At 43.1% G+C, this 72089-nt stretch overlaps 1 protein-coding gene across 1 annotated transcript; it reads left to right on the top strand.

The window, feature by feature from the left end:
* Positions 1-24226: 24226 nt before the first annotated feature.
* DPT (dermatopontin) lies at positions 24227-54144 on the top strand. The gene is made up of 5 exons (XM_013950048.2): positions 24227-24544; positions 34884-35009; positions 46663-46770; positions 52504-52579; positions 53517-54144. The coding sequence occupies exons 1-4, from the start codon at positions 24246-24248 to the stop codon at positions 52568-52570; spliced, it is 600 nt and encodes a 199-aa protein (XP_013805502.1). The 5' UTR covers positions 24227-24245; the 3' UTR covers positions 52571-52579; positions 53517-54144.
* Positions 54145-72089: the final 17945 nt, after the last annotated feature.

The following is a 72089-nucleotide window of genomic DNA, read 5'->3' as shown; positions in this document are numbered from 1 at the left end:
CCTCAACGCGGTTTCAGGAGAGATGGTTGTTAGGGAGAGACAGTAGGATCCCATTTTGCATGCAGATTTCAGTGCTAAATCGCAGGTCTTACAGTCTCCTGATGACAGGGCAACAAAAGTGATATCTGGCTATTCCTTCTGTAGTGATCATCGGATGACCTTGAGATTTACCCGACTGGGGCAGTATGGTTTATATAAATATCCCTCTTCCCAGGATGGTGTTTTCAGCTATATCAGAGACAATCCCAGTGAAGAATCAACTCAATTAGGCTCATCTTCCACTTCCTCTCACCCTCCCCCATCTCCCCTGGCCCTCCCTTACTCTGGGTTGTAAAAAAACCCTCCGAGATTTCTCTTTTAGCACTGACCTTCTGAGCTATCTAATGATGAAGATAGGAAGAGGCTGCAACCAGACAGAGAAAAAAGAGACGCCCTGTGCTAGCAGGCAAATGTGTGAGTAATACACACACTGTTGGAGGGTTGCCAAATCACTCTAGTAACGGCTGCTCGTCCCTCTTACGAAGAAAATGATCAAACGCGCGAGAGAAGCTGCAGCCGGGTGTCAGAAATGCTGAGTCGCAACGGGAGAGTGCTGCAGCCGATGGAAATTTCCCTGGGATCCAGTGCCCTTCACACACGGGGATGAAGGCTGCAGGGATGCTAGTCTCGCTCACAGGCGGCTGTACTGCCTCCATGTCACTGCACGGACAGGGCACATGCTGGGAAAGGAGGCCAGGAGGTGAGCTCAGGAGCCAGGCAAGCTCCTGGCCAGCGCGGGCTGCCAGCGCGGCCTGGGCAGCAGGGAGCCAGGCTGCTCTCTGCCACACGCAGGGATGGCTCCCCACGGCCCAGCATCGGCTCTGTCTCCACAGGTGATCCCCGGCTGCTTCCCCAGCGCCTCCCCTGCTGCTTCAGACACGTGGTCTTGAAATGAGACAGTTGGGTCCAGCTGACCCATGCCTGGAGCTAGCCCAGCTAGAGGGGTGGCAGCCAAGGTGACTTCACGCGTCCTGGTTTCTAGAGCCAAAGGATTGTGCCTTGTGGCCATCTACAGCTGCCCCAGGGCTGCTTCAGCGCATGCTCTGTAACCATTTTCACAGTACACTTCACGCGCTTAGTATAATCAGACTACAGGAATACTTCACCCTTTTCAGGGGGTGTCTGAGGTTTGGGATGTCACCAAAACATCTCCCATCCTCCTCACCCCCAAATACTAGGATGAGCTTGCTGGCCTGGCCTGCAGCATTGCAGCCTGTCCTTTAGCGAGGGAGGGGAGGATGTATAACATTGCCGGGGACAAAGGAGAATTGTAGCTTAAAATACAGGACGACTACTTGCATTGAGCTGGAGGAGGGAAAGAAAGGGGAAAAAAGGTAGCTGGTGATGCAATGATGGGGATGTTGGCTAGATGGTGCTAGCACATACTCCTGTGCATTTGTCAGAGACTAGTACAACATTATCACAGATTTTCCTATAGACAGAGGTTTCATTTCCGTGAAGCTTGAGAAACTACAGTCTGCCGATGGTACTGCTGACAGATAACTGGTAGCCCCCAGTGAAGTTCTTGCCCCTTTCAAAGGTGATGGGCTTCTGGAATATAAGAAAGATAATGCTCTCTTTGCACAGTGGGTGAATGATAAGCAGCTGACATATTCAACCCAGTACTCCTGTGCTGACTAAACATGACACAAAATAAGATATCTGCCTCATGTCATCCATGAAATCATCCCTTCTTGCACTGTGCTGCAGGGACTTGTTCTTAATCCTCTGGACTATAGAGCATTAGACTCTCCCGTTTAAGCTCGTAGAGCCAGCTCCAGTAAACAAGGCAACAGTAGGCTCCTCGGCCTCTAATATGAGCATATCTACACAGTGAGGTGAAGATCTTGGCTCAAGCACTCCCAGTCCAATGACCTTCAGACTTCCCATCTGTACACTGTGGCTTCAGCTTGGCTGTATCCTGCTTGTGGCACAAGTTATGCAGCATCCACATTGCCCTTCAGAAGATCCAAGTCCAGGTAGGAGAGATCCTGTGCCTTGCAGTGGTGAGAAATCACTGGCCTTCTGGGACACCTGCTGGTAGGCTGGTGCTTGACCTAACCAGGCTGTGTGAAATTTGGGCCAGTGCTAGGAGTGCCCAGGCTTTACCAAACTCCAGAGTTTGGGTTAAATGTCCTCTAGCACTCTTAGTGTACACCTGCATGTGAACAATGAAGGTCGAGGGTAAATTCAGTCTTGAAAGTAGGCTCAGACCTATGGTGAACAACCTGTGCAGCTGTGCCTTACAGATAGCCCAGTCACCACTAGAGGGAACAGAAGGCCACACTGATAGGCAAAATTATAAGATTACTCTCTAAAATAAATGCAATCATTGGGAAATACTAATGGACATTCTCCATTAAAACTGGAAAAATATATTTGAAATACAGACATCTCCTAATCTGATGAGAGGAGAAAGTGGAAATCAGAAATGGAGAGAGAGTAGGAACTTCTAACCTCTACCTTTCTTCCAAGTCTCATCACCAATTCTTCCCGTAGGCAGTGGGCTAAAGTGGGCTTATACCTAAATCTCCCTGAAGCTGTTGATAGGAGGCCGAAGTCAGTGGAGAACTAAGCCAATGAAGGCTAATTGGTGGGGTTGGATGGGGAGGCACAATACTACAGTGCCAGTGAGTTCCCACCAGGGTCTAGGCTCCCAAGGAATTAGGCAAGAAGGAGAGGAGATCATCTTTGCCATCTGTACCAAAAGATCCTACAAGCATCCAAAACCAGGTTCCTGGAGTGGGCATAACACTTTCCACTTGGAAGCAGAACCGGCTGTGTGTATGTTCCCAGACACCTGTTTGGTGGACTTGCAGCTCTGCATGGGGCTGCATTGTCCAGTCCAGGTCTGCCAAGCACAACAGTGGAAAAAGAAAGCAGAAAACTGACCAGCTAGAAAGTGGAAATTTTGCCCAAGAGGTCAGAAATAACTTCAACTTCAGAAGTCAGTTACCCAGTACTAAGGCTGACCCCTAAGACAAACAAGAGAAAACATCAATGAGATTAAACAGTACAAATCCCTGCATGTCCTTGCCTATCCTTAGGGTTAGCAAGGACAGGTCTTCCCCAGGCACTGCCCTGATTGCTCATTCAGGGTTATTCACAGCTCTGCATGTGCCCTTTGGCCCATGTTTGCACAACAGCAGGGTGCCTTGCTGGGTGCCGCCACGTCACTTTACACCAGCACTCCCACACAGAATGGCCAAGGATCAAAATGGACTAAGGGAGTAAGACAGTCCTTTTCACTTAATTCTCCCTAAAGGTCAAGGTTGACTGGGGAGTGCTGTGGGAAGAAACTGCACTCCTACTGCCTCTGCTGCCAGTCATTTCAGCATACTTTTAAGTCTTTATTTCATTTGCTGTCCCTTTCCTGTGGGATGTATTTAAGTGCCTTTATTCTCCATTTCATTTTGTCAGAACAATTGCAATGACTTCAGTGGGTTCACTCCTGATCTACGCTGCTATAAATGAGAGGAGAGTCAGGCCTCCATGTCCCTGTTCCCAGGAACGAATGCTGAAGGTCTCTCTTGATCAGCGCCACAGCTGCAGAGAAGTTTGTAGAAGAAACTATCCCATTACTGCCCTTTTGTGTGTCTGACTCATCGTGATCTTGTTGTTACTAGCCGCTGATTTAATTCCTAAGAAGTCAACTTTGCGGCTTTACCCTGATGGCTTTAGCTCCACCCCCTTCTTATTCATAAGCTTTCTCTCATTTCTGCAGGCGCTACCCTGCCTGGCACGGAGGAAACATTTTCCCCTTCGCTCACACCGGCGAAAGTCGTGCAGCACTGTGCCATTTGCCTTGAACACCTGCCAGTCACACCCCACTCAGAAACTATGTTCAGAGCCCCCCGACTGAATAAGAGCTACAACACAGTGCCAAAGCTAGCTCACGTATTTGCTTCTTTTATGACCCATCTCTCCCCACTGAAAGAAGAGGAAAAGTTTGGGTTATGCGTGGATGTGGTCACTGTGGCTGTATGTCATAGCAGTCAGGGGAACGGCATCATGTCAACCCCATCCACCCCCAGGATGGTGCATTTCAGGCCTTTAGTGTCCTCTGCCCTCTCCTCCCACCCTTGGGGCCAGGCCAGCTGCTTGTGTTGCCTGCTACACACCTCCATAGTTCTGCTTTCAGTTTCTGACCCACAGAGGCACTCACCCACGTGCACATCCAGAGCTGTCAATACTCGCACTGACGGCCTGTCTTCCCTTCTCTATCTTCACGATAGGCCCAAGTGTGAGCCTCACCCACTGCCCCACTGCAGGCACGACCATATGGAGGCTGCTTCTCCCCAAGGTTACAGGCTTTGGGCCCACAGTGACCCAGGCATCTGAGCAATTCTCCCAGGTCATACTTATCTTGGGGCGGGCTAAGGGTAGGAAGACGCAAAACTGGTTTGTTCCTGACAGGAGGTCTCTGATTCTCATCTGGCCTAATGCTGCTGGTGAGACAGGCTGATGCCACAAAACACAGGGCTGGGAACAACTCAAAGACCAGGAAAGCCCCAACCTGCAATTTCAAGTTTTCTGTCAAGAGAGAATGACTATTTGCTGCAATTTGGATCCCAGTTCAGGCTTGGCATTTGAACCCTGAAAAAAGAGCAGGGTAGCTGAATCTAAGATGTGGAGTTGGGTTTCTCCAAAATCTTTTCAGAGGAGTTCTTCAGGATTTTTCCATTCTGAGACCCCATGCTGCCCAGAGAAGAGTATTATGGCCTCCTCCCATATAGCAGTAGAGTCTCTCAACTGTGTGGTTATGATTCTTTCTTGATCTAGTCACCACAAGAAGACTATTTCTATAATGAAATGTATCTTCATACTATGAAATCTATTTTCATACTATTTCAGCTATGGTAAGAGAAAAGATCTTTCTGTATAGAAGCCTATTAGCACCTTACAAAAACCTGGCCCATCCAGACTTCAGCCATTTGCTGTTTCTAGAAAGTCAGGCTTTGTAATCCTTTGGCCCCAAAGGTGTCACTGGGAGCTTTGGTCTTGATTTCTGTGGGGTGAGGGTTTTGCATATATGTATGTATACACACATATACACACAAACACACATACATATATTTTTATATATATATATATACATATCAGATTTTAAAGGCATTTCATCTTATCAGAAACCAAAAGCACTTCATGTATTTTTTGCACATAGGCCTTACCTTTCCATCCATAGAAATGCTGTCTCCAAGGGATGGCCAGGGGTTGACATGACATCCACATGCATATAGAATCACCATGTCAAGGCCCTAATTTTTTTGAAAATCTTTGCCTCCAAGAGCTATGCAAATTAAGTTGTTCACCCCCCTTTCCCTCTGGTGGAAAATAGGCTGAATCAAGTGAAGGATTAGACATGGGACTTTATGAAGAGTATAACTCTTAAAAACAACTAGAGCCACAGCATGGGACAGTAGCTGAGCACTTCACCATTCTGCCATGTATTCCTACCTTAATGTCTGCATGGAAAGTTAGCCATTGTCCTACAGACAAGAAACAAGACAGAGGTATGCAATGACCAGAAAAAAAAAAAAAGAATTGGCTCACAAGCCAGCTCTGTCGCTGTTAAGCCAAGCCTCTTTCCCTGGAGCAAGTCTGATGTCAAGAAGATATCTCCATACCTTTGACAGGAAATCACACCCAAAGAAAGACCGGGAAAAGCAAAACATTGAAGCCACACATTACCTTAGTATAACCTTCCTTATGCAGGCAAGCCTTCAGGGATGAGAAGCCCATGCCCTGGGTTATGGAGAGAAACTTGCCATGTGCCCAAGGGCCTCACACCAAAATGGTCCATTTTAGTATCTGTATCACATTCATGATGACTGACAGTACCTAATTTTGACGGTAAATGTATATGGTGGTTTACTAGATAAAAAACTGCTTGCACTCCTGTTCTCTCATGAGCATATCTGTATCTGCAAAGGGATAGGAGCTGTGGGGGCTGTCTGCTGGAAAGCTCCCGTAAGAACTGCTCGAGTCAGACAATTCTCTTCTCGCTTTGATGTCACAAGAAGAAGGCTGCTGTGGATTGCATGGTCACAGGCTGTGGACCTCAGCAAGCCACGAGACTGCTCAGGCATTGCTGAGTAGTGATTAAGTATTAACAGGCATCAGTCAAAAGTACAGCAAGAGAGGACATCAGAGAGCAATGAAAAGAAGGCCTGCCACAAATCTCCAGTGAGGCAGAGAAAATCTACATCAACCTGGTAAGCCCGTTTCCCTTCCTGCTCTCAGCAGATCCTGTCACCTCTGCAAAAGAGCTCTCTTTGCAAACAAGCAACAGGGGTGAGGTTTAGCCAAGAGGAAAAACAAACTGCCTTCTTGAGCAAGAAATGCAGAATGCAAAAGACAACATCAGCCTGGAGAGTCTGGCAATCCATTAGGATGAGCTTACATGAGCCACATTTTCCATGTTCCTAAAACACAACTGAAGTAGCTAGCTAATATCGCTCATGTGGCGGGAATCCAGAGAAAAAGGCAAGCCAAAGCAAGATCGGGCAGTCCTCCAGCAGAGTGGTTTAGCTTCAGAAGTTGAAACTACCACTTAAAACTTTAAGGGGGAACAAGAGGCCAATTTTAGACACTTTCACCAGCCGTAGTTGGGTTTCCAACCTTACGAGAAGCTCCTCTCTCCAGATTGATACTCCACCATTAGACTAAAGTTTAGTACATATGAATGACCCCATTTAAGTAACTGGGACTAACTGTAGTTCAATCATTCTCTCAGTTAGCACAGCTGACATTGGCCATTCCCAATATACTCTGTGCTCTGTACAGAGGGCAAATTTTCCCCAAAATCTACTTACTTAGCAGCTGTCCAGGGCAGGAACTAGGGAAGTCTGAATTTACAAATGAAAAGTGCAAGAGGAATTCTGAGTAAGGCAGAATGTAACTAGCATCTAGTAACAAGCGCCACAGAAATGCGTGGATGAGTAATTGCATGTTTAGAGTAAGGCAATCTCTACTCTTGGGGAAAATACTATAGGTGGGAACTCATTTTTTGTCCCATCTGAATACTAGCATTTCCACCAGCACCAGGGCATCCATGATGAGGCAGCTGGTCTACTTGTACAGAAGAGCATCACCAAAGTGGGTGGTGCAACCAGCATTCAGTACTGTCTGAATCCCTTTCACATTTCCCATCCCTGTCCTTTCTCCAGTCACTGATGCTTTGCTTGGGCAGAGCTAATTGGAACATGCCTCAAGGTCAGATCAGCTGGTAGCCAGCTTATCAGCATGGGGCGATTCTTCTGTATGGCTGTTTTGCCCTGCCTTTTTTGCTCAGATAACTAGTGAGGCATTACAATTAAAAAAAAAATTTTTTTAATCAAGAGTTTTTCTTCTGAGAACATCCAGGAGAAAGATGAAAGAAGATCAGAGATCTTCTTCTGATGCTTTTAGGAGAGAAACAAGGGCCAAAGTCTTTTTAGAGAAGACCATACAGCCAAAAAATCTCAGCTTCAGTGGTGTGCAGCATGCATGCTGCACTGAGCAAGCTACAGGGGAAAAGGGCTATAAGCCTGCCTCTATCAGCCCAGTGAGCAGAGGAGACCTACCCACACCACAAAACACTGTCATTACACTCAACTTTTTGCTCTGCTGACAGCCTTCGTGAAGGCAGCAAGAACTGATTCAGTTTGGAGATTGAATTCCCACCTCTATCCAGGAGTGAATGTGAAGGAGTGGAAGAAGTGGAAAAGAGTAGAGGAATGGAAGGAAAAAAAACGTTATCCTCCTATTAAAATGGGCAGACAGCTTCTCTGGTGTCCTCCTAATGGCAAACAGTTTCCCTTCCTCCTTAGCAGCTGCCCCTTGTTTTGATGTATAAAGAAAAGGGTAACAAATCTATCCACAAAAGGCATTTACACAGTGCCTAAAATACAGGGTGCCCACAACAATAGAAATACAGAACTTAGGATAGTTTTGAATGGCTATTCTTACTTCACAGAGTACCTTGCCCAGGGTTTTTTGAAATAACCAGGTGAAGAGGTTACATTATTTTTAGGAAAGGGTATGAAAAACAAAAACCAAACTCTAAACACTTCCCTTTATCCAGCTGCATTATATACATAGATGGTTGTCTTTGTTGGGGTGCACTGCAGAATGAACACTGAAGATCTCATCCATGAAGTAACTGCCTTTCTTAGGTGTGGCTCAAGGAGTAACAGAAAGCAATTTTGTAATAGGGATCTTTGTTGAAATACAGGCTGGGAAAGGATCGTCCTCATCCTCCCAGACTATTGCAGATAGCCATACAATAACCACTGCATCCGGAAGGGCCCACAGGACACTATTCTCCAAGTCTACACACACTGCAGGCCACAGAACATTTGGTAATGACCTATCTGTAAAGTAAAACACTTAGGCCCAGAACAAAAAGTTAAATGTCACCACTGTAGTGCACCATGGGAAGAGAGCTGGAGAGATCAGAGTGCTGCCAGTGTCCACAGTCCTCACAATACCTGGGAGTTTGCTATGTGAAATTCCTAGATGTTAGCATGCAAAAGAGGAGATGAGGACAAGTCCAGAAAATAGAAAACATTGATAGGGATGAGACCTGCTGAAAGGGAGGATCTGACAGTGAGTAAAATGGTAGAAGGAAAAGAAGGCAGGAGGGAGATTAGGCAAAAAGGAAGAGAATGGCCAAAACTAGGGGAAGAGATAGCCAGTGATGTGGAGTTTATTGCCATTTTTGCTCTAAACTCAGTGCCTGACCTTGATGACAAGTTACTTTACTATACTTCTCCTCAGTTTCCCACATCCGTAAAATATATATAATATATATAACCACATTTCTGTACCTCACAGGTTTAAATGCTTCAATATTCTTAAATGGAAGGTGCTAGAAAGATATAAAATATTACAGTGTAAAAAGCATCAAGTAGGCATGAGTGAGAAAAGCCAACTTAGAAAATAACCACTGGTATCTGTGGAAAATGTCATTCAGGGTGCAAAAAGCAAAGCCATTTATGTTCTTAAAAGCAGGCATGGCTGAGAAAAGCAGTGCTCAATCCTTATTATCATTATGGTTCCCAGCAGAGCTTCCTATTGAAAGACCAGACATTCAGTGCAAACAAATAAACGCTGATGTGCTGGTGATAAAGACTGATGAAGGCAGATCAGGCTCCTATTGTGTTAAGCTCTCTGAATGCCTAATGATCCTTACGCCTGGTGAGTCGTATATTTAGACTGTAAGCAAGAGACAACAAGGGATAGAGTAAACCGATAAGAGATGTAAATACTGAAATGCAACTGCTTTTTCTAACTGGGTTTCATTTTGGTGAATATTATGTGATGCCATCACCTCAGCCTGATGTTTATGGGAAGTGGGGCTTGCCTCTCCAGTATGAAGATAGCTAGCAATTCCCTGACGTTGAGGGCAGAGATCATATCAGAGGACTCAGTTACTGTGCGCAAGTTATTTACTCTGCAGTGGATGACAGGGAAAAAGGGATTTTGGCGACGCCCTCTGAAGGTTTTTATCTGTTCCCCAGTGACTGTCTGCCTAAATGAAGGGCACTTACTGGATACCCTATTTCCTTAGTCCCGCAGCTTGGTCATGGTTTTGTCTGCAGCACTGCAGGGATCTTAGCATGCAGCTTTGGACTTTGCCAGGCAGCTTACCGGACTATTTGAGCACAGCAGTGAAGTCAATGCAGCAAAAATGCTGATTGTACTACAGTCTGGGAGAAGTGCTATTCATATTCAACTCACGGCAAAGCCTGTTACAACAACATAAATCCTCCAGAGCAGCGAGATCAGGGCAAGGGAGAGAAGCCTGCTGTGTCTGCCTTTTTTATGCAGCTTATTCTCTCCACTGACTGTCATGCGCTCCTTCACTGCCCTCCATCATTTCTAAGCAGTTCAGGCAGATCCTGAGATCCAGGTTTGCAGGGTTATGAGTTAGCAAAGGCCTTTTGTCACTATGACCCAATGACCATGAAAGCCAAAGTTTCCCGTTGTTGGTCCACATCTTTGTGCTCTGAGTAAATTTGACATAAGGAATACGGAGCTCCCCAGGGTGCCAATATTAACAACAATTTTTAGAACACAACTGCACTTTAAGTGAAAAAAAAGAGACAAGGTTACTGAAAGAAATAAAAGCTGCTGTAAATGTCAAATTCATTTAATGTCAGGAAATCATATGCCTAGAGAGATAGGCTGATAGTAGTTACTATAACTGCTGGATGAGAAACAATTTTCCTTTTCTGCTGAATAGTTGTAAGCTTTTTTTCCCTATCTTATTCCACAAGCTTTTGCTTGGGGTTGCAAGAGATCAATTATCAAGTCCATGACAAGAGACAGTAACTTAACTACTGAATTTACAGCATCAGACTAGACAGGCCAAAAATGAGTGGAAGGCAAAAGAGGACATGAAGAGGCAAAGTAACTTGCTAAAGGTTACAAAACAGCTTAGCAGCAGATCCAGTTTGACCTGTGACTAAGCCCAGTGTGCCAGGATTTGCTAATGCAGCACCTCTCCCTGAACTGCTGATATGCTGAAGCTTAGATTTAAAAATTTGAAAATATCATTGGATGGAAGACATGGAAAGGGTTTCAAACAATTCGCACAGTTCCTTTGTTGGGTGCAAGTTCGCCAGGACGTTTGGAGACTGGCAATGCTATCAGGCTTGGGGACAATGATAGTTCTCTAGGAAATTGGTCTAACATACTGCTTGCATGAAATATTCATGCACTCTTCTTAACTACAGGGTTTTGCATGCTTCCTAGAAATAACCAGCTGAAAGCTGGCAAATGTGCCTAATATAGTCCTAGAGAAAGTCTTTGACTTTCACTGCATGTGTATCATGCATCTGCATCTGTTCTGTTAAGTACTCTAAGAGCACAGAGGTAGGATGCTCCTCCTAAACTGTAAAATATACAGCTTTCAGTGTATCACTTTGAATGGGTAAGTGATAAAGATAGCTACATAGCAGGGGAGTGCAGAAGTAGCAGAATAACAGGAGCTTCAATTCCGTTATCAAGTTCCTCAGGTCACAAAGATATTACATTGCCATGCACCGTAACTTATACTTTCTGTTTGTGGGTGGAAAAATGAGAGGTTGTGCATTCTCAATCCTTGGAGGTTTTTCAAGACTGGATAAAGGCTTGAGCAACCTGGTCTGACCCCAGCTGATCCTGCTTTGAGCAGGACATTGGACCAAAGACCTCCTGAGGTCCCTTCCCACCTGAATTATCCTGTGATCCTATGAACGTGTCTGCTCCATAAATAGTGTTGCCCATCTCCGCATGAGGAAGGCAAGCTGTTGCTGTCCATGGTTAGCAGGAATGGCTACATCTTGTCCTTATTCCCTTCAGCTGGTGCTGAAAACAATTTGGTGGCTACTGAAAACAAATTCCTCCCCTTCCTATGCTCCACCAGAAATTGGGTATGGCTACAGGCAGCTTAACACAGTAGTGTCAGACATATCCACACACATCTCTAGTTTGCTTAAATCATGAGCTCCAGAACCAATCAGTGCTGACACTCTGCATTGCGCTATGTGGACATAAAATTTATCCAGCTATTCAAATCATGAGCAGAAATGTCCCTTAGTCATAACATATTCACATGAAGGCAACCACAGAATACAAGCACAAGCTATTGCACTACTGCCTCTCATGTCTGCTCTTCTAATGTCTAATCTTGGGAACAACTCAAACACACACCTTTGTTTCCAGAGGATTTTTAGAGTTCTGTTGATTCTTTTTTATTCCTTCCCTTTCTATCTTTACATTTACTTGGCAACTATTTTCTCTCATTTATCCATTTAAAGCAAATTACAATACACAGGTTAGTCACTCTCAAAGCTATCCTTCCACAGACAGACCCACAGTGTTCTGTGATGATGAGCATCCTCTATAAATACACTAAAGGTGACAAGAGAAATGAGGAGTTTGCTGCTCTGTTAGACTTGAGCTCTCAGATATCTCTGTGTGCCAGTGATCTCCAAAATGCAGCAAAAATAATCTAGAGCATAGCACAAAGAAAAGGAAGGAAGGATTCATTATTCTGTGAAAGTAGTTGAAAAAACAGCACAATTTGATATGATTAGAAAAGCTAAAGACAGAAATAGCCATCTTCCTGCTTTTTGGTGAACACAGTTATTGCTTGGATCTAGCACAGTGTCAGGTATGCTAACAAAATACAAGACTGCTCTTACAAAAATGGCCTGTCATATGGATGGGCATAAGGCATGATAAGCTGTCTGGTGTGAAGGCAAATTTCGCATGCTTGAAAGCTGAGAGCAAGCTCAGGAACTGCATGGTACAACCATGTAAACACAGAAACTGAAATCATGTTTCAGGGGCTCTCAGTTATACTTGTTGTAGGAAGAGCTGCTCTGCCTCAGCCCCACAAACAGAGAAGCTGAACTAAAAAAAACATGCTATTTCTAGCAATAGCGATCATTGCGATTACCTGCAACAACATGGGAGGAGGAAAGGGCATCGTGGATCAAAACTAATTATGGCAGTGTGCAACTACTGCAAAAAAGGATGTGTCCCTATCCTAAAGGACTTGGGATACCAGCTTGCAAGAACTCAGGAGTCAACAAATTGTGCATATATACAAGGGGGCAGAATAGGTCAAGCGAATGTACTTTTGCTTTTATGCTAACTCCATCAGCATCAGCATCAGAGCCAGGTCAGTGTTAAACCTGTGTCACATGCATTGAACTAGTTCACCATCCAGTTAAACTGCAGGAATATTGGGGTATCTTTGTTATCTGACTGTGCTCTATTTGCTTGGAGAGATAAAATGAGCACAGAGACTGGGTGTCAGAGACTGTTGCATTCCCCATATTCCAAGTTTTCGATTGAAACCCCAGAAATTTCCCTGGGGGAGGCAACCTTTCTCTGCACTATCATTGCACTGTCACCTCTGCACAGCAGGCAAGCAGGAGCTGCTCATCATTAGGCAGAGTGGCAGCAGCAGTGACCTCCAGCCACCCCCTGCTCACAAGATAATGAAGCAAGATTTGTAAATGCCTTGTAATGAGGACCTTGACAACAACGGTTGCCAGTCACGCTTGGAGCATGTCTATAATCCCTTGGCAAAGGTGAGGAACTTGTAGCATGAGGAGGCAGACCTGACCTAGCTTTAATCAACCCGCCTGAGGTGTCCACAGCAGTGAAGATGCTGAGTCTTAGACAGCGGCATGAACCAGCTGGCGTGTAAGCAGGCAGGCACCCGGGTGGTTTTGTATAGCCTAGACTGAAGTCCATGCTATTGCATATCCACTGCTATTAGCTTTAGGTAGCTCAGGTAATTCTTCATGTACTGTCATTGTTTCCCAAACCCAACTGATATTGCCTCAGTTCTGCTTGGAGAGGAAGCTTCCAACTGAAGAACTACAGAACTGGGAGGTGAATCTCTACTAGTCTAATCTTTATGATTTTTTGATGCACTCAGGAAAATATTCCAGGAAAATTCCAGGAAAATCTTCAGGACACCTTTCTCCATTCACACACAAAGAGTGATCTCAGCTTGGAGACTGAGGCTGCATCTTACTTTTGGGTCACAGGCTGAAAATTCACATGCCAGTAAAATTTCTGGACCTGCCTTATAGTCCTTTGACAAGGTTAAAGGTTAGCCAGACTGGAAGGTGAATCATGAGCCCTGGTTCAAACATGCTCTGCTTAACCTCTACAGAGGCTGTAGCTTTCCAGTGCTCCTGGCTTTCTTATGTCATTCTCCCATGGGGCACTGGGGAGTGACTTGCTGTCTCAGCCCAGTGTGACCAATTCATTCCTGCCTTATTCATTCATGAAATGTCTGCCCAGCTTTCCAGTTAAGGGGCCAGTCCAACTCAGTGGAAGACCATCTGCCAGCTTCAGTAGGCTTTCAGTAGGATCTGCGGCAACCAGGACTAGGCCTGCATACAAAGATGAATAGCATCCAGTACAAATCACAGCCAGACTTTCAAGGATGGCTGAACACTGAAACTCTGAATACAGACCAGAATTTGGGTCATTTTTCAGACTAAGCATGGACTGACATGGACATTTCTGATCCCGACTTCTTATTGGCATTGCAGGAGTGCCTGAAGTGTCATCAGGCTCAAGGTCAATGTACTAATATTTTATACTTGCCCAGGGTATACAGCATGTCAAGAGCAGAAGTGGCAGAGCCAGCCCAGCAGCCCAGACACCCCTTTACCTTGCCCAAAGCAGTTGACCACACAGTTCTTCCCTGCTGCAGTACAAAGGCAAGGCAATCTGTTAGCACATGTTGCTCATGTAAGCCCTTTCCCCACCGCTGTTGCCAGGCCAGCTGGGTGATGGGGGAGTTCTGGAGAAAGCCTGTGCCACGTAACCGCACTTGGTGCATCTGATTTCTCTTTAGGAATGATTTGGGCCCAAATCCACGACTGAAGTAAATCAGCATACAGCTATGGAATATGGGTGAGGGAAAGCTCTGGTAGGGAACACTATTCTTCCTTCTCTCCCCTCCTTTGACACAGCACCAGAGAGATCTACATTCCCAAGCAGCATAAAAATCCTCCTCACTGTGTGGCCTAAAACGCTCTGTGGGCTTTTTGCAGGGCAATAAGCAGATGCTGGCTTTCACTCCTGAGGGAGCTGTCAATGTAGGGGTACAGAAGTTTCAAGCTTGACTAGTAAATACAAAGTGGAAGCCAAATCTGGCGTGACAATGGAAGCTAAGAAAAAACAAACAAATCAACCCCCGGTAAAAAAATGGGCATAAAGCTGGTGGTGCAAATATCTTCTTACATTTACATTTTGACTGAAAAGGTTCCTACTCGCACAGTATAAAGCTTGTAAGGCCCTCTGAGAGTCATTTAATGTTTGCTCAGTGCTGACCATTCACTCAGCACAGCACAAGATGCAGATATCAAGGCAGTCCCTTGTCCACAAAGAGGTTTAGCTACTAAACCATCATTGAAATCTACAGAAAGTACCTTAATGGATCTGGGGTCTTATGGTATGAAAAGGAGATGTACAATTTTATGATATAAAACCTATAACTAGAATGAGGCTAGAAGACAGCTCCTTGGGCTAATGCAACCTGCAGGGATCATCTTTCATTGCTGTGAGCAGCATCACCATGATGGATACTAGCTTTCAGGATCAGAAAGATTTATGGATGCTCTGAAAGGAAGAAATGTGTGGGAGAGGGAGTGCCGTGAGAGACCTGGGCAGGACAAGGCGGCAGGGAGGGCAGGGAGGGAGCCCTGGGCAGCACCAAACGAGCAGCAGGGCCTTTGCCGACACGAGCGGCTGGAGCTCCTCCGGCGCAGCCAGCAAGAGCTGCGCTTCTCAGCCGCCCATGCCAACACTGGGGCTGCCAGCTTGGCTGCTCTCGTTAGCAATTTCCTTTCTCACAGCCAGCAAGAAGAGACAGTGTGTGGGGAGGAAGGAGGATGAAGCAGTCCCAGGAGCCAGCAGGACACGAGGAGAACAGAGCAGGGTAAGACAGAGGAGCTGGACAGTAACAAAAGCAGTACAGGGTTGCCTCGCTGCAGTTGCTGGGGAGCTGCTTCAGGAGCAGGACATGCCAGGCAGCTGTTTGGCAGCGAACTGCTGGCTAGGCCAAGAGCTGGGGAAGAGTCTGTCTGAAGCAACAGGGTTGATTTTAAGCTGCCAGAATGATGCTGGGAGGTTTTCACTTCCACTCTCCATCTCAGCGGCTGGCAGTTGCTCATTACTATAACGCAGGGTTAGAGTCACATGAGGAGCGGTGGATGGCTGAGCTGGGCTGAAGATTCACAAGGTCAGATTGCAATGAATTATAGTGCCAGAATGCAGAAGCCCCTTCTTCAAAATTCCCTCTCCCTCTTTCCCCCCCACCTGCAGTATCAGAAAGGCAGAAAATTTAAGGAAAAAAGAAATCATTCTAGTGGCTAGAATGCAAATGGGAGCTGGGCCTGGAGCCGGATTTGAATGGATTTGCTGTCACTTCAGCTATCAAAATTCACCAAGCATATGGCCAAATGGGACCAGCTAAGCATCTCTTTTCATTTCCCACATAACATAGGCTGGAGGGTAGCACCCAGCTTCAGTGACTGTTAAAACAGGCTCATTCTGAACTATTAGATTTTAATTCCACACACAGAAGGCTGCGCAAAAAGAGTGCAAAAATGGTATTAAACACTATGAGTTACAACTGTTCCCACCCAGCATTGATTTTGCTCTGGCATGAAAGACTGCACAGAGATACGGCCCTTTGCATCATTTTACAACTGAGATACTCGTGAATGAAGTCACATTTTCAGCCCTCTCTCCCATATCTAGCACAGAGAAATCTGGTTTGGACTCAGTCTCAGTCCCATAATCAGTAAGGGAATTATAGCTACTGCCACTCTAACATCAAAGATCAATCCAGCCCTGACCTCAGCCTTACCCTGTGGGTCTGCATAGAGTTATTAAGAGTGATTAGTCCAGATTCCCCCCCGGCAATTCACAGAGATGTTAGGATCTGTAGGTCATGGTATATGCTAGAGAAAGCCATATGGAAATTTTTAAAGGATACCCGAATTCTGGAAGGAGAAACTTGTTCACCATCCATGAAGGTTTGTTTCCATGATAAGAATCACAGCTAACTGATCTTTTAATTCTGTTCAGTTGGACAGCTTCAGTTGGATGTCTGGAAAATTGTGACCCATATTAAGCCCTAGGGTTAATGTGACCCATATTAAGCCCTCACAGACCCATATTAAGCCTCTATGGATTTTGAAAATGCTACAGCTGGCTGCCATGGCCTTCTTTAAAAAGTTTCTCATGGATTAAGCTGCAAGAAAAGGTAACTGAGCCATAAACGGAAACAGGCTTTGTGCGAGACTTACAAAAATGAAGAAAATGGCCTTGTGCTTCTTTTGCATTTTATCTCAAAATATGAAGAATGGCTCAAAATATACTTTGACTGCTTTTTCTATAGACTTTCTCAATGCTTCAAAAATCAGCTGATGCCACATATGTTTTGAGACCAAACTTGAACAAGTTGGAAGGGAGAGAAGCTAATTTTCATAGATATATTCAAAACTCCTTATGCTTAGGTTTGGTACTAATTGTATTCAAATATCCAACAAGCCTACTGGAAAAGAGATCTCTTTCTGAAGGAGCCATATAAGTTTTAGAGCAGTTCTGTCTCCGATGATCTGGAGATTGCTGCTTTTCTGAGAAAGCTCTCCAGCTACATAAAGTTGGAATCACCAACTTTTAGACAGCAGAGAGAGCCAAGCTTGAATTCAGTCCAAAGAATAGATATAAAGCTACCATTCACATTAAAAAAGATGTGGAGATCTTCGATGAAAAGGGGGATTTAGCTACTCAGTTCATTTATTAAAGGTCCTAGTAAAACACTGCCTTCTAATTCTGTGAAGAGGCTCAGCACTGACTCAGATTGAAGCATCTGTCTCTCCCCTGAATCAATGCTACCATTTCCTGAAGGCTCAAGGCTTTTTTTTCTTTTCTTTTGGCATCTTCACCTTCAGACACAGCACCCTCTCTGACACAGCTTAATATAGGACTTTAGCTAGAGACTTGTAATAGATTTTAGGCATACATGCTAAAATAAATAGTAACAACAACAACAGCAACAACAGTAAGAAAAGACCTCTCTAACAAAGAATACTGGGGAAAAAACACATAGCTTTTAGCAGTGACATGTACTTGGAAAAATACTGTGCCCTGTCCTGACATCTGAAACTGTAGCTGTAAACGCTTGTCAGATTGGATTTCTTCATTGTAATGATCCAGGAAGAGTCAGTGTAATTGCAACAGCTCTGTAATTTGCAACAACTCTAGGAAAGAAATTATTAGCACAAATGGTAAGAGTTACTAGAACAGGGCAACTTTTACAGCCTGATGGCTGGGGGGTGGGAGAAGTAATTATATCACTGGTCTGACATGATTAAAGCATGCAGGAGGTGAAAGAGCTGGAATCATCTAACTTCTTTGCTATCACTGGATTTGAACAAATAATGCATCATTTTCTGTTCATAAGCTGCTCAGGACTTCTTACTATATGTATACAATAGTCAAGTTACACAGTTCCTCATGCCCAGATCCGAGGAACAGCTCTATCAGAACTGGGGTCAGATATCCCCTATAAAATCTATTTGAACATATTTCCAGGGAGAGGTCTACGGAAGCCAGTACTAAATGATAATAGTATCCTGTGTTACTTAGCTGAACGGCAGAATATTCTGTGCAGCCATTCTAGGATGCCTACCCAAATCCTGCAGGGGATAAGGAAGTCTCTCCTGACACAATCTAGCTCTTTTCCTCTATCCGCCTTTCCCATGCGCCCTCCCTTCAAAGCTCTGTGTGAGCAAAGGTTTGCGAACATCACCCTTATACCCAATTTTCTGGGGCAGTCTGATCTAGGAACGATGATCAATCAATGAAATAGTTGTTTACTGCTTACTTGAAAAGTATGTTTTTAAAATATTTTGTTATATTTTGAAGTTGCAGATGGAAAAATTTATCCTGGCCTCTAGTTCATTTCCTAGATGAGGAAAATTCAATTCTCTTGTTTTTCACTAATGCTTGCTAGTCCATCTGCCTTCTCATTTCCTCAGACACACTGATCTATGTCTTAAGTTTTGCATTTCCTGCTTGTTTCTGTTACTACACCTTTGACTGAATACTATGCATTTAGGCAGAAACCTATCACAAAAGTAGTACAAAGGGCTTATGATTACCTTGGAAAAAGAGCATTGTGGATAGCACTTTCTTTCTCCACAGCAATATTCTAGGTGGTATCATATCAGAATTTTCTACAGCTGTTTCCAAAGGGGAAACGGCTCTGCAATATCCTCAAATATCACAAGATCTAAAGTAATAGCATCCCTTTTACAAAGAAAGAGCTATGCAAAGTGGAAGCTGAAACAGTGTCTCTGCCGGGAAGTAACAGGAAGGACAGTGGAAGGATGCATTTGGAAAAGGTGTGTTTTCCCATGGCTAGAATACGATGCTGAAAGTCTAGATTCTGGAGTTTTAAATTGTTTCTAGCCCCAACGTACTGTCTAACACTAGGTGGATCACTGGATCTATCACGTAACATAAGAATAAAAAAGCTTTCCTACTTTTCAGGAAGGCAACTGGACTTAATCAAAGTAGTTTGAAAACATCAAATGAAAGGCACTAGGAAAGAGTATCATTAAGAGTAGGAAGCTTTGACAAATGGACTCCAGCCTTCACCATATGTATTATTCTGATAGAAGGTGATAGCTCTGAGCTAAAACATTGACAAGGATATATCTCTGTCCCTTGTGAAGCACAACTTTCTAGCAGTTTCATCTTTCCCCACATTAGCAAGGTATCTATAACCTTCTTGCAAAAACATAACAAGGCACCCCAAATCCTCATACCTTTATGAAAACTGACAACGCAGGAAGCTTATAAGAAAAAAATGTCATGCTGCAAAGATTGCATGGAAAAGGAATTAGCGACTGAGTTCAATTTGGAGCTCCCAGATCATATAGCCTCCCTGACTCATCCAAGCTCTTCTGCTTTATCAGAGCTTCCAGCATCACTCTGAGACAATGTGTAATAAAATATGGAAAATATGTTCAAAATGTGTGACCTCACTGAGGCACTGAATTGACATGAAAAACATTTTCTTCTCACTGTGAGATGCCATGATGGGGTTGCATTAGCTTGGAAGCAGACAGAATATTGCTGCTGCTGCTTCTGCCATACCTATTTTGTGTCCAAAGGCCTTCAGGATTCAGGCACTACACATTCAGCTCCCTTCACCAGCACTAAATGCAGTGCTTCACTTCTGGCTACAGTCCTGAGTCATATGGAATAGAATTATTCTCGTGCACCAGAAGGATGAAATGCTGTGAGATAACACCCTTATATGCCCTTTCTGCCCTCAGAATAGGGAAAAAAACAGGTCATCCATGAGTCAGACCTTTGTAGCTGGAGGACCTTTAGCAAGACAGAAATGCTGCTCCACTAAAACCAGATGGCACTACTTTCATGCAACACAGCTTTGTAGAAACATGGCCTGATTGTACCTGCTGCTGATCAAATCTGAACCCTTGCTATTCTTGTTGCAGCTCTAGCGTCCCTGTGTTTGCCAAATGATAAAAAAAAACCTTTCCCCTCCTTTCCCCTACTTTAGCATAGAGGTTGGGTGCTAAAATAAAACCCATCAAGCTGGTTAATGTTATTCTTTTGAATAACAGTACTGCATCCATAATTTTAGTTCAAAGCACTGCAGTCTTCTGCATTTCATGGTTGCAATGTGGCATGGTAAAAGAATACTACTGCATTTTTCCTAAATGGCTCCAAGGCACTAATAATGCCCACAGTGCCATGAAGGAGCATCTTAAAGTAATGCAGCATACAGTACCTGCAGCAGGAGGGAATCACAAAGTAATTCAGGTTGGAAGGGATTTCTCCTCGAAGGTCTCTAGTCCAACTCCTTGCTCAACGCAGGGCTAACTTCAAAGTTAGACCAGGTTGCTCAGGGCCCTGTCCTGTTGCGTTCTGAATAACTCCAAGGATGGAGAAACCACACCACCTCTGGGCTCCTGTTCTGACCTCCCTCACGAGGAAGATTTTTCCTCAGGTCCAATAGGAATTTCCCCTGCTGTACCTTGTGCCTGTTGCCTCTCAACTTTTTGTGAGGCCCCCCAAGGCGAATCTGGTTTCACTTTCTCTATAACCTCCCATTACAGCCCTGCTTCCTGCTGAAGACAGCAGCTGGCTCCCTCTTAGCCTTCTCATCTACAAGCTGAGCAAACCCAGTCTCTCCTTGTACGCTGGGCACTTCAGCCCCGGCCATCTCGGCAGCCCTCTGCTATACTCGCTTCAAGGTATCAATGTCAATAGCTCTCTTGCACCAGGGGGGTCAAAACTGGACACGGTGCTCCACTTGTGGCCTTGCAAGTGCCAAATAGACCGGAATAATCACTTTCCTCCACCGCCACTGGGCAAGACAGAAAGTAAATCCTTGTTTATGTGGATTAAATGCAGCATTTCTACGAACTGAGAGATAATGAAATAACCAGTCAGTATGGATTTCATGGCAAGGAACTGGTAACGAAAGGCTGGCCCTAGCACTTCCTCTCTGCTACTTTATTGACACTCTGCTACTTTATTGCTCTCTTCTAAAGATTGAATGTGCAAGACCTGCTGCTGACTTTTTCAAGTTAAACAAAGGGACAAGTCATTTCGGAGAGAGGGACAGATTTTTCAAAATCTCTGAGTTATTCTCCCAGTGCAAATTCTAGCTGAAGCCAGCCGAAGTCACAAAGCTGCCCAAATCACACTCTGCTGTCAGCCAGGCAGACTAGTTTGCAGCTCTCCCAAAGCTGTTTCAAACCGCTGCCACCACACTTTGAACTACTATGTTTACTTGACTGGTCTGAGCAGAATTCAGTATATTGGTTAACATGCCAGTGAGTCACTGGAAACATAAGTTTGCAACTCCCAGCACTGGCAACATCAATGGAACTATTTGGGTTGGAGCAGTGGTGTAAAGTGTTAAGGAAACAAGCCCCGTGTAGCCTCAGCTTTGCTCCATGAACAAAGTTGCTGTGAACTTCAGAGCTGAGAGAGCATTACTCTGAAAGTAAATTCACGAGGTACACAGTTCTTCCTTTTTTAACCCCTAACAGGACTTTTCATATCACAGTTCCCCCCACTCCCAAATACCACTCCACTCCAAGGTGACAGAAAAACATCATGTCTCTTCTGTAAGAAATTCTGATCTCTCTTGTTTTTATTCAGAATCAGAATGATGTATGAAATTATTAAAAGTTCCCTGAAAGCACTGGAGCTGAAAATGCAGAACTGTAGCTTTTCAGGTTGTCCCTGATCAGAATATGTCTACAGTGCCGTGATTGCTATGGGAGAGTTGTGGTTCCAGATCTCGTGTTCACTATCTTCCCTATGCAAGTTTTTCACCCAAGCTATTTCTTGATCACAGCATAGCATGGAAGTGCCACCCTATCCACTAATTGGGATCAGGCATATGTAGGAATAATGTCAACAGACGCCTCAAAGCTTCACACACATCAAAGGTAGGCAGGGGAAGATTGTCCCCTACCCACTGTAGTACCCTCCTCCTACTTCACATCCCCTCTTGCCCCTGATTTTGTGTGGGTTACTTGAGTACTTTCCAAGGAATGGTGTTTATGACAGGGTAAGGGTTATGTGAGGAGAAGACTGTATATATGGTAATGTGGTACTTCCTGCTAAAATGACTTCCAGAATGCCTCTCAGGCATAGAGAGCAGTGTATGGTGCTCCCAGATGTTGACTACGTGTCTGAGGATACAAGGCGGGAAAAAATGTACGCTATTAAGTTAGCTGAAAAATTTATGTGAGATCATGCAGTTCAAGTCTGCACTCTGATGCCCTTGGGAACACCATGTTTTTTTTAATCTCCCATTTCCTCTCTCTTTAGACTTTGGCTACCTGTGTCCCCCACTGTCACCAAAGATCTAGAGGAGAGCGGCAGCAGGGAAAGGTCTGTTTTGTGCTGTCTCTGTATCCTCCTCCCCTGGGCACCTGCTCCTGCTGCAGCTGGAGGTGAGGTGCTGAGCTACATCAGCAGCTCTCAGCTGCCCAGATTCATATGGATCTGCACTTACTGTGAGCGTGGACGACTTAGGTCATCACTGCACTCTGCTCTTGGCAAAGAGCTCAACCCTGTTTCTGGTCCTGTGAAACAAGGCTCTGCTACAAAAAAAGCAAAAAGGCACATTACATTCATAAAGCCTAGCTGACAAGGCTGAAGGACATGCTTCCCACAGGCAGCTTCCAAGTTTTGGGGCTGGTTAGGAAAGGTGCCTGCCTCCTGGGACACTTATGCTCCTGCAAAGCAATGAAGCAATGACCCAGACATGATGGGTTTGGAGCTCCCTAGAGAAGTGCTGCTATTTGGAGCAAGTCCACTCTGTTATCCATTACAGATCATCTTTCTGATAATATCAGAAGCAGAATAAAGATTCAAATGTAAATTTTTGCACATGGCCAAAATGGAGGAGAGGGATAGCAAAAAGGGTAGAAGAGAAATCTGCAGCAAGAAAAAGACCTCTGGATCCTTCAAGTTTATTTCACTGGAAGAGATTGGATCTGAATCTGGAGCCATTCCAAGGGTTACATATTTCACTAGTAACACAGCATAGGCAACATACGTGTATACGGAATATGTTACACTGACTTTGGACTCTGAATAAGGAAAGTTTAAGCACATTACTTAATAAAACATCCTCAAGTCCCATACTTTCCTACAGGATTGACATATACAGTTAAATAAAATGCACCCTTCAACACTCTCCTGAATAGGATGGTTGCCTGATAAAGAAATGATCTGAGGATATGCTATACAAATACATTTCCAAGTGGTAAGCCAGGCTGTGAACCTGTAGCATAGCTGTTTCCCAGTTGCAGCTCCATGATAAATGTAAAGTAGTTTAAAGGGCCTTGCTCAAAAATGTTCAACGGGCGATAGTAACACACAAAGTTTTTCTCACTGTAACTTGCTTATGTGCAAGCTCTCACATAAAAATATCTGCTGAGTCCACAGTTTTACACCCAGTCATAGCAAAATCAGTTTTGTATGGAGCAAGCTGGTGCCCTGCTTCTCAGTGTGGGCTGTTTCCATGCCAAGCCAAAACATTGGATTCCGGGTCATTTGGAGCTCCACTCCCCCTGCAACCAAATCAAGCCAAAATGTCTAAAGGATTTTTTACAATGAGAGTAGTGAATTCCCCCACTTTGTCCGATTTCCATCTTTCTAGGAACTGACAGAATCATTTCATTCATATTTAAGGAAAAAGTGGCAGGGTGGGGGCATGATCACATTTTGTCGGATGTTACTAATGATGGGAAATGGCAACTTCAGAGAACTTTAATTTCAAATAAAGTAGTTTGCAAACTGAACTGCTCTCTTGAGGGCACAAGTGGGATGTCTGTGACATGCATTACAATGTATATCTTGTTCTATACAGTAGCTCTACAGCAAGGGATCATAGATGACTTGTGGTTGTGGGAAACCCTCATTCTTATGGCCTGCAGAGTTACTGTACTTGCAGAATTCCACCTTAAAAGTAATTGGATGTGTCTGTAACTCAGAGAAGGTTTGCTAAGCAATGACACATTGCACTTGGATCTGGAAGCATAACATCTGGAAGCCAAATGTTAGAGGCGATATAAAAGGGCCAGCCCAACAAACTGGTGGAGCATTTCAAAGCCAGAAGCATCGTCAATATGGACCTTGCCCTTCTCTGTGTGTTCCTGCCTTTGGTGACAGTGGTGTGGGGCCAGTATGGTGACTACTACTATGGCCCCTATAACTACGGAGATAACGATGAATGGGTCAACGTGTACCGGCAGGGCTTCAACTTCCAGTGCCCGCACGGGCAGGTGATTGTGGCTGTCAGGAGCGTTTTCAGCAAGAAGGAGGGCTCCGACAGGCTGTGGAACTACGCGTGCATGCCAGTGGCCCAGAGCCTCGGCGAGCCGACTGAGTGCTGGTGGGAAGAGATCAACAGGGCAGGAACCGAATGGTAGGATACCCCAAACCATCTGCCGGTGGTGCAGCCGCGATACCCGAGGTGTAATGCGTATGCTAATACTGTGGTGACAGCAATGCAAATGCATATTAATGCTACCATAACCATCTGCTTAGCTACCCTGAATGACTGCCTTAGGCTCATTAAAGATGCTGCATGCATGGGAGGTGATCAGAACGCTATTTGCCTTCTCTGTAGCACTTTCTTACTGGAGGGTCTCAACATGCTTTACAGATGCTGTGCTGTTTGATCACTCACAGCCTCAGCTGCAAAGTGGCTCAGTTTTGCCCTTGCCATTTTGCAAATGAGGACAATGAGGCATGAACCTTTAAGAAGGAAAGGATAAAGTCACTCCTGAAAGGCCACACATTGAATCAGTGACTAAACTGGGGAACAAACCCTCAAAGTCCTGACTCTGAACTCCTGCTTTTATCACTAGGAAAAATTTCTTCTCAGTATTGCACTGGCTTTTCTCTTTGTGTTTTGGTTGCTAAGCTTTTTGGCTCAGGTCCAGTCAAAGGCTGCTTTCTAGTCACGCTGGTATTAAGGAGCCAAAAATTCACACTCATGAGTGATGATGGTAGTGTATATATGCATGACAATGATAGAAAAAGATCATGTAAATTCCCTAATATGGTCAGTTTTGGTTGACTATAACATTCCATTTTCTATCAAGCTTAGAGGCAAAAGGTGATCACATTTTATGGCCATAATATTTTATGAAAATACGTATGGTGTTTCACATTTAGGCAGTATATAACCCCAATATTTAGTTTTCTTCTGATTTTTTCATGAAATTTAAAACACACGTTTGGAAAACTGTATGAAATACTCCTTGGACACAGTGAAATGAATGAAGAATATTTTCAAATATTTTAAATGGTTTTGCTCCAAAATTTTGAATGTAATTTTTGTAGATTTCACATTATATGGGAACAGGTTAAAAATGAAATGTGAAGCCTCTGCTTTTTAAATGGTTCAAAATTTTGTTCTGAATTATTCATACTCTTTCATTTACCATGTAATACATTTCTATGGCTGATGCAACTGCTAAGGAAAAAAAGATTGACCCAATACTTCATTTTGGAATAAGACTAAAAGAAAGGAGGAGGGCAGACAGGCAGAAAGAAAAGAAGACATTGTGGTAATACTGCATTACCTCTTCATTTTTCATATTACTAATGCAATTTATATTTATTGCATAATAATTTCAAATGAGACCTTTCTGTTGTTCAAAGTAAAAATATCATTCTCCTTCTGAAAACCCCTGGCAGTAATTGCTCAAGTTCACTTCTTACAAACAGGATACTGTGTAAGTCTATACAAAATGTTTTCTTCTGCTATCTGAACCATGGAGCCATATTCATCATCAGGCTCCATATGTTTAGCATGATTAGATACTCAGCATATTATCTGAATCTCATTTCTTTCATTTCTTAAAAATCTTTTCACTTTGTCCTCCTTCTTGCCTGTATTTTTACCTATTGCCTTTCTCTCAGCCCTATCTTTTCTACCACATATATTTCTTTCCAATCCCTCTTTAACGTATTATTCTGTTTAACTCTCTTTCCTAGCTTTTGGAGTTATTTTAGTTATTTTTTCCCTGTATGACCTTTGCAGTCCAACACTTTTACATCTATCTGTCTTCTCTTCGCAGAACTCTTTCCTTCTTCTTCTATTTCAATTGGAGGTGTCAAATACACCAAAGTGATTTGGGAATGGGAGCCACTTAGGAAAAAAGGTGAATGTGTGCTCTTAGTTAGCTAGGTTTTTTTGCACTTCCTAGCTAGATGTGGCTTGTTGTACTCTGCAGTTTTCTGTACCACAGGGCTGAGCAGGTTGCATCTGTGGTGCTTCACACGGGAGGCTTACTGCAAGCCAGTGCACTCCTCACTGTGCCCAAATGCTGCCGTTGGAGAACCCAGCGGGCTCATCTGGACCGCAGTGAAAGTGTGGGCCCACAGGTAGCCCACTCAGGTGGCTGAGGGCAAGATCAAGCTTCAAATTAATGCAACGGCACAGATGTAGCCTGTGGTACCTTTGACAATCCCACACCTTCTCTCTTGGCAGTATTTAAATTACTTCTCTTTGCCTGCACCTCTTTCCCTTGTCTTGTCCCTACTCCTCTCAGTGCTGTTTGGAGGCTGTCCACAGTTCTCAAGAGACATCCACAAGGATCTCAGGAGAGATCCTCAAGAGAGATCTCAAGAGAGTAGGCAGGACCACAAATACAAGTCATGATCTGTATTGCTGTTTGGTCACCTCTCTTTTCCTTCTGATCTCCTGACTAACCAATCTCTTTGCGAGCAACACATTACACTCACGTCAGCTGAGACTGCACTCTGCTGGACTATCCAGCCCAGTCTCCATCCGGATATGATGGACTGTATTATTTCTTCTTCAACTCTGCCTTGCAGGGAATTTTGTCTCACCCTGCACATCACATCCGGGGAGATTCCACGGCTTGTTCTGCAAATAATCACAAAGCCACAAAGTTTTCCTTAAAATGTAACCTACAATTCCCCTGCTGTAATTGAGGCTTTTTATTCCTTGCCTTAGCTTCACTGAGTAATGGGAACAAGTACCCTACATTCTTTGCAAAGTCCCTTTAACTTATTAATAGGCAGCAGCTATGCCTTTCCCTCACCCCTGCACCCTCATGGTGCTTTCTGTTCAAGTTGAACATGTCTCCGTTCTTCTCGCCCTCCTTTGGCGGTTTTACATGGCAAAGCTTCTAAGCAAGTGCTGTTTGTACGTGCAGCTCTCCTCTGAACTCCCTCCAGTTTCTTAGGCATGTCCCAGAAACTCTAGTCTGGCAGAAATACCAAAAAATGATCTCTGACAAATGGCGTTTGTGCCATTTCACAAATCACCATTCCTAAGCGTTGTGCAGCTGCATAACAGAGACAAATCCAAGAGACGTTTCCTTAGAAAAGACAACAAACCAAGAAAAGCTTTAGAGAGAAACTGAGAAGGAATATAAGCAGAGAGAGGAAAGACTCTCCAACCCATTCTTTTCTTTGGCCATTAGCGCTAAGGGGAAAATGGCAGAACTGGCTGTGGGGAGCACAGGGAGAGTGCAGGGCAGGAGGGGGCCACTACAGAGCTGGTTTAGGTAAGTTTGCTTCCCACACTAACACTGGCTATTATATGGTCTTCTAGGATTAAGCACTTAAGATTTTGCATCTTAGGGATATGAAAAAATGATTCAACAGAAAGAGGGCAATGACACAGATCAACATTAGGCACCTAATCAAAGTGTTCCCCTTTGGAGTCAGTGGAGAGAAACAGGTACTCTAAAAAATGCCTTTGTGGACACCCCACCTCTCTCCACAAGTAGATTTGGGAAGACCAATCAGCTATGACAGTTGTTGATTAAACTGCCTAAAATTACCTACTGGCATTTCAGAATACATCTCACTGTAAGTGCTATGCTAAATAAGCACATCCCTGAAGTTAAGCATATGTGCACATGCACTACTGAAGACAGCATGTTCTTATGGTTTTGCTGAATGGACATGGGAAACCTGTGAACATGATATAACACTCACAGGGGAAATTTTGGCAAGAGATTGGATTAGGTGATCACTGGTGCCTTCTTGGCTCAATAAACCAGTGAATATGTTTAAAGTTAAGTATATGTATGAAGGTTTTGTTGAATCTGTCCCAGCCATTTTTACTCTGGTCCTAGTGACTCTCCTGAGTATTGCCCTCTTATGAGGAAGGAGAACCTGTTCCTGAACAGTTTGGAAATCCTCATGTCTGGAGCAGGGAGAAGTCTTCAGGACATCCCCAGGTTCTGAACATCCCTTCTAGCTATCTGATGTGGCAGCGTAAGGAATCATGCCTTTTCAGACAGAATAAAGCCTATGTTTTCAGCTCTAGTTGTACTGGCGGAAGTTTGACCTTTGGTAAAAATTCCACCCCCTAAGAAAAGGTAAGGTTTGAGCAATTTCTGGTGAGGCTGTGCTTCCTATCTTCGCTGGATACTATAAAGTTGTCTCTACAGACCAATCTTTGAAAGAGGTATTTAAGAAAAACTATTTTTCTTGCCTGAAAGTGATTATATCAGAGGACAGGGATTAAACAGACAAATAAACAAAAGCTTGCAAGTCAAAGACAAACAAGTTTTCTTTCCAGGAGGAATTGCTTGTTTTATACCCCTCATCACATAATATAGATGGAACCTTGCCATATCCCCACTATACTCCCAGTTATTCATAAGGTATAAAATAGAAACGTTTCTAGCAAAGTGCTAGATGCATGTTAATGCATGTTTGCTGCCTCTTTTCCTTGTTTAAACTTTTGAGAAAGTGTTTGGATGGGACTTAGAAAAAAACAGATGACTAGATTCTCCCACCCCACTCCCATTCCCACTCTCTTTTGTCTTCTCTTTATACAAACACACAGACTCAGATCCTTCAAGTAGACGCACAATCCCATTTCCCATAAGCAAGTGCAAAGACAGACTCATGAGCAAAGGAAGGAAATGTCTGTAGGAGCCTCCTGTTCAGATGTTGGCAGCACATCCCAGTACATCTGCAAAGGACTGTTTTTGTTCTGAATCTCTGACCAATCCCAAGTCTCAAATCTGAGGCTGTGCTATCCAAACCTGATAATCAAGCTGCCCTTTAAAAATGTTCCCATTTGTGCTATCTACATAAGCAAGTTAATTTTCTTCACAGTCCTACAATTATATTAAAGGGACAGTGCCACAAGGTTTTAACACAGCTGCAGTGGACTGAGCCCAGTGGGAGTATTTTCTCAGAAGAAGGATTTTTATGTGGATAGGGAGGACTCATCAGCAACTTTCAGAGAGAAATGAATTGGAGGATTAGGATCTTGCGTTCCCTTTGGGCAGAGAGGAGAAACAAAAGTCATTGATAGTCCCTTCATGATTATCTGGGTCTTACGAGAGAAAGAAAAAGACAATGGAAGATGACAGCAAGATTGCCTTTGGCCATGTGGAAGCGCACGAACATGTGCCTCACCACCCCAGAATGGACAGTAAAGTCTCTTTGTAGAAGTGGCCGTTAGAGATCAGCATGGCCTAACCAAAAATGGCGAAGAAGTTTCCTTAGTCTGACTGTCAGTGTTTCAAGTGGCCTGAGCCAAGTGGCCTGAGCCTCTCCTCCTCACTCACCCATCACAAACTGACCTTTACATTAGCTGCCATCATGCAATGAACAATTCCACGGAGGAAGGACACCCTACAAAAATAACACAGGGCAGCAGGACGAGGCCTCCCCTCCATTACCAAAAGGAAATTAAGTCTTGGATATTGAAAATAATAGGCTTTGGTGAAGCAACACTTTTGGAAATCAATGTGCCTAACATCTCATTAAGAAATGCCTCTCCCCTTCTGGCCGTGCTCCTACACGCTGAGTGAGGTTAGGCCACCTCTCTCCACGGGCACTCCAGGAAGGACTGCAGATGATTAAGAATGCAACATAATTTCTCCTGGGCTAGTTTGTCATGTCTGACATAGCTCCATAAAATGCAGATCTGTTCTGCTCTGACAGGCCCTAGAGAGGCAGCTTTAAAGCAATTAATGATACAGTTTTTATAGAAGCCATCAACTCTATTACTAAACAGTGGGATTTTTGGAAGTGTGGAGAATGACACCGTCAGGTGACCCTGTTATAAGGAACAAATTGCCCTTAATGCAGCATGGCCTTGTGTCAGCTGAGCTGTGCATCAGACTCTGCACGTGGCATTCCCGGAGCTACCGTAAGGGCTACCTGCTTAGTCCACGTGGTATGGTTCAATGCAGGCTCAGAAAGCATTGGCCACTGCAGCTCAACTTAGGCCTGCCTGAGATGATCTGTAGCGAACAGGCTTCCTCTCTGGGTTGGGCTCAAGAGGATACACTGCTCAGGCTAATCCCTAGCAGACGTGAGGGACAGAAGGCCTGAAGGACGGGTTACAGCGCAGCACCAGCATTAGGTGGGGCACAACACCCCAGGGCACTGTCTTAACACAGAACAAAGAGGATATACAGGCATAATTGTGAAGTGACACCAAAACTGTTGCTACTGTTCAAAACACCAGCACTGCTGTAAGCAATATTATGTTGAGTCTGGCAGGCAGTTGTTGAGTCAAGGAGATATACACTTAGTCTCTGAGGCTACATCAACATTTGCAAAAAATGTGGCAAAACTGAAGTGGGTGTGTAGGGTGAAACAGTTTGTTCAGATGACCATAAAACAAATAAGCATTTTGAGTCGTTTACTTCAAACCAGCTCTAGTCTGGTCGCATGGACTAAATGCCCATCAGCGACTGGGATGCACAAGGCAAGCTGTGGAGTGCATCTTCCAGTTAAGTTTCATCCAAAAGAAATCCAGCTTGCCTGCTCCAAGATCATTCTACCTTGTGACCCAAAAATTGGTAAACAAGGATGATTTACTTTGAAAGTGCATTTCTGATCTGAAGTAAAATGCTAGCATAGATGCACCCTTTGGTGGCTCGCCATGACAGAATTCAGCTGTACAAAGGACATAACTATTAACCAGCTCAGAAGAAGATCTGGTGAAGTCCTGTGCTTTTCATAGCAATTGCAGCAGGCTGTGGAAAGTCTCAGCTACCATACCCTTTTCACTTGCTGTATACAACTCCTCCCAGACAGAATCAGGCTGTGTAGGTTACTTTATGAAACCCTGCAGTCATTTACAACAAAGCAAAAAAAAAAAAAAAGACATGACTTTTTAATCAAATAGCCAGAATTACTTTGAGTTCCAAAAAAAATAAAGCAGATGATAGCATGTACTGCAAAACACATACCTTCCTAAAAATACACAAAACCTTCAGCTTTAAGACTGTGACTGATGTACATGCAGATGTCTGCATACAGCATTATTTTCTATATGGTACCAGAGTGGTGTAAAGGACTTCTGGGGTCCCAGAGAATCATGCTCCAAAGATGGAAATGAAAGAAGGGAAGGACAACTTTCCATTCACCAGCACCTGACCCTCATCACCATGAATCTTTCAGCTCCTCCATCTACCAGACAGCTCACGTCCCCATCTCCCAGTACCAGATTCAAAGCACAGCTCTTGAGGCATCAAAGTCTGAGTCAAATAGAAGAAAACAATCTGTCCATAGCCAACTTTAAATGCACACAGTCCCAGCTGGTTTCTCATGCTCATCTACACTCACCTTCTAAAAGGTATCTTCCTCTCCTCTTAGCAATGCCAGGCTTTCAGTAGCGAGGGGAAACAGTGCCATACTTCTGAATTCTGAATTACCTTTTACAACAATACTGCTACAGACAGGGTCTGGCAAAAAAAGGCAATTTTTTGACTTGGCTATAATCAAAGGTCCTGAATTGCTGGATTTTACTCACCATACAGGTTTGCAGGATTTGCTGTGACAGGAATAGTGAATTCAAAAGGGAAGGAAAAAATTCTCACAAATTTAGGCTCGTTTTCAGATTAGTGTTCAAAGCATCTGTCTAAAAAAGTTTGGGGGGGGATGTTTGTTACCCTTGAAGAATTACTTTCTGCTTGCAGAAAAGAGGCCAGCTGGAGGAAGGAAAGAGAAGAGACTTCACATGAACTCACAAATAAGTACTCCAATTTCTGAGAGTGTCTCTCTCTTCATTTTTGGAGGGATATTTGGATTTGACTTGAAAATTAGAAAGATAAAAAGAAAAGTTAACTTGTATTCTCTCAAAGCTAAAGTATAGTACTTCAATTTCTCAAGCTAATGTAAAGTACTTCAATTTCAACATTACCTTCCTTTCACGGAACCCAACATATAGCTTGCAAACCAGATGGCAGGGCTTAATGCATATGAGACAGAGGTAGGCAGGGAGAAGCGGACATTAGCTTAAAAGAATATTTCAGATTTTTCTTTGATGTTTTTAAAATAAAATGGCAATATCGTTATAAGACATGACTTATTTCTAGCTATACTCTCCATATAAGAAACTCATTTTTTAAGGAGGCTCCAAAAGTATATACTATTTTTTAAAACAAAGTTTCTATGATAGGCTCCAAACTGACTTGGGATAAAAAATAAACTTTCCAAAGTTTGGTGCACAAATATGTGTGCATGTAAACAAAGGAGTATTATATTTGCTGGATTTTATTCAATTCACTATAAAGAGAAGCGTCCACCTCTGATTTTTTTCTCAAAATGAGTCTTTCCCTCTGAGTCGGAGTGTATTAGTAGAGGTGTCAAGATAACAAAAAAACAGTTACGGGGGAAAGAGAGGAAGAAAGAAGGCAGGACTTTCCAGTTTGAATGTGAGCAGGTGAGGAGAGAAAAGGAGGAAGAAGAACCTTGCCCAAAGATACGTACGGGCAGATGCTAGTGAGCGGGGATAGGAAACTGCAGTGCAAAAGCCTCTGAGAGGAAGTGCAAGAGAAAAGTGGGAAGGAAATGCTCCTGTTATTGTAGCTATGCAAAAGAGCTAGAAAAACTCCCGGGGGCACAAGGACTTGAGCAGTGGGAATGCACATAACTGGGAAGGGGGAGAGGCAGAAGGTAGAGACACAGGTTTGTTTCTACCTTACACAGAATACAGAATACAGAAAAGTGCCCATTTTGCAACAGGTACAACCATTCCCTATATTTCTGTGTATCTACCTTCCTTCCATCAGGATAACACCAATCATCTGAAGCTATCCAATATGTTTACAGAGAGTCTTAGCCATATGTTCCTGTGGCCTACGTGCCAAAAAAACAGAGCAACTTCCTATCAAAGTCCTGCTGAAATCCTCTGAGTGCAAGCCAAACTGCCTTACTCTGTGTGATACCATAGCAACTCAGAGTCCCCACCACTGCTTAACTCTGAAGGGCCTTGAAAGCCTCTTGCAAAGCACAGCAAGGACGTGTGGCCCCAGCAATGTGGGAGATGTGGGGATGCAAATAAATGTAAATAAACTTGTCTGAACAACAGAACATTGTGGAAGAGACATACAGAAGAGAAGAGACCCGTGGTTCAAAGCTGGAAGCCTAAAGTTAGGCAGAGGAATTCATCCCTGCATGGGTCACAATTGGTCAGGTTTTCAGCTTTTGCATCAAGTGCTTGTGCCTCACACCTTGCCAGCACCACCACCTGTATGCACGAGTGAATGACTTTCCTAAAGCCAAACTCTGTTAGATGATGTGTTTCCCCTTCGGGGAATGTCAGAACCATTAAAATAAACTATGAAGTCATTTAATGAAACTAAAGCAACATTTTTGATATTTTTTAATCATAAAGTTACTTCTTTCTGAAGTGTCTCTTGGATATATCAATGTATTTAATATCACAAGGAAGGTTTGCTAGAGCTCTAGGCTGCCAGTTCTCCTTGACAAAGGAAGGGAGAAAGGACATGGAAGAAACTGATTTCCTGTAATTTTCTCCAGTGAGGAGACAATGAGGCTGGGAGGATGCTTAAATGAATGGGTGCTCCACAGCTGAGAGAATGTGCTGTCTGTTTTCATGCTCTCCTGGTCTTTTGTCTCAAAGAAGCAAGCTATCCAAACTCTGATTACTGCTTGAATTAATTTGGGTATCAGTGACCAGCTGCTTGAAGGGTGTGCAGAGAGAGAAGCATATATCGCATGCTTAGAGAATATACATATATTCTACTTGAAGGAGCTGATATATTTGTATGACATAACTCTCCAGTACACAGAAAACATGAAGAAGCAGATCTGCCTTTTGAAAATCCAGTCACAAAATTTATGAGTCATATAATTTCATAAAATCTGGGTCTCAATTTTCCTCATGTGAAAGAGTATTAGCAAATCATGATTTCTTCACAAGTTTATAATGTTTTCTGTTAAGAGTGCCTTCTCCTGCGTGGTGATTAAGAAAGAAAGAAAGAAAGAAGGAAAGAAAGAAAGAAAGAAAGAAGAGAAAAAAAAATGCTGAACTTCTCACATAAAAAGTTTTTTGTTTGTAGAGAAACTGTTAAAAAAGTGACTCCAGTGAATGCCAACTGTCCAAATACCAACAGTCAATGATAAAGGCATTAATGGACTATTTGGAAGTCAGTCTCACAACTTGTAAAAACTTGAGAACAGCAAATCAGAGCAATTTCTTTACTTTATTGGCATACTGGAATGGTTAAATGATTAAAAACAGTTTGTACAGTGTTTTGAAAATGTAAAGTGCTACACAAATGCTAAGGCATTAGTAGTTAACTACTGCTGCTTTCTTACACAAAATGATTACTCAATATATAGTAACAGAACAGTGGTTCTCTATACAGAGCTAAACCCTTAACATCCTCCCTGAACCAAAATTTCTAATGTTGTTTTAGAAAGCACTTGAAACTGTCAGGGAATCTAACATCATGTTTTCCTTATCGTGTTCTGTTCTTTCTCCTTTTTCTTAGGTATCAGACCTGCTCAAACAATGGGCTGGTGGCCGGTTTCCAGAGTCAGTATTTTCCATCTGTGCTTGACCGTGAATGGCAATTTTACTGCTGCAGCTATAGCCGGAGATGCCCATATTCATGCTGGTGAGTTCAAGCAGAAACCAAACCTGTTAGTCTCTTTCCCCCAGCATTCCCGTAAATGTCATTGACTGTTTGGCCCATTAAGGGTCAGAACTTTCTTGTCTGAGAAAAGGTTAACTATGTTTTATGGGCTTAAGTTATTTCCACTCTGACGACTGGCGTCTTGAGGATCCATGGCTAAGGGAAGAAAGTGTAGGCACAGGGGCACCAAATAACGCAACACAGGAGAGACATCTGAGATAGCCCTAAATGAACTGGTTTGGGTGCCAGCAGCAGCGTAGCTATGCTGGAAACTATGACAGGAATCTCCCACTTCACCCCCATTTCAAAGGGGTGATGTAGCTTCTAATACCTGATCCAGCACATTTACAGGAGTAAGAGCATCTCTGTGCTGCACTACTGTGCTGCAATAACTTACACTAGTGAACTTCCTTCCAGTTACCTCAGAAAAAACAACCTCTGGCTGAGAATTTGAGATTTTCTGTTTTATAGTGAATACGAATTGCTCCCTCTTTAAAGGCTGTTCAAAGTCCTAAGTCAAAATGAGCTACTGATCATAGTCCAGACACAACAAAGAGATGGCCTCTTCTCAACAGACTATCACAACTTGCTGGTGCTGGCAAGCTCTTAGACGCTATGGAAAAATGAGCTTCCCTGTGTCCCCAGGTGTGGTCTTTCTAAATTGAGATGGAAGCACAGTAGCGAACTGGGTAGAGAAAGCTCATATTCCTCATATCTATTCTGTGTAACAGAACTCAAGACTTCAGGCTCCACGGCTATTAATCCAGCTAGTTTCACTGGCACAAAGTATTACCTGCATAGGCTTTAAAAAAGAAGAAAAAAGGGGAGAAAATCCGTATTTGAATCTTTGTTTTCAGAATTCAGCTTTGAAGTAAACTTTCTATTGAGATGCATACAAAATGTTTACATGCCCACTGGTCTTACTGCTTGTCTGGCTGGCTACTGGCCAAACACAACAGCAGTGTCTTGCCTTGCAGGCTTCAGTATCCTTGCAGCCAGGAGGAAAAGAACTGTTGAATTTTTTCATTTTTAAAGATTTTAAATGATAGCAACTCTAAAAAAATGTTTGAATGGTCCTCTGCCCCCTTTCCAGCCCCCAATGCCTACAGATGTTCTACACATGCAGACTTATTTACACACCTGCTCCAGCTCTTCCATCTGAGGGAGACTCACTCTCTGTTTTAAGCAGTTCTTCCAATCTCTCGGACTCCTCTAATGGTGTGAATTTTCAGTGAGACGACAGAAATCATCTCTGATTTCTTTTGTTATTGTTGCCAATTCTGTTGCATTCAGACGTTGTCTTGACAACCTTGGAATGGCTTTGTCTCTCTCTTGCAAATCAGAATACAGAGTAGTGCAAATCCTAATGGAAATGTCTGGGGTTACTGATGTCTTGTGTTTTCATCCCAGCTGCACATGGATTTCTATACTGCCCCTCTGTTTCAAACAGTGATAACACTCTGTTTCTTATCCTTGAACAAGAATGCGTTATGCTGGTCAGCAGCTACCATCTTTCCATGCAGAAAAGGCTGCATTTCAAAGGCAGGTGAAGTGCTTCCCCACTTAAGTAGGGGAAAAATCTGCTCCTTTGTGGTCACATCCTTCTGGGAAAGGAGAGCTGAACATCACAGCATCAAACCTCTGCACAGATCTGACACCCAGGCTTGTGAAAAGGTTCTGGAGTGTACTAAGATTACAGGTTTATTATAAAACCTTTTTGCACCATCTACTATCACCCCCAGTCACTCCGACTGGAGCTCAGTTAGTTCTGGTCAAGCTACCAGCCTATCCTGACACTTCCATATCCTCTCTCATCCTGGACAGTCTCTCATACACCTTCTTTTTCTTGAGACCCCTGTGTGACCTGACTCTCTTAGACTGCTTCCTTACAAAGTATTTCTTCCAATTTCTTTCAAGTTTTCCTTCTGCCTGCGGAGTTAGCAAGGTAGATACAAGCCTCTCTGCATACAGTTATCCAAATTAGGATGTTACCATCTGGATGGGCAGACAACTGGATGGGTAGAAGACTGGCGGGATGATTAGGTTCAGCTGGTAGTCGTTAGTGGGTCATACTCTACCTGGATGCCATTGCGAAGTATGGAGCACCGCAGGGGTCTGTCCTGATACCTGGCCTGATTAACCTCTTTATCAATGACCTGGAGGAGGCAACAGAGCACACTCTCCCCAAGTTTGCAGATGACACCAAAATGGGAAGAAAAGTTGACATGCTCGAGGGCTGGCTGCCATTCAGAGGGACCTGGGCAAGCTGGAGAAATGGGCTGACAGGGACCTCATGAAATTCAACAAGGACAAATGCAAAGTCCTGCTTCAGGTAAGGAAGAGCCCCTGGCAACAATCCAGGCTGGGGACCGACTGACCGGGGAGCAGCTCTACTGAAGAGGACCTGGGTATCTTGGTGGCCAGCAAGCTGTGCAGGAGCCAGCAGTGGGCCCTGGCAGCAAAGAAGTTCAGCAGTGTCCTGGGCTGCATTGACAGGAGCACAGCCAGCAGGTCAAGGGGAGTGATCACACCCCTCTGCTCAGTGCATGTGAGACCACATGTTGAATTCTGTGTCCAGTTTTGGGCCCCCCAATACATGAGAAACATTGATAAACGGGAGTGAGTCCAGTGGACGGCCACTGAGACAGCCCTGGGGGCTGGAGCACTTGCGCTGTGAGGAGAAGCTGAGGGACGGGGCTTGTTCAGCCTGGAGAAGAGGTGGCTTCAGGGGCACCTAACAGCATCCCCCCAGGACCTATGTGGAGGTTACCAAGAGTATGGGGTGAGGCTCTTCACAGCAATGCATGATGGGAGGACAAGAGAAAACAGGCATAAGGTGAAACAAGAAGGGTTCAGACTGGATGTAAGGAAAAGCCTTTCCCCATGAGGACAGCGAGGTGGTGGAGCCGTTGCCCAGCGAGGCTGTGCAGGCTCCATCCTTGGAAGTTTTCCAGACCCGACTGGATAAAGCCTTGAGCAGCCTGGACTGACCTCAGCTGATCCTGCTTCAAGCAGGGGGTTGGACTAGCGACCTCCCGAGGTCCCCTGCTGCCTGAGGTATCCTGTGATTCCAAACAGGACTCCTCTGCTAGAGGGCCCACATCATGCAGCTAAACACTGTCTTCTCCTCCACAACAGTGGTCTCATGCATATTGTCTGCTGGGAACAGGTCCTTTTATGTTTTATTCCCTCTACCATCCCTAGACAGCATCTGGGGGAATGCCAGTTGTTATGCTAACATCCAAACACGATCCATAATGTGCTAGTGTGAAACTCCATGCCCTGGAACCACTTTTACTACTACAGATGCAGTTTGTCAGAACTGCTAAATTTCCGTGTTCAGGAACTAAACTTTAAACGCCTTAAGCCCAGTGGCTCTCACTCACAACCCCACTTTCATTGGCATTTCCAAGTTATTGCCACAAAACCTAGTTAAGACATCACACTTGTCTGTATCTTGCACTGTTTGCCTAAGATGCATTTGCAACAGAGTCTGCGTTTCTGAACAATCTGCAAAGCAGCTCTAGCCTATCATTGGTAGTACATCAAAATGTTTATACATATAAAATATAATAAAAATGTGTGTGCGTATATAGTACCATAATTTATTACAGTTTCTGCCCAAGCCTATAATGGTATTTCCTTCTGTTCCAGAAACTAGTTGTCAACAAACTGTCTGTGGAGAAATGGCTATTAACATGCTGCTGACTCCTGTTTCTTGGTTGAAGCAGCTTAATTTCATGCAAAGGCATCTATCAATTTATGACTATGTGGAAAAGTAGTATCAGGAAAATATGAAATGACTGTGGTGCCTCATGGATCATGTGTGATGCACAGGAAAATCCATACTAAAAGACAGTCCACACTGCAGAATTTCTTAGAGCCTTGAATTTTAGCTTGCAATGAATCTCTCATTATGGAACCAAATGCAGGCAGAAAGGCATTTTTAAGGAAAACTAACAGTACTGAGGCGTAAAAAAACTTTTTGTTTTAAATTAGTGTTTTCATCATGGGTATTTAATCCCTTCCTTTTCCAGATGTCTCCTCACATGGATCTTTGGTAAATATATAAGTAGTAAGAGAAGTGATCTTTATTTATGGTTTCTCTTGGATCTTCTCTTTCAGGAGACCCATGCAGGAGTATATTCCTGCTGAAGTGAACTTTTCTTCCCTAAAAGGAATAAAGACAGTTTTCTCCCATGCAGATTAGCCACACAAATGGTTTGTTAGAATTTGACCCAGCTTTTAGAGCTGGAACATTCCTTTCTGTATTTTTTGAGTCCTGATGCTACTTATTGGAATACTAATTTATGGTACCATTATGCTAACTGAAACTCACACTTAAGCACTTTGCTTAACTTAAGCACATAGTTAAAGCCAAACACATGCTTAAAGGACTTTGCTTGAGTAGTGTCTATATCCTTACTCTTAGAGTCCAGCAGTTATGTTTCACAGCTCCTCTTCTCACCATTAATTCACAGTTTAGCTGCACAGTGAGCCCATCCTGCAAATAATTATACTAATCTTTTGCATTCTCATAGTTTTGCACTTGTTATTTTTAATTTTTTTTTACAAGTACTTGATTTCCTTCCTCACCATGCCAAGTCTTGTCATGGATTCTGCATATTTTTACCATACTGAAAATAATTAACATTCCTCACAGGAGGCAGAAAAGCTCCAATTATTTTACCTGGCTATAGAATGCTACTGCAGTAAAATAAACTGAATGGTTATCTAAATCATAAAGCAGCAAATCCCTTGCAGATGTGGAGACAGTGTTATTAAATAGTCCCATTGGACCTCAGATTTTTCTCTTTGCAGGGAAATTGAAAGCTTGATTCCATACTCTCAAAAGCAAACACATGTCACAGAGCAGGCCCATGTCTGCACAAACTGTTTATGACTGTTTCCCCTCTCCAAACAACCAGCAGTCCAAGTGTCAGAATGTCTGTCTGGAGCTCTGGCTGCTCTCTGTCACTGTGACATTGTCCAGGCAACAATTACATTTTCCAAGAGCTATGGGGCTTAAAGAACTTATTTGTTTCCTTGCCTCAACCTGCTACCAAAGCCATACTGATATTGAGATTCTGAGCAGGCTTCTACGGGATTGCCAGCAGCACAGATATCATTCCAGGAGGTGAATTCAGAATAGATGTGGTGGAAACAAACACTTCTAGGCAATCCAATCCCTGTACCCCTGCTTTTTTAAAGGTATTTTATTGATTTTATTGTTATCCTAGCAGAAACAACATTACAGTTCTATCTCCAGGGCCATCCTTCAGACACCTCATATTAAACACATTCACTTAACCCTGGGAAGTTGGCTAATGTTATTTCAGCCATGTCTTTCTTGAGGAATGGGCAGAAGGTGTCCTGAGCTTTCAGCTGCTACTGTTATTTGTATTACACTGCTTCTTGTAGGCCTCCACGAAGAGCTGTGGTCCCACTGTGTTGGCCACAAGGCTCCTTAGCTCCTGTGAGAGTTTATGGTCTCACTAGATCAGAGCCTAAAGAGAAGCACAATGATGTGCCTAGGCTCACAGCGTACATTGGAAGCAGCAGTGGAGCCTGAAATCAATCCAGAAATGCATGTGACGTGGCCATATAAGAAAACTGCTCACCTCTACAAGAGCTCCAGGATATCTCTAGTTCCCTGGCAGCCCGGCAGTCCTGGATCTCTACTATGAACGTGGGCAGGCTTTCCTATAGACACTTTACTAAGACCTGCTTTGGCTTTTCAGCACAACATGCTTGTTAAAAGGGGATGCCCACTGTCTGCCAGCTAGAGAAACAATTGACGCTGATTAAAGGGGCATTTAATTCCCATGTTCGGTGAATGTGACATACCAGCTCATGGCTCTTGAAACAAAATTCTCCTTTAGGAAAGCCATACTCTTCAAGCAATTATAAATAACATCTGAAGCAATATGGCCACTCATGGGACACTTCTTGTCCTCAAAGATCACAAAGTCAATGTCAAAGCTTATGCTTCCCTCTTGAAATGAATCAGTTCCTTCTTTTGGCACTTGCTTTGTTAAAGGAAAAGTTCAGCAGTGAGGAGGAAAAGAAAGGTTAAAGAGCAGCCATTCATCTTGCTAGCATAATAGTTGTGCAAGAACAGAAAAGGGTAAGGCACTCTGAAACAATGCATTTACCATTAGGGAATAAGTATATTCAACAGCTGGAGCAGGAAACGAGCTCTACGACTGACTATTTTTGATCTTTTTAGATTTCTTTTCTCTGCTTGATATCTGAAGACAATGCATACTCACAAGTCCCCATTTACTTCAGTAAGGTGAGGGTTGTAAAACACTAATAAGGCCATCGGTGTTACTCTAGCTCTTTATCTGTGAAAAAGAGATTCATGATAACTGCCTCTGAAGTCAGTCCTTAAAGAGTGTTAAGAAGCACTGTAGATTATTACAACATTCTTCTCAGTGCTGAATAAATAACCCTGTGTCTTCTATTAATCCCTAGCACACTAATTCTTCACTATGGAGAATAAATAAGATATTGCTACTTTCAAACTAAAATAATAACAGTAATCCTGTTACAGATTTAATGTCTTTAATGATGCCTTTTTCTTCAATACATTTTCTGCCCTAAGCAAGATTTATGGGATTACGCTAAAGTACATTTATAAAGCGTGGGGCGGGGGGCAACCAGTCAGAAGAGAAGGCATCCTAGATCAACTGCACTAGGTAAAAATCCCATTATGAAAACACCCTTTTCTGTCAGGTGTTCCTGCCTTTCTCCACACACATGCCAAACCACTTACATTCCCTCTCACAAGCTTTTTTTCCAGCCCTTACAGCAGAATTTCCTGCCTTCTGCTCTCTCAGCAACACCACTATTGCTCCAAATATCTCATGTGCAAATGCCGTACCCTTAATACTAACCTGAAGTAGATTTGTAAAGCGGAAGCAAAATTCCTCTATTTTCTGTACTAATTCTTGCAAACGGATCATTCAGATGAAGAGACTACCACTGGACAAAGTTCTCACATTGCTATTTCCTCTCCTCTGCAAGCCCTTCCCCAAATTTAACACTTCTGGGCCCATCCAGGTTAAGGATACAATCCCACTGACATGCAGCTTGCTGGCCTCTATGCTGGTCCCCTACCTCCTCAGGGTTCATTTGGCCCCAAACTATTCAGTGTCTAGGTGCCGTGATCAACGTAACGCAGGTCTCATGGCTGTCTCTGTTCAAGGGTTGTCCCTCATCTGCTCTCTCAGGCTCCAATAGCACCACTGCTTGGTCCCAGAGGCCTTAGATCACCCCAAAGGGCAGCAGCAGCTTCATCTCAGCACTTGGCAATTCCCAGGCTCCTCGGTGCTCCCCTAGCCCAGGCGTTTTTGCTAACAGGTCAGTGCTAGAAGCACTTACAGGGCTCTCATTCAGGCTGCTGCAGATGGGTCTTTCCAAACTTATCTTTGCTCTTCCAGACTGCCTTGGACTGGCAAATTCTCACCAACTATGGTAAAGAGCGCCTCTTTTCACTTGTGTCATGACTCCCCGTGGGTCATGTAAGCCACATGTGGCTTACAAATGCTACCACATTCGTAAATAAATTGCCTGCAAATCACTGGTGGTCTGTAGGGCTCTGGTAGGTGGTGCACAGTTGATATGCAGCATTGCATTAGGGAGTAAAACACATAGTATTTTCAGTTGAAAGTTCAATACTAAGGTTACACACTAAGCTACAAGAAATGCTGAGGGAGCCAAGGACTTGTGCTGGGCAGACTGCTTTGAGAAGACCTTTAGCTGTTGAGTTAAATGAACTTTCTCCCTTCCAAGTACTGAATACCCCTATGCTATCAATGCTAGAGCTTGATTTCTCAGTGCTGATATTTTTTGTAAGACACAGCCTCAGGACTCCAAAAATGGGGATAACAGATAAGGGCTGGTTAACAGCACAAAATCCTGTGATATAGATAATGAGTTGCATTTCCTTCTAAAGGCTCTCACGCAATCCAGCTGACCTTGGGATGCACGGGCTTCAGGGAACGGTTACATAAATGAGTACGGCAAACATCAAAGAGAACAGAATTAGACAAATGAATTTGAACATTGCTTTCCTAGCACTATTTACATTTTTTCTCTCCAGAACAAAAGGAGTTAGTAGGCATCTCTCCATCTTACAAGACAAACTGCAGAACAGCTCAAATCCCCATATCATTTGTTTTGGTAATTTTCATACATTTGCTTTTTGAACATGTCTTATTGGAGGAGCCATGAAAGGCTGAATGGTAATGTGGAGAAGTTAGTAGAGAGAAGAGGAGAGCAGGCAGAAAGAAAAGGGAGGGAAGCTAAATGCAGGCTTTCCCTACCACATCCCTTCACTTCAGAATAACACCACCTACTTCTGAGAAACATCCTTGAGACCTTTCACAGTAATTCTTGAGCACATCATGAGATTTACTTTTTAACTGAAAGACTCATGAAACTACTTCAAGGGACTGACTCAGTTACTTCATTTCTGCCTCTGAGTGGGGCTAAAAGCAGCTTTTAAATCTCATGCTTTGCACAGTCTACCCTGCCCAGCATATAGTGCTGGTCAAGATTACAGAATATTTTCCTTGCTGAAAGCCAAACAGATGTTTGAAACACATTTGGTGGAACATATACATGCATCTCAGTGTTTTTCTCAAAATAATAGCCAAAAACTCCCTAAACCCAACAGTCCGGAGTTGATGGAGAAATGCGAAATCAAATACTAGCCCATATCTGGTCCCCATGCCACAGGTCCCAAATGCCTGCCATGACCTAGGCATCTTCCAAGACGCCTTCCAAGTCTGTGCTAGCAGACACTCACACTACAAATTAGTAAACTAAACGTAGGGACTTTCCTCTGGCACAGGAGGCAGCCATCCTATTAAACTTTCTTACCCTCCAAAACAGGGTGGCCGCATTCTGCCTGTTGCGAATGGTACCTTGCTTACGCTAACACCCAAACGGTGAGTAGTCTACAGTAGTGCTAGGTGGTCTGGGCCAAAACAGTCCAGAGGATTGTCCTAACAATTTACCAGTCTGGGCAATCGAGTTCTAGTGCCCAAAACATTTTCTAGTGTTAATTAACTAGCATAGATGTTTACAGTTTCTCTTGGCCTCTGGCTACAGATCCAGAAATACCCTCAAGTTCCCAGATTCAGATCCTTGCCTTCACTGAGGTGTGACTCAGGCACACAGCAGGTCCTCCTCAAGACCTCAGTATCGGAGGAAAGAAAATGGTAAAATACAAACCAGGTAGCAAAGGACAGTCTTTGTGGACTCTAGCCCTATGGCATTCACACTGCAGCTCCTGACATGGAGTACTGAGCCCTGAAAGCAGCTCTTTGCCAACTGGAGGGTTTCCAGCAAACTAGTCCCTATATACCTAGGGACCGGTTTATACTCAGGTTAATGGCTTTTATAGGGCCATAAAAGTGCACTAGAGATTCAGGTCATAGGCTGTCTAGCCTAGGTAAAAAAGTATTCAAAGGTCAGCTATAACTGTCTGACACTGACAAGTATATTCAGGAACATGAGGTGAGATGTCCTGAATGCAAAAATGATACTGTCAGCCTTCAGTCAAAATAATGGAGAAAGTAGGTTTGCCATGGTTTCACATATTTATGTGACAAACTTTACAGTCTAGGAAAACCTACGAGCATACTTGGCACAGTGAGAAAGGGCTTTCTGTAATGCTTTTATTTATTCTCTTGGTCTGGACCTGCCCCAGTTCCCTTAAAATCTATAGGGGCCTCATTTTGGACATTCATTGGAGCTGGACTGAAAAGTGTGGCTCTAATTTTCCCACTTCCAGAGCATAGTGATGACTCTGTCCTGTCTGACTAAACATCCATCTTAACAATTGCCTGTGTATGCAGCTTTTTCTGTTCCTCCTAGCCTGCAGCAGCTGTCTGTACGACCTGTGAAATATTGCTGTTCAATTCTTATCAACAGCACCAGGAGGGCTCTGCTAATCCCTGGGCCCTTGGTCAGAGCCCTGACAATGGGTGCTGCAACCAGGCCTGGCCCTCTGCTTCCCAAACGCACTTGGGCATGGGCGCTCTCATATTACAACCATTAATTCACCTAATGATTGCCATGGCCAAAGGACAGGACACAGGAAACTGAGAGAAGTTCAGCGAAGTTAACTGTTGAGACTTAGGGATCATGTCAGAATTTCACACTCAGTCTCATTTTTCATTTGTCAAGGAATAATGATTTGTTAGGAATGATGTTCCAACTAGGTGATGGCTTTCTTCCATTTTCAAAAGCTGAAAATGACCTGTATTTAAGTCACATCTGCTTTGCAAAGAAGACGTCAGCCACATAAGAATGGGGTAAACAAAGTGATGAAAAATACAGTAAAATATGCAGACACTGGTAACAATTACGGAGTATTTTTTTGTTCTAGTGAGTAGAAGAAAGCAGCCTACCTAATACAGTGTATACCAGAGTCCCTCAGTTTTCATGTAAGCTTTGACTTTCTCAGTACTTCAACAGCTACCAGTTTAGGGCCCAAATACCCCCAAAATATCTAATTTTAAAAACTTTAAACCATCCCAATAATTGTACTGCTAATGAGCAAAATATTTAAGCATGTGCTCAAATTCAACTTATTTAACAAAATGTAAACATATAAATGAGTCCTTCGATGGGGTGGGCTAGGATCACCTTCAAGCATCATTCAAGTCCTTCTGCTGGGCTGAATTAGATCAGAAAACCAGATGTCAGGATTTCTGCAAAGGCATCTTAACCTTGTTAATCTTAATAGGAGTTTAGCCATTCATTTCAATGGAGACAGCATTTCCCTTACAGGGAACCTGATTCTTCCCCGTGCAACTCTGAAGTGAAGCTGATACAACTCCATTAGCAACTCCCACATAAAATGGTGTAATGCGGGGAAAGATTGTGCTGAGTTTCGATTCCTGACCTCTAACACAATGTTGACCTAAAATACTGGTCAAGGTCCCAGCCCCTCCCTACAACTGTCCATTAACCTATAAAATGTCTGTAAAACCAAGTCCAGTATTACTTGTTATTTCCCAGGGGAGCAGAAACAATTATGTGATTAATGTATGCAGAAGCACGTTGAGTGTCTTAGATAAAAACACTTTGAGTTTCTTAGATAAAATACACTGCCAAAAAAATATGGTCCAAGCCATTATTTTTAAATTACAAGCTAGGCTGAAAGTGGAAAGAACAAAGAGGAATGGATTAATTGCTATGTTCATTTAATAAAATTCATAAATACTTGTAGTTATTTAACTTGGCAACAGCTACAGCACTACAGTAGCAAACCAAACAGACTGACAAGAAGCCAGAAAAAATCCCTGCAACAAAGACATAAGTAGTAGACAAGCTTTAAATTCTTGTTCAGGCTGCTTTTCTCCTAAAATTGCAGACATATGTATATATAATATTCCAACCTGCTCTTAATAATTCTAAATTTACTTAAATTATTCAAATAGCTACATAGAAGAGAAATGAAAGTAGAGTATGGATAAGACTGCATCTTGTGGTGCTGTTAAGAAATAAGAACTTTCAACGAAACCAAAGAAAAATCTACTGTTTGAGTTGCATTTAGTCAACTGGACTTTTTTACAAGATGGTCAATTATTTTTTCTTCTTCTTCCTTAATGTAAAGGTTAACAACAGAATATCCTGGACACTATGGAGAAGATATGGACATGATGATGTATACTTATGACCATTACATCCGTGGGGCAACCACAACTTTCTCTGCTGTGGACAGGTTTGCTTTTTAGCTCTGTTTTACTAGAGATTTTTTTAAAAGGCTCTCCCTTTCCTATTTCCCCCAAGTAGTGCATGGCTACAGGTCATCAGCTGTGGTATTCAGCATCAGGCTAGTACTTCTGAGGACCAAAGTCCACAATGCATGTGGCTAATTATCCAGGGTGGTGTACAAGGAAAAGGAGATCTTCATGCACCATGGGATTATCTGCCATGTCCTTCTGAGTATGAAAAATACAGTGGTGGTAGGCTTAGCTAAACCTGAGCTCCACAAAATATAACACTGCTTCAGTTTGTTTCTCACCTGCCTCTAGCTACAGCATCCTTTCTCTAGCCCTGTGAAAGTCCAACCTGGAATGCTTTGCCCTTTCAGGGGATGAAGGGCTTATTTTGGCTCACACTTCTTGACAGAGAAGCACGGAATCTGCCAGCATGCAAAGATGAGACCATACAAACTGCAATCTGAATGTTATAAAATGCCCAGTCTTTGCAACTGAAGCATTGCAACACAGGTCTAAACAGATTTGAGGCCACACCAGGAATTAAAATTAATGCAATGCACACTTATTCCTTTCCAGGGAATGAGTTCATTACTTTCTCTTGTTCAGTCCCAGTGATATTTGTCATCAGTTGTTCCTCTTGAGTGAGGCTCTATGGATAGTAAAGTTGTAGTCATGCCAACAGATGCATAGGTGCCCTGCTCAGTTAAAAAGAAGCAACTCTCCTTCTCTAATATATACAATTGCGAAGTTGTAAAAAGTGGACTACACATAAACCCAACAGTGCCGTCTGTCTGGAACTACAGAGATCCTAATGCAGCAGGTCTGAGCAGAGCGTGAGCACTCACAGAGATCTGAATGTGGGAAGAGGGCCCTGACTCCTTCATCTCTCACTGACTGCTAATTCATCAACCATGTGAGCTATTTCATTACTGATGTTTCTTTCAGACACCACAGTCCAGTATATTAAAACATTTGTTATCAAACACAACACAGATAGCAAGTCAAGGTGCACTGCACCAGCCAGTTGTTGCCAAGAATGGCTGAGAGAGAAGAGGAGACAGAGGAGGGAGAAATGGGGCTTCAAACACACCAATATTGAGAGCTGCCTCCAATGCTGTCCAAAGGAGCTGAGCTGTTTTGGTCACTCTGATGTTCTCAGCTTGCCAGAGTTTGCTAGGGTTTCTCTGAACCAAAAAATTACCTAAAATAAGGAGGCCTTTCCAGAAATGATATCACACTGTCAGACTGTTGCAGATCAAGAATTTGTAATTTTCTGATTTAAATTCATTAGCTTGTTTATTACCAACTGGAAGTTGCATGTACACATTATTCCTACAAGTGGAAGAATAGCTTTCACAGTTGGTTGACTCAAAGGTATCTCCCCTTCCTGTGGATAAAGAAGACACAAAGCTGCAAGGTATTTTCCTATACTGGGATTTTCTCTTATATATTCCTCAGTGCTGCTGTTATCCCTGGTTCCTCATAGCCCTTGCAGAGAGCAGGAGAGATACTGCAGACAGTGAGCTCTCTGCAGCTGGATTCTAGCCATCACCTGACCAGTGTAATGTCAGGAATCACACAAATGAGTCTGGAAAACAGAGCAGTTTAGGCAACCAGTACCTCTGAGCAGACACACATGTGTGACTACCAAAGGCTTAACATATCTTTCAGAATGAGGTGACAGTGTGGGACTGGCCAAGAGCAGAGAGAGCATCATGGGGATGTTGAAAGTACAAGTCCTCACAGGTTACGGGATCACAGTATTTGGAAAGGGCAACAGCCACCACCATCTCTGTTCTACCACTGCTATGATGGTAGAGATGAACCTGCAATAGCAGCAGGTGAAAACTATGGAGAAAATATTTTATCAATGCAATCTGAGAAACTCTTCTGACCTAATGTACTTGCTGGACTGCAGCTTCCAGAATAATTAAAACCAGCTTGTTCTGTCCTAGTGTACCAAACAAAAAGATTTCCTGTGATGCCAGTTTGTAATTCAGACTCATGCAGTAACTCTCATGAAGAGTGTGCATGCAAAAGTATACAAAGTTTGTCTTCCTAAATGGTTCTTCGCAGCTGGCTGAGGCAGAATAGGAGGAAGAAATGCTATTCCCAGTCCCAGCCTGCCCGAAGCAGACGCATGTGCAGCTTGTCTGCTTGCACATGCCGTAGATTTTGAGCTTGCTTTTCATTTTCAAGCACATTAAACCTGTGTCCCTACTATTTACTCCATGTCAGGCAATGCTCTTGGGCTAACAAGAAGCACAAAATAAAGTCTCTGAAGCTATTTTAGTGTAAGCTCTCCTAATCACTTCAAGCAGTTGGGTATTTTTAGACTTTTTGAATTAGCTTGCAGAAATCATATCCTCCCCTCCTACTTCCTAAGACAGCACATTACTGGGGTCACTGCTGATGTGCAGATACTTGAGAGAGCACGTAATGACTCTGGCGAATGCTCCAGAAAGCTAAGAAAGATGTCAGATTAATTTCCATGCCTGTGTATTGTGAATGAATGATTGAGTTGTTTTTCATCATCAGAGGCCTAATGAGCTCATCTATGGAAAACAGGTTTTATGAGTGGTTAACATTCACATTTTTAGGCCCCATTTTAAACGGGTCAAAAAGGAGAAGGCAAACGTCTGTAAAGCAAGACAAAGGCATCTGGAAAGAATTAGCAGAGGTCTGGAAAATCTCTGGGAGCACATCTGGGAGCCTGGTGGTAATGTTGCTACAGACAGGATGAGCTATGGACATAAGTAAGGCAACGTTTGTAAGGGGAGGTAATATCTTTTATTAGACAGACTGATATAATCAAGTTTCAGAGATTTTTGCAGGTGGACACGAGATATGTGAAGTAGTTTGAAAACAATGGAAACTGCCCACACACACCTACATATTGTAAGCCCTTTGCAAAACAAGAATAGCTTCAGCCTGAACTCTGAAATCTGCTACGTGGTGATAGCATGGGCACCCTCGCAAAGCCTTGATATGAGGCTGTGATCTTGAGTTCAGCTCTTTCTGAGCACCACTGACCATTCATAGCCCAAGCCATGGTGAGCAGCTTGGACAGAAAGATGGGGGCTATCAGACGCACTTGGCATGTGCCCCAGCTTGCCCTTCACTGTGTAGTATAAAGTAGCATGTGCAGATTGCCCTAAGATGATTTCTTTTTTAAAACTGTTTTCTGTTCAATCTATTTGGGTGATCTGAGTAGCCAACAGTTTCTTAGTTGCTAGATCATCACTGAAAGATACATCAGCCCTCAGATATCCCAGCAGTAAGTGCATTTGAAATGCCTAGACAACTGGATACCTACAGGCTGAGCTGAGATAAATTGTCAGGTATTTTAGGTTTGTAGATTGAAACTTTTCCCTATAGCAGGAAAAACTCAAGTCTAATAGAACTGGGCACATGACAACTGGAGAGTAAAAGTGACAATTCGGTGTTGGCTCACCAAGCCAAGCAAAATGCATGAAATCAGTAATTTGGGGGGGGGGGGGGAAATCTATAAACTGGTGCTAAGGGTCTACAAAGACAGGCCCTTATATAGACTACATATGTAGAACCTTCATATATAGAGCACAGTAATGTTCATATGGTAATTCCCGAAGGAATCTGCACCCCCCCAGGGGGAAACTTCAAAGGATCTACAACTTGAAATAGGCTGATAAGCTATGGAATAAGCACACAACATCAATGGTGCAGAGTAATTCCCTGCATCCTGAAAAGTTGTAGGTATACTCTTAACTTCAAACATGAGTAGTACAAAAGAATACAAATTAAGACATGCATAAGACAGGCATTAAATGCATAAATCTATTGGCCATCACTCCTGTGCATATATGCTTAAGTATCTGAAAATCCAAGCTTAAATTAAAACTTCGGAGATAATTGTTTTAGAATTTTAGAGCATGTCATTGTTTCATTTGAATAGAATATATTTATTTCTAACAACCTGAGTTTTAACTTGACAACATCCTTTTTCAGAAAAATGACTGAACTTCAGCTTTTCAGATGAAAGTCTCCCTGATAATAGGTGCTAATATTGACCGGTAAAACCCTGTTAATCCACATAAATCATCTTTTTCCTCTGTATGGGTATCTGAGTGATCAAAAGAGTAATAAATATATTTTAAGAGCATGCACATAGCCCAAATGAGGACTACCTAAAATAAATCTAAAAATGAACTTTGCATTTCATTAACCTTTGTTAACAGTTTTATGAGGGAATGATAATTAAAACTCTCTAGGAAAGCCTAAAGAAAAAAGGACACAAAAGAAAAATAAAAACTCCATAATCAACCTCAGACTTGCTGAGTAGGAGACAGACCCATTCCAAACAACACTCAGCATTAACTCATGAATTAGCAAAGAAAAATTCAATGAAAAAACTCAGTAAATGAAAGCTGAAATGAGAAGCTTTACACCTACGGAGAGCTTAAGGGTCAAATTATTCTTATTCCAGGGTAAATAGAGTCATCCAGGCAATGAAACCATAGAAGAAAGCAGGTGATACCCAAACCTCAGGCAGAGACACATCCCTGTCCTTAGTTAAGACTGACAGTCAGTCCTGCACCTGTCTCCACACTGCTTGGGGCTGGCCAGCACAAAGCGGGGACACAGGCAGGAGTCTTGCAGAGAGAGCTCCTGCCGAGCTGCTCCTGCAGCACTGCCCGTGCCATGTCTCAGGCTTAAGAGTTCACTGTTAGCAGAATCCAAACTTTCAGAGCCTTTGGAGAACTACCCATTACTACTTTAAATGACTGGTGCCATCTGCAAGTACTGTACTCTAGATCTAACTGCCAGAGTTACCCAGTACCAAACAGCTTAAACTGAGCAGCTGCATTGTGCATGCTCTGCTCCATGGCAAGATAATACTTGCTCCTCTGAACCATGCCTTTCTGTCAGGGAAAATGTAATGTACAATAAGCTAAGGCAGAAATTTTCAGGGTATTAGGTATTGGGCACTAAATCACTGGCCTCCACTCTTGCACCTTGCTGCTCCAGGCATGTTTCTTTTCACTAATGATTATTAGTTGGTATCATACTGCTCTCCTGAGAGAGAATTAAAACATCCGATTAGTCACAAAGCAGGAAGAGCATAAACTCTGCTTACACTAGTAAAAGTTACTCTGCCTCACATGTGACTGGTGGAGATCAAGGATGAGATGTGAATTTAATTTCCTTCACTTATTGATTCTTTCACATCTTTAACAAAGGTCACTAGCTAGAAGACCTATCAGTGAAGAAGAAAAGAAAAAAAAACAGGAATGATTTTGTTATGTGGATAACTTCCCACTTAGAAATGGTTTGAAGCTCACCCCAGCATTTCACTTTGTACATATTTCTGAGCAATACATCACATGGCAATAACTTTTGACTAGAACCATCCATTCCCTCTTGGTTTCCTTTCTGTTCAAAGCTGATTCAGGACTGATCACCATCAAGAGTCACTATCTTCTGAGAAATACTCAGAGACCTGATTACTCAGAGAGGTGATTTTCTTATCTTATTGGGGAGCGGGAGGGAATCACAACTTGCAGACATACTTAATCTCCTTCCGTCACACAAAAACCACAAAGCACTCAGAGGAAAGACAGGCTAAGGGCAGACAGATGTCTTTGTCGCTGTAATGTCTGGTGTAGAGTTGTTCTTCTCTGTACTGTCTTATCCTCTGCAGTTGCCCTTCGTAGTCTCATTAACGCCTATGTTTTGTCTCTCTTCCCATACAGGGATCGTCAGTGGAAATTCATTGTCTGCAGGATGACAGAGTATGACTGCCCATTTCAAAATGCTTAAAAAGATTGAGTATCCCAAATTCGGAAAGCTTAGGGAGGGCTAGGGTGGGGAGAGGGTGGATGATTATGGGAGAAGGCCAATTAGGCTCACAAAAAAAGTACCCAGACTCATCAGCTGTCTGTTGAAGATAAAATTCTTCTTTGCCTCTGGAGCTATTAAATAAATTGCCATCCCACATGCTTGCAACAGCAATTTTGAAGAATTCCCTCAAACTGCACTGGCAGTTGCATCCCCCAACTAAAATTGGTGATGACATACACATGTTTATGACATACAAGTCTCTAACATATGCACAGTTACCTTATATATATATATATATATATACACACACACACACATATATATAGCCATTCTGAAAACATATGAACTTACTTTCACACAGCACCTTTGTATAAATTGCTTCCCAGAGCAAAGTCACTGCAAATGAGGTAGAAACATAATATAACCTTTCCAACATGCAATAGTCTTTCCTATCTTCTGCTTTTACTTAGAACCCAGTGATCTCTACCAGCTTCTTAGTAGCTGAAAGTGTGCTGAAAGCGGTATCAGTAGGTCTCTGACATACTGCATTTGGGGATACCTGTTACTGCTCTCGGTATAGCTGCACTGCTACAAATGCTTGTCTACACAGGGGAATTCCAGCTATGTACAGTAAGGGAAGATGTCAGTACCTGATTAAAATGAGAGTAGATACATCAATAAAAACAGAAGCCTAAGCCAGCTTTACTGAGATCCCAAGTCTCTTTTATATTGCCCTAAAAGTTCTCAATGCCATAACTACCCTGAGAGCACTAACCTGGGCAAACCCGGGGTAAGCCAGGCCATGCTCACTCTCAGTAAATGTGTATACTGTACCCATCAGGAGTCTACTTTTCAGGTGCATTGGGCTATCACCATAGATGCCTGCGTGACAATATTTTGCCTTGACAATATATTCTTGGCTCAGATCAGACAAGTAAAACTAATGACTTCAGATCACCTCAGTTCCTCCAGCTTACAGATCTCATATTGATGCACCACAACCTGGCTGAGCAGCCAGCCTTTCCACACCAGGAATGATGGATACGGTACGGAGGCTGCTCTTTTCACCGCTGTGGACTTTAGACAGGACTTTACACAGACTTCATACCTTTAGAGGTGTAATATGTCCCTCTAGTTTCAGGGAGCATCTGCCAAGAGGGGCCTGGGTTGAGTGGGCTATGGAGAAAATATGCATGGAGATAATTTCATAGGCTAAGTTAACATGGGAGTCTTTTTGAAAATGTCACTTTGAAATGAGGTGTTTCACACTTCAGAAATGGTAGGACAAATGTGGTGTTAACAAAGTGACATAGCCACTTAATAATAACGAAACAGCTTTGCTTTAAAATCTGTGGTTGGATTTATTCTATGCTAAGTCCATGCCATTAAGGGACTGTGCATACCAATTTCAGATTCTAAGCTTCACAGGAACAGTGGTGTTGGTTGGTCGGTTGGTTTCCATGTCCCAAGCAGTTTTAATATATTTATCAGCATACCTTCGAGTGTGAGCATTAAAACTACACTTGTCCAATAAAAGAATAATAGGTTTTGCACTGCTGTAGCCTTGTTCTTTCTTGATTATACTGTTCCTACAGTGACTCATTAATTTGCACACAAAAAAACCCTCAATCATTCTCAGAGACCATGAGGGTAATTAGGGAGTTTCTGTGACAGTCAGCAGCTGAGATAAGTTAAGTAGCAGTGGAAAGGAGCAGTTAAGAGGCCCAGGGAAGTAGGAGAAACTTTTTAGCTGACATTGGCAGGCGAAGGAAGCCAAGAGAGCTCCATACAAGACGATATTGGAGGAGAAGGCACTCACCCCAGAGGGATTTGATGGAAAAGGATAGGCACTATAATTAAGTAGGTAGGGATCATCTCTGGGAACTCCTGCCCTAGATGGACACCCAAACATTATGTAGTACATCTTTGTCCCTACACCACCTATAACATGATTACTTAGGCTGCTCTCAATTGTGTGCACACGCCATGTCTAATACGAAGGCACTGTGGGCTCATGGAGGCTTCTGAGGGGACAGTGCAAGATCAGCTTACACCAATCTAGATACACTGTGCTATGGAAAGGAGCAGTTCTGCTCTCTCATCCACTGGAGGCACAATTCATTCCTGCTCCTTTCCTTCTGCTAGCACTACTGCTCCTGGAGCCATATGGTCACAAGGATATCAGATAGCTCATCCAGAAGAAAAAAACATTTTTATGTTTGTTTTTTAGTAGTGTTACTTTTCAGCTGCATTAGGCCCCTGAGCCTGCTGACTCTGCAGCCATGAATATGCTCCAGCAGCACCGTGGAGGCAGCAGGAAAGGGGGCTGGTGGGAGTCCTTTTCAGCAACAGACACTGGCCATCTTAAGGTGGATGTGAAATCACATCTTCAGTATTTCTTTAACTTACATCAGCATTCACATCTGTTACTGACATGCACACTTTGAAGAAATCATGCTCATAGGTATTTGCAGATTTGTGAAGGTATCAAGGCACCCCGTTCCCACTGAAACAACCTGAATGAAGCACCTCCTTCCTTCCTGCAAACTCTGGCTCTGTTTGCTCTATTCAGCCCACCTGCAAATATGGGATCACTCAGATTTATGGGCCACTCCTTGCAGCACACTTTTATGAGGCAGATTTAGCTCTTACAAAGTTCTGGGATAGGTAGAAGGAATGACTGATGTGGAAGATATTTCATCACCATGCAATTTACTATGACAGATTAGCTGGAGGTAACTGAAATCAGTAGTCTTAAACTGTCTGCACACCTGTTTTCTCTCTTTCCCAAAGTTACACTCTGAACACTAACACACGTTCCTCCAGCAGCGAAGGAAATCACTCAGGGATGTGCAAAGACTCCTCTCTGTGAAGCATTTTGAGCTAGACGTGGTACACAAACCACTCATACACACACAGGCAACTGTCCTTGGACTCCTGCTGGTCCCATGTTTGGAGGGGTTTGACATTAAACTGATTCTGTTCATTCAGAGAGATTTTCTCTTCTCTAGACAGGGAGAGTTTAGGTAAATTACAGTCACAGAACAAAAGCCAAATTTTCCAGGGAGAAGCCGTCTCGCACTTACTAATTAAGTACTGTGCTCCTGAGTCAAAGCAAGGAGGGACGAGACTAAAGAGAAGCTTTAGATAACCCTGACACTTTCAGACCAAGCTGTGGTCAGTTAGTCCATCGTGTATCATTTCCATCTTTGTGAGGACTGCTCTAAATCACACCTTGCTATCCAGCAGGATAATAACCTTACTGCAGTTATTCTTACTCCAGTCAAACCCCCAATTTCTCACGCGAATGGCTGGTAAGAGGGTCAAATGAAATCTCTTTTGCTAGCTTTGCATGACTACGAAAACTTTTCAGATAACTCTATCTTCAGCACTGTTGCTACTCCCTTGTGCAGTCAGCTCAGACAGAAGGACTTACAATGCTGAAGAGTCAAGCCCAGGATATTTTCTTTAGCCCAGCCAACTCTCTCTTGTTGTCAGGTAGTTCATCAGGTCTCAAGGCAGGGGACACACTCCATCTCTCCCAGCCTTTTGCCTGTAAATGGGTGCAGCAGCTCCTGGATGAGTCCCCTCTGCTTTCTGTTCTCCCATGTCATATAGTCCCATGTCCCACCTTTCTGCCTCTTCCCTGTCCCCATCACCTCCTTCCTCCCACACTACCTGCTCTATTCCCAGCAGCACCCTAGCAATGCATTTCTGTGTGGGATACATTTCAGAGGACTCCTCTCCAAAAAGTTAAGTAATTTGCAAAAGGGGAAAGGCGTGGGTAGGAAACAAAATGTATCTTGTGGACAGGCAGAGATGGGGTGTGGAGAAAAAAGCCCAAAAAAGCAAAACTAAGGCAGAGGAGGAATGGTTCCTGTGAGGTCCTAGGACAGCGAGTCAGCAAAGCTGCAAACTGAACTTAGTTTTTATCTAAGCTGTCATATCCACCTCTAATGTTTAGACAATCTTTGTGAGTGGGAAGGTAACACTGAAGCTGATAAGGTTCAAGCCTGAATTCCTCAGTGCAGAGCAATGCGATGGTGAGTCTGCTTTGCAAAAATTTTCTGACTTCAAAAACTGATCAAGCCAGCTTTGAGTTTCCTAAAACCAATCTGGAAAAGAGAGAATTTCAAACTGCTTAGGACACCCTTACAGTACAGAAAAGGCCTGAACCACCTTTCATTCATGGTAAAACAAATCAGATGCCATTGCAGTGAAATGAACAGTTGTGCCTATAGAGACCAAATGCAGCTAAGAGCAGATGCACTGTCTGGGGGAGCCCACAGCACTTCACTTTCATACATTCTGTGGCAGAGAAATGTCCCACCTAAACTTGTAGCACAAGGTCTGATTGTCACCCCTGATCTGAGAGCCAACACAGGGCCTATGCATCACTAAAGTCCCACACAAGTCTAACATTTTAAATCAAACCCTATTTCTTCATGAATAAAAACATCAGCAAATAAAGCCTTATTTATTTAATAAATAATAATAATACATGTTTAATTCAAAGACTTGGGAGAAAAGCACTCCTTGGTAAACAGGCAGCATTGCTTCAGTCATTCTGCTAGGTCTGCAGATGGCATATGGCATATGGCGAGCATGGTCAGGCTTTTTTAGTTAAGCTAGGGCAGAGTAATATTTGCATTCACAAAACAAAATGCAGCAAATTAAAAAAAAATAAAGCAGAACCTTTGAGGCTTTTCTAACTTTTAATAAAAAAGGTGAAGAAGAAAAAGGTGAGGGAGAGACAAATCAACATTTGCTCCCTGTGCAGATCTCCTGAAATTCAGGGAAGGCTGTTGCTAAGCCACTTGTTCCACTCCTCATGAAGAGAGGTTTCATGAGCAGGATAATGGCAGAAGTAACTGGAGAAAATATGGGCAGTTTTACCAACCCCAGAAAGGAGGAGCTCAGAGAGGAGGACTCAGCTGCTCTTCTTCCAAATCACAAGATTAACTTAAAAACCATGGGACTTTTGTAGCAAAAACTGATCTCTATTTTTTCCACACATTCTGACTTCTCAGTTTTCATTCAACATTTTTAAATATTTTTCAAGCACTTCAAACAGATTACTTTTCAACTACTTCTCGATAACTCTGAGCCTAGATTTTTTTTTTAAGTGAAGGCTGAGATTCTTATTTAATCACCTGAATCTAGGAGCTGGGACTACTTCTACAGGACATCAAACACTCTGAGACTAATGATAAAAAGATTAGACTTAGCAACACAGCACTGGCTGAAAAAAGAAATGGCAAACCCATAACCACGTGGATTGGAGGCATATTTCCCGTAAAATCAAGAGGGAACTTGCAAACTCTGTCAGTTCAGTGCTCAGGATTTTGTAACATAAGATAAGCTTGGCATGGAGTCATGGCATCATCTAAGCAGAGAGATGCCAACACAGCTGAAGAGAAACCAGTCCATGGACGAAGGAGAAGTCCCGGCAGAAGACCAGCTGGCTCTTAGGAGAACTTACTTAGACTTGACCCTTGACTCACACTTATTGAAACCTTTTCTGTTTTTAAACTTTATTGCAAGCCCATGTTTATCACACTAGCATGTTACTGCAACAGCCTACATTTTTAAGGCTACTGTACTGTTTGCAAGTAGGTAGTATGAATATCATGGGCAGTGATGCTGGCATGAACCATAGGCAGGAAGAGTTCTGCTAATAACATAGTATCAAACATAAAACATTGCTTGTGCCTAGATTTACTTTTCAAGACACAGCAGTTACACAGGGGACTGCTATCTTATTCATCACTGTGTCAAGATACCAGCATGTGTGTAGCTGACGCTTTGCATAGTAATCTGCATCTATGCATTGAGAAGTTTAGAAAAGGCAGTAGGGCTGCCCCCATGCTTAAAGTTAAAAACACGCACAAGTGCCTGTGGGCCAGGGCCAGCAGGCTTTGCTCAGCCCTTTGAGCTGAATAGCTGAATAGTATCGATCTCACTCTTATCCACTGAAATCAACCGGCCTGCTTCTGAACTTTGGCCAAAATCAATAGAGTACAGTCACAAGCAAGAATTAGGCATCTAAATGCTTTTCAGGATCAGAGTTCACCTGGCATATGTCTACAAGGAAGACTGGAAAAACTGCGCCCCGAGTTAGAGGGAATCAATCCAAGAGTGTGCCAAGATAAAGGGGGATGCATAAGGCACTGTATAGTCTGTTTTTCTTTCTTTCTCAGACATAAATTTTAACTGACTTCACTTCATGGAGAGCAGGACACACTCTGCCTTAGGTTATCTGTAAACCATTTAAAAAGAATAAGCAGAAGTTTTGCTGTAGGAATAAATCCTCCATTTCCTACTTGTGTATCAGCTTCACAACAGCTATTATCTCACTGACTTCAGTGGGAACTTTGCCCTAGCACTCTGTTACACCCCAAATTTATAAGCCTAAGATTAGCATACAAGCCATGTCAGTGGGATAAATCCCAGTATATAAAGACACAGCTACATTTTTGCAGGATATGAGTTTTAGTTTACATGCAGAATCAAGTTCTTCAGACCTTGCTTGAGCCAAGCAAGTCACTGTGCTGCAGAACCTGGCCCTAAAAACATCATCTCAAATTGCGGAGAACGCAGAAGGACACATAGGCGCACAACAAGAGATAGTTCTTGCTGAGAGAAACCAGAGGAGAATGCCAAGGACCGAAGTGAAAACAGTGGAAGAGAGACATGAAGCCACCTGAAGAATATGCCATTATGTAATTCCTTAAAATAAACACATGCCCTTATATCTTGGGAGATGTGATGCCTGGGATAATACCAGCAAAACTTTAAGAAATTGAAGAAGACTTGCCAAAAAACTGTAAAGAAAGAAGACAGCACATCATATCAAATGTCATCCGCAAAAAGCAGGGGATTTGCCAAGTGAATCCGAGCCAACTGATAATATTGATAGAATTCTTTTAATCTGTGCTGGGAGATCTCAGCCCTTGACCAAAGAAAACAGAGCTGAGAACAGAAGGAATATGCTAACAATGAAGTGTGAATAACAGGAGAAGGTGTGATCACAGATCAGGAAACAGGAAAGAAAGAATCAAAAGGAAATATTCCTCAACAAGCTAAAGAAAAGGGGCCCCAGAACTGAACTTCTAACTTTCCATGCTTGTATGAGGCTGGATCCAAAGGTTTTTTTCAGTCAACATAAACATACTGCTCAAGCTCCTTCAAAGTTTGAAGTTGCTTAAGACTCTGGTTTGGGTTCAGTCCCATCTTAAGGTGAGCAAGCATTGACTCTGAAATGGATACAATCATCAACAAAAACAATGTCATAATGACACAAACCAGCCAAAATCAAGTGTTTTTGTGCTCTACTGTAATCTAACAGATGCCATGGCTGAGTCCATGGGTGAATGTCACTCCTATCCACTACTTTCCTTCCAGGCAAGCTCACAGTTTCTTTCCTTCTCATCCTCTTCTGCTGTTTTCATTTGGGAGGCATAGAACATGGCCTTGTAAGCGTGTAACATTGTGGGTAATTAGCATCTCCTCCATCATACTTGTGGCCAGGCCTTTACTTAGTTTCACATGATTTTGCTTTGGAGCTTCCTGCTCCCAAGCTTTAACTACATCTCTCCTGCCTTCATGTTTTTCTTACAACTACTGAAAGACCTTAGGGAAACAATCTTCTCTCCCTGCCTGGCTTGTCAAGTCACTACAAACTAACTGCATTCAGTACCGTATAAACAATAATAGGCAACAGCTTAAAACAGCATATAATGGTCTAATTTCAGATATATGCCCCCACTGTCCAAAGTCCTGGTCCAAAGTCCACTGATACTGGTGGAAGCTTCTCCACAGATTTTTGTAAGGTTTGCACTACTCCCTGTGTGAGGGAATAGAGACATCTCATGAGCAGAAGCTCACACATCTGGGACATTCCCAGTCCCAAGATGGCACCAGGCAGGGAAGTAGGTTTTAATAAGATGTGAAACAGTACATAGCCAAGAGCTGCTATAATAAATAAATAATCTCTGACCATGGTCTTACAAGGACAGTTCTTCTCTTCCTTTATTTTTCTTGATTTTACCTTTTCAGAGTGAATTTGGCACTGCTGGAAAATCCTAAGTGGCCTTGGAGAAACTCCTATCCACAGAACAGACACAGCACTGTTCTGCCATGTCCTTCTGGCCTCCCAGGGAGGGACCTCTTCAGGGTGCAGGAGAGCAGCTGAGTGTCTGTAGCTCATTCATGCAACAGTTGCACTGCTGAGGCAAACACCAAAGGGCTTAAAGTTGCCATCACTTCTCTGCTAGGAACTGAGTTGTGACCATAAACTTAATTCAAGATCAGCAATCAAATAGTTATTAAATTGTAACCAGCTTGCACTTGTTCAGTTCACAGGCTGGACTGTAGCACCAAGAAGAGATTTTTCCAAGGATTTTTGCTTGCTGACTCTGCTGCACTAGGTTGGAAATAGCCACCTATTTCCTTAATTAACAGTCCAGGGAGAGAACTGGATGAGACAAGATTGATGCAAACATCCTTCTTCACCCTACTTAGAAATGCTAAATCTGAACCTTTTTAGCAGCACAGCCTGCATTTTGCTTATTCTCTAGTTCAACATTATCTGCTTTCCAGACACCTCTGTCTTAAATCTGCCTTCACTGCAGGTGGGAACTATGGCATACACATCACAGACTCTGCACTTAATATTGCAGCATAGTAAATGTTGAACTCTCAGTCACAAAAACATCAAGCCAAAAACTGAGCTATCATTTGCAGTTACTCTCCATATTATTTACAAAGCTGACAAGACAAGAAGGGCTTTGAGAAATGAAGTGCTCTTCAGCAGATCCAGTAAATACATAGATAACCATGGCATTAATCTGAAACAGTGTCTGAGAGAACATCTATGCTCTGCAACCATTTCATATAGACTCAGAGCATTTGCAGGATTACTAACAAGAAATGTGGGTCATGGCTTTAGTGATTACTTTCCTCTATTATACTGTATATTTCTCCCCTGGCTAGTAGTACAAATGGGCTCAGTTCCTCGGCAGTCTTCCTGCTTGGCATGAGCTGAGCACGTGGCCACACTGTTTGCTCTGGGCCAATAAATCTCATGAAGAATGGCCCCATCCAGCCTCTGTCTCTGCCTGAGCAGCGCTGCATGCTATGAGTCGCTCCGCAACATAGCTAGTTTTACCTGGCTCTTGTCAAGACGTCTATGATGCCCATTTCTTCCTCTTTCCCCTCTCACCATAATAACAACTGCAATGAGTAAGCAACAGTAAAATCATTAACATCAACAGAGAAATTATCAACATCATAAGGAATTTCAAATACTTAAAATCAATCCAGCAGAATCTCCACATGTCCTTTTCAACAAAATTACATTATTACTTTAGGAACAGCTATGCTGGTGCCTTTGAGCAAACCTCTCTCTAATATCAAGGGTTCTTCTTTAAACTGACACTTGGGTTGACACTGCTTTAATCCACCTTCTGTATACTGACAGCCCTCTGTACACCCAGTGGCTGGCTTGAAAGGTTAGCAGAGATTTCTCAGACAGACTTAGCTGAATCAGTTCAGACATGGAATATTTCTTCCATCTCAGGGAAGAGGTCCCTGCATGTGCACTTGTCCTCCACGTGCTGTGCCTATTGATCTCATTACCTGGGTTAGATTTAAACAACTCTGTTCTGTGAAGCCAGGTACATTCACTTGCGTCACAACACCCAGATGCTATGTGCATATTCAAGAAAGCTAATAACATTTCCATAACGTGCTCTATGATAACCTGAAAGGTAATGAGCCACTGTTACATCTTTGTGAGCTAAAAGTTTACAGCAGCAATGAATTAACTCTTCTGATCTAGCAGAGAAAGAAAGAGCAGGCGACATGTTATTCTTTTGCCTCCTCTAACAACATACTAAAAATTGACTCAAACATCAGTCTGTTGTTTGAAGGACCATGTCAAATAAACAAAAAGGGCAATGATGTAGTGTGGGAAGAGCAGAACTAAAGAAAACCATGATATAAATGCTTTCAGAGCCAAACACCCTGAGCAAGATGGAAGGGCCTTGGAAGACATGCCTCAGTTTCTGCGCTGTTCTCTGGCGAGTCACCGAGGTCTTAGCCATAATGGAGAGCAGATGGTAACATGGTATTTACACACTGGAGCATTTTGAAATGAACTTGTTTGTTAGAGCAATCTAACTCCAGCTGCCCATGAAGTGTTTTATCATGCTTCTCCTGCTGAGTTAATTAAAAACTATCAAAAATGGCTAGTGCTTCAGAGATGGCTGTTTTCAGAAATTAGACTGTTTTCTACTACTTGGTCTTCCTTTCTGCTGAGACCTACTTCTCCCTGATACAGATCCTAATGCTATTTGAAGCTTTTCTAAAAAAGGAAGGTAAATTAGCCCACCATGGCCCATTATGTCCCATTCAGTCATGACCAGATATATTCCTATATCTGAGTCAGTTTGCTTATCATTTGCTTGGGTAGTACCAGGTGCTACTCTATGCAGTGTACAATACAGACAAACCCTCAGTGTCTTCACTCCTCATCTGTAATCTGGAGATTGATATTTTCCCTAGTTCCTGCATGGACAGTGAAAATAACTCTGTTAGTACTTAGACCACAGATTTATAGGAGAAGGGAAAGGATAAGAAGGTGACACCTACCACATTATATTATTGGCACAGTAGACATGGTACCCCATGCTCCAGCAAACCTCAGCCATAGATTTGAAAGCCAGAGCCAGGCAAGTGCCTAAAATAGCATAAGTTCTGATAGGGAGAAGGATAGAAGAAATATATACCCTCAAAACATGTGCAGTCAATATGATAGTGAGAGACTAAGCTAATGTTTTCTTTAAATGTTTTACCCATGAAGTGTGAAAATGCCAATTAGAAACAAATTAAGAATGAAAATTCATCATGAGGCTTTGCTAGTGAAGCAATCAATTGTTGGAAGTCTTAAAAACTGAGGAGTGCTTGGGTGGGTGCACGATAATAAACCTGAAGGTAATTCCAGCAAAAATAATCACAACTGCTTGTTTCTTAGAGGCCTTTCAGGGTGAAAGTCCAGTGCAGAAACACCTGGCTCATCTTCCAATCCTTGCCTGGGCAGAAGGCCTTTGGGTGATTTACACAAAGTCCTTCAGTCGAGGGAACAAATCCATTATTCTGTTAGAGGATCTTGCTCCAACAAACTGTTCAAGAAGCAATTTGTGTCCTGAACGCTGCGCAATGCAAAAAGATGTCTGAGTCATGCCAGACTGTTTCACAGAGAAAAGAAAGAGGGGAAGGAATGGATGTAGGAAAGAAACCCTCCAGAAAATAAGGGAGTCCTGGGGAACAGGCATCCACAGCAGAACTGAGATGAGATTAGTCCCATGAAAGGCCCTCCTATGAATCACTGTGAATAGTCCTGCTGTGAACAGTCCCAACGGAAAGAGCGTCTAATGATTCAAGCACTAGCCTGGGACTTGAGATGCTCAAGCCCAGTTCCTCTGCTTTGCCATCCACTCTCCGTGTGAGCTGAGTAGGTCACTTAGGTTGTGCTCCCATGGCACAATGCAGAACAAGGCTACACACCACTCCATGAGCTTTGAGGCAGTTGGTACTCCTAAAAGTCCCATACTGAGATGCTAACACACATTTTGGAAGCAATACTGTCATTATGTCCAGACTGCTAATTCACCCAGGCACATATGTCAGCTAACACAGCTTGCCTGATTCCAGGATAGCTTGGTTAACACTAAGGGATCTGCGTACTTTGTTTCATTTGTAATTTAGACCTGCCCTGTGCCTCTCTGCAGTTCATCTCTCTTTCTGTAATAATCATCATGGGCATCGTGCACACATAAATGCAAGGATAATAATGAGGCTTTAACATAATAAGATAAGGAGAAGGCAGTGAGACACCTCCAAATATGGAAGATCAGGTGAATCATAGTGTGATACTACTAGCTCCATACTCTGGGATTTTGTGCTTGCCTGGATTACAGACGCCAAGAAAACCCTGTGCGGCTGCTCTGGGCTCTTCTGCCCCACAGGTCCCTCCTGAGCTTGCAGCAGCACGGTGACCTCCCAGGCAGGGCAGTCATTACGATGCACCAAACAGTGCTAAATCCCCTGCTCATGTGACTGCTTCTAACTCACCAAATATAGCTCTTTCTTCTGGGAGTGGTGGTGTGTAACAACTCACACGGCCAGTGACCAGCACCCTGCCTACCTTGCCTTTTGCTGCTAGGCCAGCTACCACATGTTGATGGTGCCAATGAGCCAGGTGTGAACTGGACTTGGCTGTTCACACCCTTAAGGAGTCACTTGGCTGAAGAGAGAAAGAGCACCAGCGGTCTAGGCAGGCATCTTCTTTTTCAGCCATGCCAGCTACCTATTTTCTGGGTTAGGGGTTTTCAGGATAGAGCAGTGGAGCTGCTCTGCTGCCCCTAAGGTACCCTAGCTGCACTTCTCATCTGTGGGGTACCAGACTGGTGAAGTGCTGCAAGCAACACACAAGGTATAAAGGATACCCTCCTGCAGTCGTCAACACACAGCTCGATTGTAGGAAGGAGGGAAAAGGTTCCTAAGGGATCAAAGTGAGACTTGGATTAAAATGTTTTTTTCTATTTTTCCATCTAAGGTGCTGCCAGGCATATCCCCCCTGACCAGATCTACCAGTTTTATATTAGAATATAAGACATACACTTTCTGCTTAGGAAGAGGGCAAACTGTGATTCACTTGCATTGCTGTGTTATTACAAACCCAAGTAATTTCGCGTACTTCACTTTACACAGGTGACTTCTCACAGAGTGTAAGAATAGAGCTCAGTCTCATTCAAAGACACTGTAATAAATCCTTGTTATTTTCCTTTGTTCTTTTATTCTGTCTTATCTAGCACCTCTTATCCTGGGGACTAAGAATTGCTGAGGTTGGCATCTTTGTGCTTTAAACAGCCAACTGCGTACTGTTTTTACTCAGAAGAGGAAAAACAAGTCCCTCCATTATGGAAGAATGCCTTTTTTTTTCCCCCCAAGAATCTTTTAAAAACTGGCATACTGCTGGAGAAGGTGGTGTTGCTGAAAAGCAGAATCAGCCCGGGAGCGCTGGGAGTCAGCCAGAGCTCTTAGGGATTCTGCTGAATCACAGATCGTGCCTAAAGGAGGGAATGGCGTGCTTTTGGTAGCTGCAAGAGCATGGGCAGAGGTGAGGGGGAGGGGAAAGCAAGGCCATGTGTCAAGTGCAAACCCACTTTTCAAGAAAAGGATAGGATTGTGTGATTTAAGGGGAATCTTTCTCATGTATCACTTCAGCCAGCAATATCATGCAGCCACAGCTGCTGTGCCTGTGGAACTGCTCAATCGCAGTTTCTTACTAGGGCTGATTTGGTGGCTCAGAAAGTGTTTTTGACACACTCCTATACAGTCCCTCAAACTGTGTGACTCTTCCTATAGAGGAAGAAAGGGCTGACCTGTGGGGAGGGTTATCAGGAAGCTGAGAACTTCACGTGCGTGTGTATCTGTGTGTGTACGAGATTTCGTGCTGTGCAACACAGGGAGCCTTCCACAGCTGTGACACTGGGCAAGGTTAGCCGCCTCTTACCCTCAGGGGGCTGTTTTGCCTACTGTCGTTACTCATCTCAGAAGAATATAATTTCTGGTGCAAGGCCACAACAGCATGTACACTGTTACCATACACTGAGCCCCAGAGAAGGAGAGAAGAAATCAGTAACTCGATCACCTAGCACATTCAACCTGCAGAAGCAATTTGCTGTAACAAATGCTTAAGTAGTACATACAGAATAGAGCAGCTTCAGCAAGACAAGCTATGCAAGTCAGAACATGGGGTAGCCTGATAGTTTCTAGCAAGTGGAAAACCTGAAGGCAAACTCTTACTCCAAATAGGGCAGAGGAGGGACTTTACATTTGTTCACCTACATCCTAAGTGCTCTAATCACTGAGTGTCCCTGCTGTTTTGTGCACAGCATGAACTAGTAGGCAAGTCCTGGGAACATCTAACAGACTGGGTCCTGCAGGTGAAAGATGGTTAATTTGAGAGTCCTGCTGGGTTTTAACGTTGGAGCCAAATGAAACTGAGCAGTTGGATTTGTGCCCAGCAGCATAAATTAGTCAGGATTTTCCTGAAAGATTCATATACACATAGAAAGCAGGCACCCCTGACTGAAACAGCTGCTGGGTAGGGTTTGAAAGGAGGTGCTGAGGTACCTTACCTGGTACTTCATGCTCCTTTGTGGAACTAGCTCTTTAAAAACATAGCGCGCTTGTACATGCATCTTCTGGGGTGCGATTGTACGTGCATCTTTTGTGGTAGCCTGTACAAGACAGATCAGACTCTGGGCTCTAAGTACGTGGCCCTATTCATTTAAAGAATCTCTCTTTGGAAAGTCCCAGACTAGATATTGAAGGTCAAGACTGGATGTAACTTGAAGATGTTGACAAAAAGCTGCTTGATATAGTAGCCAAGAAAATGTGAACCCTTTTTAGCTCCACATTCTCAAAATTTGTCTCCCTAGATAGCTAGCAAAGTATGGAATAATCTCTACTCTAATTAGCAGAGCTTTGTACACACTATGGAGCTTAAAGGGAGTTTGAGTACGGAGTAGTTGGAACTAAGACCCACTTGCTGGAATTGGCATTGGCTAGTGGCTTAAGATAAATGCTAGCAAACCAAGTTAAAACGCTCCATAGCTAATGACTTGACCTTAAATCATATTCTTCTATGGAGGATGTTGCTATGTTTTTGTAATGGAAGATTTTTCCACTTTTAAACCATTGACTGCTTAAAAGGGGATGACTCAGTAATAAAGACATGAGAACATGGTAAAGCTGCTGCATTTTTGTAAGGCCAAACTATAAAGATATTTATAACAGTCAGTACCCTTATAACCTCCAAAACATAGCCCACAAACAACCATGAAATGAATATGCTTGGAAGATTGCTAGGCTTAATCCAGTGGAAGCTGAAATCAATGGAAAGGCGTCAGGGACAATGGACTGGGTCCAGCGTGAGCAAATTAAAAGCCCAGCATAGAGTGGCGATCCAGGCAGGCTTCTTACAGTAAGCCAAGCACAATCGGACACTGGCAGACTTTGCATGGGAATTCTCTACAGAAAATCCTCAGTAAGGCAGAAATTGCCTCACTTTTGAGCCATTATGAGCATGTTTTTCAACACCAAGGCTAAGATACCAAAACCACAACTAAGGCTTTCCATGAGGCTTAGTAGTTTTAGTGTGAGTCAGGCTTAGTACAGTATCATTCCTGTCTTTGCAAATTCTGTTAAATTGTTTCCATTCTCACACACTGTGTTTCCAGTAAAGAGCATTTAACATAGAATATAGGAAGCAAAAAGGAAAATTTCAGTTGCTTAGCAGTAATACATACTGACACTTTTTGCAAATGGCTTAGTTGTCTGGAGTGCTGGAGGCCTGTACTTGAAGTGTTTCAAACAGGACTGGACAAGAGAAAACTTCCACAGTTTTGTGTGTTTGCCACTGATTCCCAGGTACAAGTAGACTATTTCTCCTCGTGAGATTTCTGTACTTCCATGGACACTTTCAGTAAGAGTCACATAAAGAACCTCCATTTCTGGATCTCCTAAACAGGTCCTAGAAAATTCTGTCTCTCTCCCTCTCTCCCTCTTCAAAGTTAATTAATGATCCATCCCTTGGTTGTGTATGGCCTCCTGGAATACAGCCAGGTTGTGACTAGCTGGGAAAAACTCTTCTTGCACATTTTCTTGATTCTAATACTCTGCCTCCGTCCTAGATAACAAAGACCACTGAAGCAGAAGAACAGACTCCCCTGGAATTCAGTGGGCTTTAGAACAGTGTTTGCGTGGGGACAGAATATGAAGCTATGTTAATTCAAGGGAGTTGCTATGCTTTTGATGTATACATGCAGTGAGCGTGATGGCTTCTTGCTTGCCTTAGGGAGGCAGTGTGAGGTGCAGTTGTAGACACACACACTGAGTAACACCTCCTGCTCGCTCTGACTCAGCATTGAAGCACTGTTCCTCCTTTTGTTCTTTGGCTTCCCCTAACGTAAAAAAATCACCCAGACAGACAAGACATGAGATATTCATTGTACAGGGAAAACAAAATGAAGCTCCATTAAAGGATGCTGATTTAATGGACACATCAATGATAAATAACATAAGCACAGATGGAAACAGCCCAGCAGAGTGGTGAACTGCTGCGTAGATACAAGACAATTTAGGACACAGGGCAATATATCAGCTATAAGAATTATCTGCCTTCTGAGACAAACTTAAGCTAAGCTATTTATTCTCTATTCTCTCCATTTAACATGACTAATAATGCTAATAATCTAAGTTTACTACGCACAGTAAAATGGGTGCATCACTGTCTGTAATTGTGTGCTTGCCAGAGAAGAATCAAGTACAAATAAATCTCAAACAAATTATGAAATTTGGCTGAAAATCTTCAGTGGGCATCAAGCAATGTTACTCCATAAAAGTCCCTATTTCCCTCAAGAAAGTGTAATTCATTACTAAATATTCTTATTGATGATAACTACAGTAGAGCCCTGGTAAACCTGGAAAAATGTCTTTCTTTTCTAACGATCAGGTTGGACTGTCTAGGTATAACAGTATGCTGCATTTAAATAGAGGGGAAAAGGGGAAACTACATAATATATAAAATATGTGCTACAACCTCTGGTATGTAAATTGATGGTCTTGAACAATTAACAAATGCCCATTATAAATGCTCTTTTTGACCATGGGAAATAGATGCAGAAGCTTCTTTTGGGAGAGAAAAGTTGTTGATTCTCAGCTGCTGTGACCAGTCCCCCTTATCACCATGGACTAAGGGTAGTCGGGGGTGTCTCTGCCTTGTCTCCCACCAGCGCTTCACCGGGTCCCGGGCAAGGAGAAGCCTGCACTGGCAGCAACAGAGATGAGCAGCTCCTGCTCCAGCAGCTCGGGACACATGCAGTCTCTCCATACGCTTTGTGCACTGATAAGAAGCTGAGACACCGTAACTAGATCGGGGATCAAATAACAATTTGCACACAGATCCCAGCGCCTGGCGCCACATCACATCCTACAGAGTAGGCCATCCCCTCTCCCATCGTTGGAGCACAAATATCTCAGTCATCCAGCTGAGGCGGCTCAGAAATGAAGTAACAAATGTGCGGGGAATATTTCAGCCTTCATTTGAAACATGTCGGAAAGTTCCCTTGCTTTAGTACTTCCTCTCGAAGCTGTGAGCAGGTTCCAAGCCTTGATCCCTGGCTTTGGCTTCGCATGTTTTCTTCATCAGAATAGCCTGACATTACAGGAAAAAATGACGAAGGGATTTGTTTACACTGTACACAGACTCCCTGCTCACCTGTTACGCGATTAGGTGGTTACATAAATGGCCCAAGGTGTCACATTCCTCATGCAGGCATTGACCCTTGAAATAACCCAGGCAGTGTGACTCCCAGTAGGTAGAGGGTCTGTTTGGGAGAGGACCGCAAGATCAGCTGTAGCATCTAGTGTTTTTCTCCATTTTCATGGGCACATTCATCACCAGATCATTGTTTGCGGATAGAAAAATTCAGACAGCATTGATTCAGAAAGCTTCCAGGATCCGTCCCAAACCTGGCTGTAAGTAGGTGGGATCTCAATAACAATTCCCTCACCTTCCTTTCTTTGGAGGACCAGCATAAAGGGCAATCATATCAGAAGTTCACCTGCTTGCTTCCTTCTTTACAGACAAATGGATGATGACCTTGCATAAGTCTTTTCACCCTTCGCCCTTCCTGCCACACTGATTATCTGATTCAAAGCCCTCAGAAATCAGCGAAAACTTTACCACAGACTTCAAAGTCAGCCCTTTTTCATCTATCCCTTTAAAATACTCACAGTATTTTATGCAGCACTATGTAGTCTATAAATCTGGTGCCATTGCACTAAAACCTCAAAGCATTTCCCAGTCATTAACTGCTCGTGATAAGAAAGGCAAATATTATTCTATGGCAGATGTGTGGCTCCTGAAAATGAGTGTAAGTGAAGGGAAAGGATTTATCCAGGATCATACTGAGTTAGTATTGGGATTGGGATGTGAACCTTGCTCCCTGTCCCCTACAAAACAATTTCTTAAGGCACATTTCCTCTATTTGTATACTGGGTTTATACAGAAAAGACTGTGAAGGCAAAAGGCAATGAACACCATCGCTGTTTCTCATGGAGTATCTCTGAAGATGGTTCTCAGATGTTGCCCTCTAATGCAGCATCAGAGCTGGTTGCCCAGTTCTCAGAAACAGCAAGCACCTGGACAAGCCCAATGGTAACACCAGCGGGCTGTCACCTGATTCTCCCAAATGGCCTGTGTTTCTCAGCTATAAGTCTTTCAAGCATTATTGTGCAGCACCTCAAAAAAAATATATATATAATATTAGCTGTGAACAAAGTGTAAACTACATTGACCCTATCTTCACACTAACTTCTGGGACGGTGCTTGTTTAGAACTTAGCAGATAAAATAAATAGATGTGGATTCCCGAATCTGACACTCTGTTTATCTTGTGCAAAACGGGCTGGCAGATCTTCCAGGTCAGAACTCATCCACTTTGTACCAGCATGTGACTCCTTATGGCTTACATAACCAAAAAAAAAATCTGATTTCTGACTTTAATTTTACCACAGCAAGACAACTGGGCTGCTACTACTCTTTCATGCCACAGATGGATAGGCTGAGGCCCAGAGAAACTTCCCTCTTCTCCCGCAGCATTGACACAGAGCAAGGTCACCCACTGCATGAGGTTTACATCTTTCTCTCCAGCATTCACACAACCCCCAGGGTACAGCACACAGGAGTCTTTGCATGTCCTCAAACACAGCAAGTACCTTTGTTCTTACAAAAAGCTGATCCAAAAGTTTGGCCAACTAAAAATGGTGGGTTTTGTTTGGACAGAAGAGTCCATGTGGAGTGAATTAACATTTTCATGGAACAAAACAATCTTCTGGCCACCAAAAAAGAAACTTTTTTTTCATTTTTGACAAACATCATGAAGTTATGACAAATGTTGATCAAAATGAAAACAAATGTCACCTATTACAAATCCTTACTGGGATAAAAAATATTTCAAAAACAAGCCTGCTCTCTTCCAGTCACTTTGAAACTCTGCCCTGCAATAACAACTACTCCACGCGTCTACAAAAGGTGAATTTATACTGAAAGAAATCTCACTATTCATCAACTTGTCATGTGCTCCAGTTTCTCATCAGATACTGGATCTAACTGGTCTGGTGTATTATTTCCCAAAAAGGAGTGGTGAAAGGGGGAGGGCAGGTATTGGCTTGTCCGTGGGGGATCTCTCAGAGCAGCTCTGTGATCTGATACCTTGCAGCTGTTTCAATGGACTGTCTCTCTTGCACTTACAAAGACAAACGATACACACAACAGTCAAACTGCTGCTAACTCAAATCTAGTTTACAGAAAGGCTGGGATTTAGGAAAAGGCAAGGCATGGGTGATTTGAAGATTGGATACAA

This window comes from Apteryx mantelli, chromosome 1, assembly GCF_036417845.1.
Source record: "Apteryx mantelli isolate bAptMan1 chromosome 1, bAptMan1.hap1, whole genome shotgun sequence".
Classification (NCBI taxonomy): Eukaryota; Metazoa; Chordata; class Aves; order Apterygiformes; family Apterygidae; genus Apteryx; species Apteryx mantelli.
The sequence above is the reverse complement of the archived record's forward strand: the minus strand, read 5'-3'. Positions and strand labels throughout refer to the sequence as shown.

Excerpts from the sequence above, each read along its gene's own strand:
- DPT (XM_013950048.2), top strand. The coding sequence starts at position 24,246 with ATGGACCTTGCCCTTCTCTGTGTGTTCCTGCCTTTGGTGACAGTGGTG. Across the intron at positions 24,545-34,883 it reads AACAGGGCAGGAACCGAATG|GTATCAGACCTGCTCAAACA; the intron begins GTAGGATACCCC and ends CCTTTTTCTTAG. Across the intron at positions 35,010-46,662 it reads AGATGCCCATATTCATGCTG|GTTAACAACAGAATATCCTG; the intron begins GTGAGTTCAAGC and ends CTTAATGTAAAG.